Consider the following 72,089-nt stretch of genomic DNA (forward strand, 5'->3'; position numbering starts at 1 on the left):
AAAAAGTGACGCCAACTCACTTAATTATTACAATTAATATAAAATAAACCGTTAAAAATTTTTATTATATCTCAAAATTATATGAGATAGTGTATTTTTTCAAATATCTCATAATTATATGAGATAGTGTATTTTTCCAAATAAATTATAAAACGTGATAATTTTTTTAAAACAAAAAACTACGTGATTTTATTTTTTATTTTAAACTAATATTTTATATCAAATGTGAAACAAATATATACATAAAAAATAAATTTAAAATATTATTATCGTACTAAATAATTATATAATTATTATAAAACAATAATAATAACTGGGAAAAAAAAGCATATAACATAATTTTTTTAACATTATTTTAAAATAATAATAATGATAATGAAAATTTATCATAATAAATGATTTTGAAATTTCTTTACAAAATTTAGTAATAACTAAAAAAATCACGTAATAATTAAAATTGTAAAAAAAATTAAATAACATGAAAAAATTAGTCTCACATAGATAATAATTTAATTTATAAATTTAATATTTAACATAAATAATTTATGTTAAATATTCATATCTTAATATAAGTTGGAACAAAAATGTACTTGCGAAAACAAAAAACAAAAAAAAAAAATTATTAAAAATTTGCAGGAAGTGAAAAAATAAATTCAAACATTTACTAAAACTTACCGATGAAAAATAAAAAAGAGATGAATGAAGTGAGACAATGAAGTATTTAATTTATAAAGAAAAATATATGATATTATAATTCAAAATTATTAAAGCTATGTTATAGCAGCTTTTAATGCATGTGCTGAAGCGTGCAACTTTGAAAAAATTAAAGCAAGTCACTTTTATAATTATTATTTTTTATAAAAAGTTAAATGCAAGTCAAGCCTATTTAATTGGCACGTGACTTACTTTTAAAAAAGAAAATATTAAGCAAGTCATGCATTTAAAAAAAATTGTAAGTCACGCCTCTTTGTAACTCTTGAAGAGGCATGACACGTTACTTTCACACTCATTTTTCTTACTTTATTTTATTAAACTATTATAAATTTTGCTCGAAACGGTTTCCCTTGTACTCCGAAATCGGTTTGGGAGTGTGTCTAGAGTAGAGGTACCCGAATCGATGGAGGAGCTATCATCTGTTCTGAGACCGTAACTACCATTTTGTGGAGGATAGTGTCCTTCTAATACAAAAGGTGGTGAATCCGAAACAGAGTGCGGAATTGAACCACGCAACTTCTGATTTTTGTAATATGAAATTAGAAAAGTGTCGATAAAATCCCTTCTCTCAGACTTGTCTTCAAGATCAACACTCAAGAAGCTTGAACTTCAGTGAATGATTAACAACAATTTAGCATATAGTTGGTAATCCAAAATATTCAGATAACATGAAAAAGAAGAAGACACACAATTTACGTGGTTCGATCAAAATGATCTACGTCCGCGGGAGGAACTCTCATTAGATATTCAAATAGAATTCAGTATACAACAAAACAAGAATCTCATGAATATACCACACTCTTCACATAAACACTCTTGTTCTTCTCCTATACATTTCAGAAGAACACTCTTGTATATCTTTGAAGTTTGCTCTATATTCTCTCGGCTCACTTTTCTCATGCATCAGATTTTCATCTCTCCATTCTTGTATCTCCTTAAGTTAACCCAGTGGATATCAGTATATTTCTCTACTAATCCAATCCTTGTGTTAACTTCTGGATCCAACGGCTATGCATCTCCTGAAGTTCCTGGCCATTGATTTGTTTCCAATCAGTTGAGCAGCAACTGTCAGCTAACTGATTTCACTTCTTGTTTTCGTATGAATGCTTTATTCTATTTTCTCACCAATTGTTGACACTTCACTAACAATCTCCACCTTGGCAACAATTTTAGGATATCTAGTGAGAGTACCTCCTTGAAATTTTTTTTCTTTCGAACTTAAGTGATGTAGCCCTTGGCTACATTCACCATTTCCATGCAATGTCGGAGCTTGTCTGTTGGTATGACTTTAGTGCACATATCAACAGGGTTATCATTAGTGCTTATTTTCAGGATTGAGATTTCTCCACCTTCAATGATCTCCCGTACAAAATGGAGTTTTATATCTATGTGTTTGGTCCTTCGTGAAAGGATTGATGCTTTGAAAGGTGTATGGCGCTTTCGTTATCACAGAAGACAGTTAAGGACTCTTGTTTAAAACCAAGTTCTGACAGGAAGCCTTTCATCCATATAGCTTCCTTGAAAGCTTCTGTTACCACCATGAATTCAGCTTCGGTAGATGAAAGTGCAACAACTGGATGAAGTGTTGCCTTCCAGCTTATTGCTGTGTTATTTACCGTGAATATATATCCAATCAAGTACTTCCTTGTATCTATGCTTCCTGCATAGTCAGAGTCCACATACCCCTTTCCCAAGCTTCCATCCACATTGTCTCCTTTGAACATCATACCATAGTTTTGAGTGCCTTTGATATATCTCAGTATCCACTTGAGTGCTTGCCAATGTTCTTTTCCAGGATTTACCATAAATCTACTTACCATGTTGACTGAATAGGCCAAGTCAGGTCTTGTACATATCATTAGATACATGAGACTCCCAACAGCACTTGCATATGGAACCCTTTTCATGTATTCTCTGTCATGTTCAGTTTGTGGGACTTGACTTACAGAGAGTTTGAAATGTCGAGGCATTGGTCCTGCTACCGATTTAGCACATGCCATCTCAAATCTTTTAAGTATCTTTTGAGCATATCCTTGCTGAGATAAAAATAACTGTTTTGAATGTCTATTTCGCTGAATTTCCATGCCTAGTATCACTTTGGCATGTCCTAGATCTTTAATCTCAAATTCAGTGTTCAATTCTCCTTTCAAGGTGTGTATCTCTCCTATGTCTTGACTTGCTATGAGCATGTCATCGACATATAGCAGCAGATACATAGCTTTTGCAGAACTGGTCTTCTTTTGATAGACACAACAGTCATAATTGTTCCTCGAAAACTTGTGAGCTATCATAAAGTCATCAAAACGTCTATACCACTCTCTAGGAGCCTGCTTTAGCCCATAGAATGCCTTATTCAGAGAGCATACCAGAGTTTGTTCACCCTTTTCTTCAAACATTTGTGGTTGTTTCATATATATATGTTCATCGATATCCCCATGAAGGAAGGCAGTCTTGACATCAAGTTGTTCAAGCTCCAAATTATCTTTTGCAACAATTGATAGAATTGTTCTAATTGATCTATGTTTGACCACTGGTGAGTACACTTCATGAAAGTCTATTCCTTCCACTTGAGAGAACCATTTGGCTACAAGCCTTGCTTTGTACCTAGGCTCCTCAACTCCTGGTATGCCTTGTTTCCTTTTAAAAATCCACTTGGACCCAATTAGTTTTTGTTATTTTAGGCTTTGGGACAAGGGTCCAAGTGTTGTTCTTCTCAAGCGCTTCCATTTCTTCTTCCATAGCAGAACACCACTTTTCTCTTTCCTTAGATCTCATGGCTTCTTGTAGATTCAGTGGATCACTTTCAATTTGAGATGCAACAGAGAATGCATAAGACATGAAATCTGCATGTCCAAACTTCTGAGGAGGTTTTATAATCCTTCTTTCTCTGTCCTTTGCAAGCTTATAGCCTTGCAAATTCAATGGATCATCAGTATAGTTGTTTTGCTGATCATCTTCAGATTTGTAATCATCTTGTACCCAGGAATCCGTGTCTGCTAGCTCCACCTTGATCCTTGTATTATCAGTATTGTTCTGAACTTCAGTTGGCATTTCTGCTAATTGTGTTGTCTTAAGTGGGAACATGTCCTCCTTGAAGGTCGCATCTCTACTGATAATTATCTTGTGATTTCCTGGTTCAATGCACCCGAGTTTATATCCTTTTACGCCTTCAGGATATCCTAAGAAAACACATTTCATTACTCTGTTATCCAACTTTCCTTTCTTAACATGAGCATACGCTGCACATCCAAAAACTCTTAGTTCATCTAAGAGTGAAGGATTTGCTGTCCATTTCTCTATTGGAGTCATGAATCCTAGTGGGACAGAGGGACTTCTATTGATCAGGTGACACACCGTGTTTGCAGCTTCAGCCCAAAAGGTCTTTGATACACCTGAATGTGTCAATATACACCTTACTCTTTCTAAGATGGTCCTATTCATTCTTTCGGCAAGTCCATTTTGTTGTGGAGTGTAAGGTGCTGTAAAATGCCTAGCAATGCCTTTGCTGTTACAGAACTGATGGAATTCTTTTGAGAAATATTCCAGTCCATTATCAGTTCTTAACTTCTTTACACTCCTACCAGTTTGATTTTCAACAAGGGTAAGACATTGCTTGAATTTATCCAATGCCTCACTCTTGTTCTTCAATGTGTATATCCATACCCTTCTTGAGTAATCATCAATTACTGTCATGAAGTATCTTGCCCCACCGTTTGATGGTACTCTTGATGGGCCCCAGAGATCCGAATGAATATAATCCAGTGGAGCAGTTGAGGTATGTTTTCCCACGTTGAATTTGACTCTTGTGGACTTGCCTCTTATGCAATCTTCGCAGAAATCCATATGTTCTAGTGGCTTCTCTCCAAGTAGTACTTGTTTATGTAATTCAGTGAGACCCTTTTCACTTATGTGTGCTAAAAGAAGGTGCCACTTTCTGGTATTAGTTTGTTTTGCTTCAACCGTACTTGCTGTCCCAACCAGAATGTTTCCTGATAGAACATATAGTCCATTTGTCCTCTGTCCCTTCATTATGCTTAGAGCTCCTCTGTAGACTGACAGTGTTCCATTTCAGCCTTGAACGTATATCCCGCCTGATCAAGGCTGCCCAATGAAATTAAGTTTCTTTTTAAATCTGGAACTAGCCTCACTTCCTTTAGTATGAAATCAGTACCACCTTTCATGTGAAGTCTTACAGATCCTATCCCCTTTATTTTAAATGTCTTAACATTTCCAAGTATGACTTCCCCACCATCAATTTCCTCTATGGATTCAAACCAGGATTTGTTTGGTGTCATCTGAAATGAGCAACCACTGTCAAGGACCCATTGTTGCTGTGTATTGAAATTTGTAACACATAGCACCTCGGCACTGTCATACCAATCTTGTACAATCGAAGCTTCTCCATCTGTTTTGTTTTTATCAGTTAGTCTATGACGATCAGGGCAATCCCTTCTGAAATGTCCTTGTTTATGACACAAGAAACACTTCAATTTTCTTGTTTTTGATCTGGATCTGCTTCGATTTTTGAATCTGAATTCTTTTTTATCTGTTCTTCCTCTTACATGGAGGCTGTCCCCAATATCTCTTGAATCTTTTTCAACGATTATTTGGAATTCCTTTGCCTTTAGTGCTTTTTGAATCTCATCAAAAACCAGTGATTCCTTTGCATATTTCATTGTTTCCACAAACACTGAATATGTTTTGGGAAGAGAATTGAGGACTAAGATAGCCTTATCCTCATCTTCAATTTCTATTCCGATATTTTCCAAATCCAAAATGAGTCTATTGAAATCATCTAGATTTTCACCGACCATTTTTGAATCATTCATCTTGAAGGCAAATTGTTTTCCTTTGAGATATATTATGTCTTGTAAAGATGTAGTCATGTAGAGGGATTCAAGTTTTACCCAGATACTAGCAGCTGATTTCTCCGATGAGACTTCGCGAAGTACTTTGTCACTGAGATGCAGCGTTAATGTACTGAACGCCAATTCCATCATCTCCACCTTATTTTATATAGGGATTCAGGGAGTCTCTTTTCTCCTTCTAGTGCTTTGGCAACATTTTGTTGTACCAGTATGGCGTGCATTCTTCTGCGCCATAGAGCAAAATCTCCCTTTCCGTCAAACCGATCAAGATCGACTTTTCCAGTCATCATCATGTTGTTGTAGCTGTCAAGAACCTGGTGCTCTGATACCAGTTGTCGATAAAATCCCTTCTCTCAGACTTGTCTTCAAGATCAGCATTCAAGAAGCTTGAACTTCAGTGAATGATTAACAGCAATATAGCATATAGTTGGTAATCCAAAATATTCAGATAACATGAAAAAGAAGAAGACACACAATTTACGTGGTTCGATCAAAACGATCTACGTCCACGGGAGGAACTCTCATTAGATATTCAAATAGAATTCAGTATACAACAAAACAAGAATCTCATGAATATACCACACTCTTCACATAAACACTCTTGTTCTTCTCCTATACATTTCAGAAGAACACTCTTGTCTATCTTTGAAGTTTGCTCTATATTCTCTCGGCTCACTTTTCTCATGCATCAGATTTTCATCTCTCCGTTCTTGTAACTCCTTAAGTTAACCCAGTGGATATCAGTATATTTCTCTACTAATCCAATCCTTGTGTTAACTTCTGGATCCAACGGCTATGCATCTCCTGAAGTTCCTGGCCATTGATTTGTTTCCAATCAGTTGAGCAGCAACTGTCAGCTAACTGATTTCACTTCTTGTTTTCGTATGAATGCTTTATTCTATTTTCTCACCAATTGTTGACACTTCACTAACAAAAAGGACATAAATTGCAATTAATATATATATATATATATATATATATATATATATATATATATATATATATATATATATATATATATATATATATATAATTCATAGGGTTGTTTTCAAATATAGCAAGATCCCTTCGAATCTTTGACAAACCAAACTTTTTTTTTGTTATTTACCCATATATCCAACCACAAAATATCTATTCTTCTCTCTTTTTACTGAGCTTTACATTCTCTAGGTGTAGTATAAAAGGATGAAAACATTTTTTATTTTTAATTTATTAACATATTATCAACTAAATCGAGTTAAGTCACTCCACAAAAGAGCTACAATTGCGCCACGGATCCTTGGCGTTAGAAGCTACGCAATGAAAGGTATTTATACCATTTTAATGGCAGGCGAAACGGAGCTGTAAAATATATATCAAGTCCCAACACCCAAAAAGAGTCGAAATAAATTTCTGTATATATATTTCTTTTAAATAAATCGTCTTTCGTTTATATTTGATAACTAAATTTAACCAAAAGTTGTTAGGCTACCCACTTCATTTAAACTTTGTATATAAAGGGGAAAAACAACCTAATGTGACGATAAAATATTTTCTGAATGTTATGCTAAGTTTGGTTAAAATTAATATTGTTTATGTTGAAAAATAGAAAGAGTATAAATATAACAGTAAATTGCCCATAAATTCCTATTTGAGTTCTGAACTTTATGGTCAGTACCCAATAGTTAATATATTTATATTCAATACCTGATAAATTGTATTTGTATGTTTAAACTCCCCAATGAAGAGGAAAATATCGAATTACCCTCATATTTGATTAAAACTCATTACTACCCTCCTACTTATATTATTTTTCAGATACTATTACTTTATTATTGTATTATATCTTCTCTCCCTTCTTCTTCAGAGCTACTTCGACCGAGTGAAAGAATATCACCACAAAGAGGGAAAGCTTCAACAGAGACGCAGCAAATGGGGAAAAAAAGGCGACAAACAAATCTGCAGAAGCTAGCACCTCGAATAATGTCGAAGAACTAGAAATAAGAAGAAATTCAAGCAAGGTACGAACGAGAACCACATTTTCCTCAACGTCTAGGTTTGTTAATTGTGGAAACTTTTTGTGGTTTTGAAACTGTTATTGTTTGTTTTAGGTTATTGACAACATTTTTTCCTCAATTTATAGGATTTGTTCTTGATATTGTTATTCATTCGATTTTTTAGTTGTACTGTTGATATTTTATGAAATTTTGATTAAATGCAAAAATTAGTAGTTGTGCTTGATTTCGAAGCTGTTGTTCCAAATTCCTTTTGTTATGAAAATTCAATTTTTATGTGATTATTTATTTTTACGTCTACTGTTGTGGCTAGTGCAATTAATTTTTTTGCGTCTAATATCATGGCTAGATTTGTAGATCAAATAGACATGTCTAAATACTATTTTTTGTTTTGTGTATATGCAATTATGTTCTGTTTCTTCTTCTTTTTTGTAATTGTGTTTCTAATAATTATTGTATAATTGTTTTTTTGTTTTTTAATGTAGAAAATATTGGAGAAGACAAACTAATTCATGATTATCATGAGAAGAAGAGTGATAAAGAATATTTTTCACGATGTTCCCCTCCTTATTTTAAAACTGTGATGGGAGAATTGAAGCCAATTCTAGGTGAGCAGCATATGAGTCAGATAAATGATACTCCTTTCGCCAAATGGATTGATATACTAGTCCTTGCTATTAGTAGCGGGCGAATTAGTTATTTTCTAAACAGATTTCAGGGTGATTCATGTTCTTTTTTTTTTTGTGATAACATTATTATCCCTTTCAAATTAGATGATTTCTCTATTGTGCTCGGCCTACATCACATTGGACAACCAGTTGACTTGGACCTGAAAATGGAGTCCAAATTTTTGACACGTCATTTTGACGGCAAGGTCACCAATGCCAAGCGAATAGCCATTTATGAAAAATTGATTTTCCTTCCAAGAAGTGACGATGAATGTGATATTGATGATTTTGTGAGAACTTTCATTTTGTTCATTTTCAACTGCATAATATTTCCCACGGGCAATTATATCACTCCTGGATTTATATTTCCTTATCTCGATGATCTTACGATATTTTTTAAATATACTTGGGGAGATGCTGCCTTTCGATTTTTATATCGAGAAATATGTCAAATCGGGGAAAAAGCTTTATGTTGATGGATGCACGGTTGGATTGATGGTTAGTATTCAGCTCTACTGATTATGATCTTAGTATTTTTCATTAACTTTTATTTTACTTTTTGTTTTAGGCTTGCTTATATGAGACGGTCACAGTTTTAGGAGTAAGGCGTGGTTTAAATGTTTACCCTTGGTTGTTTTGTTGGGGAAAAAGCAAGATCCCACTAAATTCAGCTGACACTGAAACATTGTTGAAACGCATAGATTCAACTCAGTTACTTAAAATTATTTTAGTTTATTAATCGAGTTGTGCAAAATTAATGTTTAGTTGATTGACATTTGTATTTATTTTTATATGTGAATAGGTTCTATCGATACATCCATTTTGTGAAGAGGAGAAGTTGTTAGTGGACATGAATATTGTTTTAAAGCAAGAAACGAATAGATCTGAAGTAAAAAGTTTTGAGAAACTTGTCATGAAACAAAAGAATGATATAAAGATGCTGAGAAAGAGATGTGCTGAATTAGAGGGTGAAAAGGTTCGACGTAGAATGAAGGGAAAAAGGTTTGTGGTGGATAAACATGACAATGTTGTTGAATCTGAGGAAAAGGTTGGTAAAACAGAAGAAAAGATGATTCTGAGTTAGCACATGATGCAAGAGCTAACTTTGGTTATTTTGTTGACGTGGTGGTAAAAGAAGTTGTTTGTGATTTGGCTAAAGAAAAGAAAGAGTTAGATGAATCTCATTCTTTGAATGCTTCGGTTGATGAGAGCATTGGTGGTAGTTTGTTGCTACTTCTGAAATGGAGAAAAAAAATGTTTTTCAATCTTCAATTGCGGATCATGTGAGGGCTAGGGATGATCGTGTGAAGAAAAAAAAGGTTCCATTTTTGTGACTTCAGCTAGCTCAACACCAAGACGTAAGAGGAAGGTGACAAAAAAGGTAAATGAAGTGTCAATTATTTCCAAATCGATTTGTTTTTCAGTATTTTTGTTGTTATTGATGTTTGGATTTTCTGTTTTACTGCTGAATATATCGCCGCTTTTGGACAGGAAGTTATAGATGTTGAGAAGAAAGGCAATAATCCTGGAAAGGTTGCCATGGAGAATTTCAAGGTAGATCAGATTTCTGTAGACATGAAGAAGCTGATGATGAAGAGAGAAAATTGGTGACAAACTTTCTTGCTAGAAAAGAATTGTTGTACGTTGATCTTTCGTACGTTTCTTCTTTTTATTTTCGTAATAATGTGTCCTAATTTTTTTAATGAAATTGAATTTTCTATTTTGTAGTGTTGTCGTTTGACAAGATACAGTTATGTGTTTAAGTGGACCGATATTATGTCATTTTCTTTTTGGTGATCCTGTTGAGTTTGAGATAATTAATGTTTACATGAGAATTATGCAAAAGCAAAGTTTCCAACATGGATTTGAGATTTATTGCATGGACACAATGGTGCAGGTTCGTAGCAGTCCGAGTTTTGCCTTTTTTTTTTTGTTTTCGTTTTACTTTATTAAGATAAATGAGTATATATGTTGTTGAATGTGTAGAAAGAAGTCCTTACAAAATTGGAACAACATGGGAAAAGATCGATGGTACATCAGGATGATTATGGAGCTTTTCTTTCACTGATGACATCTTTCACGATGGGTAGACTGCAGGAACTGACTGGAGAATTATTTAGAAGATGCAGATACATTATCTTCCCTATAATGACATGTGGCATTGGTTTTTGTTGGTTTACAAAAGAGATGAAGGGATATTTAAACCGTGGAACTCCATGCATGATCCATTCGCAGTTGGGAAAGTCAAAGTTTATGTAAGTTTAACCATAATATATTTAAATACAAATTAAGATTAAATTTTGAAAGTATTGTTTGTTGCAGACAAAGTTTTTGGCTGGTTCCGTACATCACTTATGGGGATTCGACCTTGTAAGTGAGTTAGTGTTAAGAGAACCTTGTCGTCAACAAGGTGCAACCCTCTATTATGGCGTCTATCCATGCATGTGGTTGGAGTGTCTAGCCCGTGACACATATGAGATCTGGAGCTATACACAGGATGTGAAGATGGACACTTACCGAGCACGTTTGGCAGCCAAAATATTATTTGATGAAAATGGATTGTTGAAAAACAAGTTTCAGTAATTAATTACTCCTCACTATTCTGATGGTTAAGAAGTTACAGTAGTACTGGAGTTTGAACATTTCAAGTCTATGTTGTTTTGTTGGTTTAAATTATGTAATGATGACACACAATTGATTATTATCGTGTTTGTGTTAGCTGTTACGCACTTCAATATCTATTTCTGTTAAGGTATTGTAGTTCTGGGAAAGTTTGGCGTATCATTTGTTCACTTTTCAGAGTTTGGTTTACGTGGTATTTTAAATGGTACATATCAAGTTAGAACAGAAAATTGAGTACAAAAATTGCTTTATTGAGTATATTATGTGTAACTATGAGTACAAATGTTTAATCGAGTATATCTAACATATCTAATATTTAGTCATACATTAGTAAACACACAATAATATTTAACTAATCAAGGACAATGTACACAAAAATTGAGCACAATATACACATGAATTGATTACAATGTACATATGTATTGAATACAGCGTACCCGTAAATTGAGTACAATGAACACATGAATCGAGTATAATGACTTGTCAATCCAGTACAACGTAGAGTAGTTCATCTATTCATGCTAGGATCACCAAGTCATTATCTGGGTGAAGTTGTTATTATGTCAATTTTAAAGTACATAAAATGTCCGATTGAGTCTAAGTTAAATAATCCAGGATAATTTAAAAGTTTATTGAGTACAATATCTCTTCCATCGATCACCAAGATATAATATTATCTAGAGTTGTAGTGTGTCAATTTTGAGGTACGTAAAATGTCTAATTGAGTATATAAGTTAAATAATCGAGAATAATTTACACGTTGGTTAAGTAATCAAGGACAATATACACATGATTTGCGTACAATAGATGAATATATTGAGAACAACATATACATGAATTGATTACAATGTACATATGTATTGAGTACAGTGTACCCATAAATTGAGTACAATGAACACATGAATCGACTACAATGACTTGTCAATCCATCACAACGTAGAGTAGTTCATATATTCATGCTAGGATCACCAAGTCATTATCTGGGTGAAGTTGTTATTATGTCAATTTCAAAGACCATAAAATGTCTGATTGAGTATATATATTAAATAATCGAGGTACAATACACAATAAATCGGGTAAACATGTACATAAATTGAGTACTCAAATTGAAGATATATAAAATTCATGAAATTGACATATAACATGAATTTTAGTACTCGATTAATGTACATGTATACCTGATTATAACACATGTATACCCGATTTATTGTATAATGTACCTCATAACATATGATATGTACTTTCATCAAAATATAGATGAATAGGTTGGATTTACCTTGAAAATAACCTATGTCCACCCGCAAAACATAGCAAGAAGAGAAGTGATCTTGTACGCTTTAGAAGTTCTTGTACAACACATCAAGTGATGGTACTATAAAATGATATTCATCCTTCTACTTTACTTGGTGAAGTATTGTATCTCATATATATTCGTCTATAAAGAAGTTGTTATTATGTCAATTTCGAAAACCATTAAATTCCTGATTGAGTATATATATTTAATAATCGAGAATAATACACAATAAATCAGGTATAAATGTTTTAAAATCAGTTATACATGTACATAAATCGAGTACTCAAATTAAAGATATATAAAATTCATGAAACTGACATATAACATGAATTTTAGTACTCGATTAATGTACATGTATACCTGATTATAACACATGTATACCCGATTTATTGTGTAATGTACCTCATAACATATGATATGTACTTTCATCAAAATATAGATGAATATGTTTGATTTACCTTGAAAATAACCTATGTCCACCCGCAAAACACAGCAAGAAGAGAAGTGATCTTGTACGCTTTAGAAGTTATTGTACAACACAACAAGTGATTGTACTATAAAATGATATTTATCCTTCTACTTTACTTGGTGAAGTATTGTATCTCATATGTATTCGTCTATAAAGAAGTTGTTATTAAGTCAATTTCGAAAACCATTAAATGTCTGAATGAGTATATATATTGAATAATCGAGAATAATACACAATAAATCAGGTATACATGTTTTAAAATCACTTATACATGTACATAAATTAAAGATATATAAAATTCATGAAATTGACATATAACATGAATTTTAGTACTCGATTAATGTACATGTATACCTGATTATAACACATGTATACCCGATTTATTGTGTAATGTACCTCATAACATATGATATGTACTTTCATGAATATATAGATGAATATGTTGGATTTACTTTGAAAATAACCTATGTCCACCCACAAAACACAGCAAGAAGAGAAGTGATCTTGTACTCTTTAGAAGTTCTTGTACAACACATCAAGTGATGGTACTATAAAATGATATTCATCCTTCTACTTTACTTGGTGAAGTACTGTATCTCATATGTATTCGTTTATAAAGAAGTTGTTATTATGTCAATTTCGAAAACCATTAAATGTCTGATTGAGTATATATATTAAATAATCGAGAATAATACACAATAAATCAGGTATACATGTTTTAAAATCACTTATGCATGTACATAAATTGAGTACTCAAATTAAAGATATATAAAATTCATGAAATTGACATATAACATGAATTTTAGTACTCGATCAATGTACATGTATACCTGATTATAACACTGTATACCCGATTTATTCTGTAATATACCTCATAACATATGATATGTACTTCATCAAAACATAGATGAATATGTTGGATTTACCTTGAAAATAACCTATGTCCACCCGCAAAACACAGCAAGAAAAGAAGTGATCTTGTACGCTTTAGAAGTTCTTGTACAATACATCAAGTGATGGTACTATAAAATGATATTCATTCTTCTACTTTACTTGGGGAATTATTGTATCTCATATATATTCGTCTATAAAGAAGTTGTTATTATGTCAATTTCGAAAACCATTAAATGTCTGATTGAGTATATATTAAATAATCGAGAATAATACACAATAAATCGGGTATACATGTTTTAAAATCAGGTATACATGTACATAAAATTGAAGATATATAAAATTCATGAAATTGACATATAACATGAATTTTAGTACTCGATTAATGTACATGTATACCTGATTATAACACATGTATACCCGATTTATTGTGTAATGTACCTCATAACATATGATATGTACTTTCATCAAAATATAGATTAATATGTTGGATTTACCTTGAAAATAACCTATGTCAACCCGCAAAACACACCAAGAAGAGAAGTGATCTTGTACGCTTTATAAGTTCTTGTACAACACATCAAGTGATGGTACTATAAAATGATATACATCCTTCTACTTTACTTGGTGAAGTATTGTATCTCATATGTATTCGTCTATAAAGAAGTTGTTTTGTCAATACTCTATTTATGTTTTCATGCCATAATTTTGTACGTAACACTGAAAATTTGTACATATATATAATTGCGTGAACTATTCTACGTGACGCTGGATTGAAGATACATTTTACTCAAGTCACGTGTGAATTGTGCTCGATTATTTAATATATATACTCAATCAGACATTTTATGTACTTTGAAATTGACACACTACTACTCTAGAGAATATTTTATCTTGGTGATGGATGGAAGATATATTGTACTCAATAAATTGTTAAATTTTCAAGGATTATGTAACTTATATACTCAATCGGATAATGACTTGGTGATCCTAGGCAATAGAGATGAACTACTATACGTTGTGCTGGATTGACAAGTCATCGTACTCAATTTATATGAACATTGTACTCAATTTATGGGTACACTGTACTCAATACATATGTACATTGTAATCAATTCATGCGTATATTGTACTCAATACATGCATCTGTTGTACTCAAATCAACGTATAAATTGTTCTCGATTGTTTAGCTTATATACTCAATTAGACATAGGTAAATTGACAACACATCAACTCTGGCGAATATTTTATTTTGACTTGATCTATGGAAACATATTGTACTCAATAAACTGTTAAATTTTCTTGGATTATGTAACTTATATACTCAATCGGACATTTTATGTACTTTGAAATTGACAAAATACAAGAACTTCATCGGATAATGACTTGGTGATCCTAGGCTCGAATAGATGAACTACTCTACGATGTGCTGGATTGACAAGTCATTGTACTAAATTCATGTGTACATTGTTCTCGATTCTTTAACGTATATACTCAATCGAACAATTTATGTACCTTGAAATTGACACACTACAATTTCGGCCGAAAATATGTCTTTTTCTCTAGCTCAAAATATACTCGATTATTTAACATTTGTACTCCAATTTACACATAATATACTCATGAAAGTAAATTTTGTATTCAAACATCTGTTCATATTAATGTATGACTAAATATTACATTAATTAACTAAAGTTTGAATAGTAAACAACATATATTTTGCATTTTCGGTATAATATTAGTACAGTTTTTTTGTGCACAAAATATACCTAATTATTTAATATTTGTACTCATATTTACACATAATATACCAAATTAAGCAATTTTTGTACTCAAATATATGTTCAAAATTGATATGTACAATTTGAAATACCTCTTAAACCAAACATTAAAAAATGAACAAATGAAATACCAAACCTTCTAGAAACAAATAACAATAAATAGAAATACATATTGAAGTGCTTAACACCTAACACAAACAAAATAATAAATTCTCCAACTTAAAAGATTAACATAAACAACAACCTAAAGCCCAAGTTTTTTTTTCCAGAGAACATATAAGAATACAAGACATCAACAAGCACTAAAACAACATGACAGTAAGGCAAACCAACTCTTTCCCAACATTTTCAAAAACAAAAAAATCACATAATGCGTAAACCACTAATGCTTCCACTCGAACGCGTACGAATTCTCACTGTATCAACATGCTTGATTCCCCTTCCAGCACTCTCTTTTTCCTGTTAAAGTTTCAAAAAATATTTCAGGTGTCAATCATAAACAAAAATACTGAATATTGAAAGATACTAACAGTAAGATAATTATTAGTAATAAAAACATTGAAACACCATTTTCATGAAACAATAACATCTAGTTTATAGCTTCTTTGCAACTACGTCTGTTATGTCCTCCTTTATGACAACGACTACACTTTGACACACGTGATTCGATTTGCGATGGTATCCTCTTCGTTTTCCTACGACCAGGCTGACTCCTCACATCAGGAGCATTGATTACATTTCCATCATCAAGATAAGACTCATTAATGTCAAACATTGGGATGGGATTAATAATTCCTCTGTACGTTTGGCGGTACATCTCAATTTTGAAATAATTGTCGCAAAAATCATAAAATGACATCGACTTCGACTCAATAGCGTTGCAAGCATGCTTGCAAGGAAGCTTGTTGATTTGCCAATATCTACATGAACAGGTCATGGCTATCAAGTCAATAGCAAATGATTTTTCACCATCGACTACTTGAAACCTCCAATTACAAGACCAGTGCACTCTCAACTTCCGGGATTCCACATATACACTACCAATAGCTTCCTCTTTTTTTGGACAAAATTCTTTAACCATCATAGCTATTGATTCATGTTGTTGGTGCATCATGTTCATTATCTGCACTCGTATATGGTCCACCATACCCATGATAGGGAGATAACGAGCTACTTTAACCCAATTATTCCAACATTAGGCGATATTATTATTTATAACACCCCATCTATTGCTAAGAAACAATGCATTTGCCCAACTTTGTGGTTCAGAATTTACAATAAAATCCCTAGCAAGTGGCATGGACTCCAGGATATTTTTTATATGTTGTTCATGCTCCTGCAAAGATGGAGCATAAGCAGCTTTTTTGAATACCGAAGACCAATGCTTTTTGTTATGTCTTGGATAGCTTCGCAACACCTAAAATGGTTACGAAAAATTCAGATTAAACACATCTATTTATATACAAAAAAAAAAAAAGAATCAGTCTAGATAAAAATAAGTAATTGATTATGTACCACTTTCACAAAATTATCAACTAAATGTCTAAAGCAGTACGCATGGTGACTGCCCGTAAATATTAGCTCAACTGCCTTGATAATCCCAGGAAGTCTGTCAGAGAAAAAAGGTGTACTCATTGAATGGAATGCTTTGATACGAAATCAAAACAATTCTCAGATGATAACAAAACAATTCTTAATATCATTCTCCGCGTCCACTACAGAATAGGCAATTGTGAAAAGATCATCATTGGCATCCTTCAACACAACAAGTAGGATACAACCTTTAAACTTATTCTTTATATGAGTTCCGTCCAAAAAAATCAACGGTATACAACCAGTAAAAATACCAACTACACATGTGTGCAAACAAATGAACAGTCATTTAAATTTTTTAGTTTCGATATCAATCTCACACTCAGCAACACTTCTAGGATTCGTTTCTTTAACAGCTCGACAATACCATCTTAGTCTATCATAGCATCCTTTATATGTGCCATGAATATCATGCATCGCTAACTCCTTGCCCTTCCACACGTTGCAATAGTTTAACTCTACACCATAATCTCTTGGTAAGTCTTTTTGAATTGTACAAGGACGATAAGAGGGCTCTCTTATAAGTATGTCTTTCACCACATTACTATCCATGTTGCATCTGTTCTAGGATGTCCTCTACTACGTATATTATTCTCACAACATGTATGCTCTAAATTGCTTTTTCGGATCACAAATATATTGTATGCTTTGTATTTAGAAGCATAAATTCTCCATCCACAACTAGACTCAGTACAAGTAATAGTGACTTTTTCGCTATCATTCTTTCTGTACGAAAATGAACGTCTTGTAGCAACAGCATAATTTTTAACACATCTTATAAAGTCAGCAGCCTCTTTGAATGTTTGACCTACACCATGAATGCAATTAATCCAAGCATCTAGTGTATTGCTCAAAGAAGCTTGATCAGCTTGGTTACCACTATTTCTCTGTCTGTCTTCCTCATCAACCCTTACCAATATGATATAAACTTGTTAAGTGCAAGATACAAAAATAACTTAACATAAAAAAATGCAAAATATGGAATGTAAATAATATTAGTATTGTCAAATAATTCATATCATGACAACAAAACATATTTATATTATCATAACATAGAACAAATTATAACCGCAATAATCTCAACTAGTGCACAATTTCATGCTTGATAAATTAAAATATAAAAAAATTATCAAAACTAAACAGGGACATAAACCTAATATATTTTACCTCCGAATATTTTGGTTGCGGACATGTTCGTTTTTACTCTCCGCCCTCAGTTCAATCATGCTGAGCTTAATACACATATGAAGATGAATCATATTTAGGACATCGTCGTTCAAAGTCACGTGCATCTTGTGTTGGGGTGCTAGTGTGCTACGTATTGCAGAATCATAGCTTCAGGAGTAATCTCAGCACATTTTTTTCCAAGCCTCTGAAAAATGTCCATCAAACTACAACCGCTGAAAATTGAAATCACAAAAAATTGTTTCTTACATTTACAGCTACCCAAAAACGATTGGTAGCAAGACTCACTTTCATATTCCATTTTACACCTAATACAAAAAACATACAAAAGTAATTGATATGCACATTTCAAGACTTTAAAGAATTTTCACAAAATTTTTAAACAAAATTAACAACTTTCTCATTCAAAAACTAAAACATAAAATTTGAGGATAAAATTGCATTAATCGATAAATCTAAAAATAATTTCTGCACTGATCTTTGCACTACTTTGTATTCAAATAAGGCAGCCGTATGATTAAGGCCACAAAATACTTGTATTGCTTTTACGTTATTCTAAAAATAAATCATAATACAAAACCCTAAATTTTCAAAATTCAATATGTGGAATTCAAAAAAGTAATGAATTTTAAAAAAATAAAAACACACAATAACAATAAAAAAACTGTTGGAAACTTAATTCCGGTGTTTTGACAAAAGATTAACCAACTGAACTAAGCAATTGAACTGATCGCCAACTGAACACGTCATCAGCTGAATTCAGTTAACTGATCGATACAACTGAAGTTCATTCTCGCCAACTGATTCTTTACCAGCTGATCTCTCAGCTGTGCACGTCATCAGTTGAAAGCGCAACCGACAAATAGTACAAATACCTGCAACTGGTAGTGGAACGCCGAATTTCAGAAAAGCAGTGTACGACTGTCAGAGTATATCGACGTGGCAATCAACGGTTAGAATATTCAAATATCCTTTAATGTTACCGTTGAGAGAGAAGCCTATAAATAATCGAAGATAGCAGCCGAATAAACAACAACTGATCTTAGCTATCTCATTCTACTTGTTGTTACGCTGCTAAAATATCTACTCATACTCAGAAGCCAAAAGCTCTCGCTTACTAGTTTTATCAGTAGCATTCAAGGCTACATTCTCGAGCTTAAATAGCACTTTGTAATCTTTGATAGATTCTCTAAGTTGTGCTAACATCAGTTACCATCTGTAAAAGTGTTATATACTAAGAGTTTCAGTTGTGGCAAAGTGATAAGTCCAAACTGAAGTGAATCAGTGCAGTATCTTGTATTTGATCAAATTCTTTTAATGGATATCCCATCTTCGTGATCGAAGGGGTGACGTAGGAGTTATTCAAGTCTCCGAACATCGAGAAACATATTGTGTTATCTTTACTTCAGTCATTATTTTCAGTTAGATACTCTATCTTTCAGTCTGTTCATTTTCCGCAACTGTTTTGTTCAGTTTAACTGATTGTCATTGACCGACGGGATATTTAGTTTCAGTTTGTAACATAACTGAACTCATAATGTCGAAGAATACTTAAATTCGAGAAGTGTTTATTCAACCCCCCTTCTAAACACTCTTTATTAGTTTAACCGATCCTTTCAAGTGGTATCAGAGCAGTTATATCTCGTCTCAGAATATCTATACTCAAATTGTTCATTATGTCTTCATTCAACAAGATTCCTATGTTCTCTAGAGAAGACTTCGATGATTGGAAGATCAGGATGCAGGCTCATATAGCTGCACAAGATGATGATATGTGGTACGTTATAACTGACAGACCCATGAAGATTTTGAAAGCAAACATAGCTGTTGCCATTACTGATAGGGCACCTCATCGTATAGAAAAACCCAGAGAAGAATGGACCACAGAGGATAAAAGAAAAGCCAACTTGGATAATGTGACAAATGATATACTATACAAGACGCTGGATAAAGTAACTTTCAGCAAAATCAAAATGTGCAAGAAGCCAAAGAGATTTGGGAGAAGCTGATCCAGCTTTGCGAAGGGAACGAACAAACCAAAGAAAACAAACTTTCTGTTGCTGTTCAGAAGTTTGACAATATCAAAATGAGAGTTGGTGAAACGATGCATGATTATGATGAAAGAACCAGCTGCATCATCAATGAACTAAATGGACTTGGAAAAGTGTACTCAAACAAAGAAGTTGCATTGAAGATAATCAGATGTCTTCCCAAGGAGTGGGATGTGAAGACCATGGCAATGAGGGAATCCAAGGATCTGAACAAAGTTGAGCTTCATGATCTATTTGCTGATTTGAAAGCCTACGAGTTTGAGTTGAAAACTCGAGAAGGAGAATCTTTTACTCCAGCAGTCACAACTGCCTTAGCTGCTGTTAGAACAGAACCAACTGGTTCAGTTGAAAAAGCTGCTGATCAACTAAGCAATGATGTCATGTCATTGTTTATCAAAAAGTTTGGAAGATTTATGAGGAAAAATCAAGGAAACTTTCAAAATAGATATCAAAGAAGCAATTCCAAGGAAGAATCAAACGCTTGTTACAACTGTGGCAAACCAGGTCACTTCATTGCTGACTCTACCAAGCCAAATAAAGACAGTCAGGGCTCAACTGAAAGAAGAAAGAAACCATATGAGCACAAAAAGAGATCCAAAGATGACAAGAAGTTCTCCAGGAAGAAGCATGAAGTGCTCTTGGCTGAAGAAAGCAAATCAAAGTGGGCAGACACTGACAGCGAGGAATCAGAACCAGAAACTTCATGCAGTTCTAGTGACAATGAAGAAGAAGTGAAATGTCTGATGGCTGCTGATACAGAACTGGAGTCCAGCAGTCAACAGGTATTTGACTTTAGTTCAACTGATTTTACCAGAGAAGAACTTATTTCAACATTGCATGATATGGTTAGTGAGTATCAAAAGCTTGCCTTATCATTTGAAAAGGCCAGAGCAAAGCAAACTGATCCTATAGACAATAAGACTACAACTGATGAATCAGTTGACATGTTGAGTCTGAAAAATGAGATTGCTGAACTCGATACTGAAAGAAGCAAGGATCGGTTAATGATTCAAAAGTTGATGCTTGAAAATTCAAAGCAAACTGAGCTTATTCAGGCTTGGAACAAATCATCTGTTGCATTGACTGATATACAGAACTCACAAAAATCAGTTACTGATAAAACTGGTTTAGGGTTCAGTAACCAAGATGAAATGTCTCCCAAGGATACTCGACCAAAACTAAATATGGATAAAGGGAAATACATTCACTTTGTCAAATCAGTTATAGTACAAGAACAAGCTGAGCCAAGTAAACTGATTTAACAGCCAACTCAAAGTATGAACAAGGGCAAAAGATGTGGTATTGGTTATAGCTCAAAAGTTGCGACTGACTCACGAAGTCAGCCACCAAAAATTTTCAGCAAAAATTACTCAAATTACTATAACAGTAAGCCAGTTCAGAAGAGATACTGGCTGAACAATCAGTTGAAAAAGGGCAAATCACATGTTGTATCTCCTGCACACCATACACCAAGCACACACAGACCGGGAAAGACCATCTGGAATACAGCAACTGGACGGTCAGGTAGACTGATCCAAGTCTGGATTCCTAAAGGACTAATCAAATTTGGACCCAAATAGAAAAAGGGTACCAGAATCTTATCTTGTGTGTGATTGCAGGTAACAGGTACAAGCATTGAATCTATATGTACTTGGATAGTGGATGTTCACGCCACATGACAGGAGATTCAAATTTATTATCTCAACTAGTTAAGTACACTGGACCAAACATCAGTTTTGGAGATAATTCTAAAGGTAAAACTGTGGGTAAGGGTAAGCTTATCCAAGGTAACTTCACCATTAATGACGTATTATTAGTTGAGAATCTCAAGTATAATCTAATCAGCATCAGTCAATTATGCGATAATGGATTCTCAGTTCAGTTTGACAAACATTCTTGTTCACTCAAAAGCTCAACTGAAGAGATCATCCTAACTGGCAAAAGGTGTGGAATCACTTATAAAGTCAGCTGGAATGATTAACCTTATGCACCAGTATGTTTTATTACTTCAAAATCCTCTAAAAACTGTTTGTGGCATAAGAGATTAAACCACCTGAACTTCAAGTCTATTTCATATTTGAGTAACCACGATCTTGTTACTGGATTGCCCAAAATGGATTTTATCAAAGACAAAATTTGCTCAGCATGTCAGTTTGGTAAACAAATCAAATTTTATTTTAAGAACAAGGGTCGTAAATCTTCTTCCCGATGCTTAGAGATGTTACATATGGATCTATTTGGTCCAATACCAGTCATGAGCTTAGGGGGAATTAAATACACCTTGGTGTTTGTAGATGATTTTTCAAGATTCACTTGGGTTATATTTCTCAAATCCAAAGACCAAACTGCTGCTCAACTGATTAAGCTTTTCAAAAGATTATTAAATGAAAAATTAGTTGGAATTGATAGAGTCAGATCCGATCGGGGAACTGCATTTATCAATCAAATTCTTTCAAATTATTTAGAGAATACCGGAATCAAGCATGAGCTTTCAGCAGCTAGAACTCCTCAGCAAAATGGTGTAGCTGAAAGGAGAAATCGGACCCTCAAAGAGGCTGCTAGAACAATGCTTGCTGATTCTAGTATCTCTCAAAGGTTTTGGACAGAGGCAGTGAACACTGCGTGTTACACTCAAAACAGATCAATGATTAATAAGAATCATATGAAAACACCTTATGAGATCTGGCATGGAAGAAAAAGTGTGGTTTCCTACTTCAAAATATTCGGCTGCAGATGTTTTATACTTGTCAAAGGTAAAACTCACTCAAAAGCCTTTGATGCTAAATCTGCAGAAGGAATATTTCTTGGTTATTCTTCAGTGAGTAAAGCTTAGAGAATCTTCAACAAAAATACTTTAAATGTTGAGGAATCTATCCATGTTGTTTTTGATGAAACTGTACTAGCTAATAAGCCAACTGATCAAGTTGAGCTAGCTGATAGATTTAAAGATATAAGCTTGGATGATGATGATGATGATGAAGACATCCATACCAATCAAAGCAACCTCCAAACACTTGAACCAGAAGTATTAGATCAACCAGGAGAACCAGAAGCTGTTCCTAATGATCAGTTAATAGAGCAACCAAATGACATTCAGTTACCAACTGAAACTGCTCCAACTTAAACTGAAAACGTTCAGTTGCCCACAGAAGCAGTTGCTGATTCAGAAGCAATAAATGCTGAACTCAGATGGAAGAAATCACATCCTCCAGAGTTGGTAATAGGTAAACCATCTGATCCAGTGAGAACAAGAAATCAGATGCTCAATCTATTCATTCATTCAGCTTTTGTATCACAACTAAAACCCAAGAAGACTGATGAAGCTCTTGTTGATCCAAACTGGATAAATGCAATGCAAGAGGAGCTAAATCAGTTTATCCATAACAATGTCTGGAACTTAGTTCCAAGACCAATTTCAAAAACTGTTATAGGTACAAAATGGGTGTACATGAACAAACTGAACGAAGATGGTTCATTGTGCGCAACAAAGCAAGGCTAGTAGCACAAGAATATAGGCAAGAAGAATGAATTGATTACGATGAAACATATGCACCAGTTGCAAGACCGGAGGCAATCAGAATATTCCTTGCTTATGCTTCATTAAAAAACTTCAAAGTCTATCAAATGGATGTAAAGAGTGCATTTCTGAATGGCCAGTTGCAGGAAGAAGTCTATGTTGAACAACCTCCAGGTTTTGTCAATCATCACCTTCCTGATCATGTCTACCATTTGAACAATGCCTTATATGGTCTTAAACAAGCTCCAAGAGCTTGGTATGAAACTCTTTCAAAATTTCTAACTGATCACGATTTTTCTGTTGGATCAGTTGATAAGACATTGTTCAAATTTTCCAAGAATGATCACATTCTACTCGTTCAAATTTATGTTGATGACATTATTTTTGGGTCAACTAACCCACAAATTATGCGAGAAGTTTGATAAGTTAATGCAGGAGAAATTTGAAATGAGCATGATGGGTGAACTGACATTTTTTCTTGGATTACAAGTGAAGCAACTGGAGTCCGGTACCTTCATTAGTCAAACTAAATACACGAAGGAACTACTGAAGAAGTTTGGAATGGAATCATGTTCAGCTGCAAGTACTCCCATGAGCTCATCAGTAAAACTGGACACTGATCCAGGGGGAATATCAGTTGAGACGACACTTTACAGAGGTTTAATAGGTTCATTATTGTACATAACTGCTAGTCGCCCTGATATTGTATTTGTTGTATGCATGTGTGCTAGATTTCAAGCAAATCCTATGCAATCACACTTTGCAGCTGCCAAGCGTATTTTGAAATATCTTAAGAGCACACAAAATATTTGGTTATGGTATTCTAAAGATTCATCTTTCAATTTAGTTGGATATTCAGATGCAGATTATGCAGGATGTAAGCTTGATCGTAAAAGTACTAGTGGATCATGTTAGTTTCTAGGGGACAAACTAATCTCATGGTTCAGCAAGAAGCAAACATCCATAGCAACTTCCACAACTGAAACAGAATATCTTGCTCCTGGAAGCTGCCGTGCTCAACTGCTCTAGATTCAGCAACAACTGAGAGATTATGGAATTGATGCTAAAGAATCGCCAATATTTTGTGATAATACAAGTACAATTGCCATCACCTATAATCCAGTTCTTCACTCCAGAACCAAGCACATAGATGTCAGATATCACTTCATCAGAGGTCATGCCCTGAAGAAGGACATCAGACTGGAATATGTCTCAACTGAGCAGCAAGCAGCTGATATCTTCACCAAACCACTGGCTGAGACTAAGTTTTATCATTTTCGCAATATACTTGGATTAATTGATCTATCCTAATCAGTTGTTATTGTTGTCTTGATTCGTAATTGATCTTTCACCTTTACTGTCATTTACTGATTCTTCAATTAGTTGTTTATTCATATGACTCTCAAGTGATGAAAGAAAAACAAAGTTACATCAAAATAAATATTTCATTCAACGATAAATATTCGCTTGGATTACATTTTCATACTTTTCCTCTACATCGTCTATCCACATTCTCAACCAAACTGATAGAGCTGAGGCAGACGTCTTACAAAAGCTGTGAGAAGAAGCTATGCGATTAAGAATCTCTAGTTCCTTTTGGAGCATCAGCTGATAGATATGACAATCTTTAAAGACGTCCACCCACACAGCTATATTCAAGCGCTCCCGCACTTCTGCCAACTGTGCCACCAGTCTGGGAGTGGTAGCCTCTCCAGAATTATACAGGAACGCAAGCTCCTGTAACTTTTCCCAGTAGGGAAGACTAGTGTAGAAGGCTTCATCTTCGATAGCAGCCTTCCTAGCTTCCAGAGAAAATTGCGAAACACTCGAGCAACTCGCATCTGTCATTTTTTTGTCTTGAATATTTTCTCTTTCTTTCACCAATATGACTGAAACTAACAATGTTATTTCTATTTATAGCAGACTATCAAGGAAGCTGAAAGGTCGTCAATGTTTCAGCAACAAATAATGTCTCTGATATTTATTTATTCGCTTAAATAATTTTTATGCACCAATTAAGGGGGAATAATGGTTTTAAGAGGTTAACTGAGAAGACAATTGTTAGTAAATTCCCAACTGAAAGGACACAGTGTTACAACTAATCGTTCAGTTGAATATTTCACTAATCTTCTCATATAAGTTAACTAATTAATCATATTATATTCCAAATCAAGTGACGCGACTGTTCTTCAAGCATTAAATGCTATCCTTCAGCAAATGATTAGTAGAAACGTGGACACTTTTTGAACCGTTAAATTACACACGCTTACAGCACACGTACACACGTTGTAATTCAAAATTTCTATGGACTGACACGTGTCCAGAATTTGAATAGTCACGTACATATGTACCATTCCCCGCTCCATTTCAGTTTTACCTTACGTTTATCCACAAACTTTTGAGAGCAAGAACAAATTTCATCCTTCAATTTCTTTTCAAGAATTCACTCAGTTCTAAATGGCAACTCCAAGTCCCGCTTATATGCTAAATGCAATGGCTATCAATTTCGGATCAATTATATCCTTCGGTGATGCGGATGTCAAGAAAGTTTTTCAAAAACTGGAAACTGCTGGATTAAGGACATTCTTGGGAAAATCATCCCAAGAAATCTACTCCAAAGAGCTTCAAGAATTCTACTCTACTGGTATGGTCAACTCTGATGGAAACATAGTTTCTACTGTCAATGGTCAGTTGCTGACCATCACTGAAGACTCCTTTGGAGAATTATTTTCTTTACCTTCTGATGGATTGGCACACCTCACGGATGTTAAAGCTTCTGATATTGAAGAAATGCAAACCGCACTCTCTGCTGATGGACGGAAAATCAAAGTTTCCGATCCAAAGAAGGAGCTGAAGTATGAGGTTCAGTTACATGCTGATGTAGTTGCCAAAGGGCTTTTGGCGAAGGCTGGATCTTTTGCTGCACTCACATTGGAGAAATTTCAAGCCATTTCAATCATTATGGCTGAGCGAAAATTCAACTGGAAACATCTTACATTCAATATTTTGAAGAATATGTTTCTGTCTTCCAAACAGTCCAAGGGTTTTACAGTGCAACTCAGCTATCTGCTGAAAATAAAGTGGTTAGTGGCTGATGATTCAGAAAAATCATCAAAATTCAAATTCTTCAATGCGAAGAACACTCAGCCACTCAAGACCAAATTGGACATTTCTCCTGCTCAGTTTTTCGAGATCAAACAGGAGATTGGGACTCATCAAGCAGCCCCAAAATCAGTAAAGAAGGCCAAGACATTGGCCCAACTGAAGGTAGCAAAGAGAAAATTAGTTTTGAGTGCATCTGATACAGAGAAAACTCCATCCCCACAAATTGCCAAAAAGCCAAGAACCCAAAGGATTAAATCAACAACTACAGAGGAATCCATTCCTTCTAACAAGCCAATTTCTTCAGGTGTTCAGCGGCCTATAGAAGCAGTCCCTCTGAAGATCATTCCACCAGAAGCTTCAGTTGGTGCCAAAAAAGAATCAGTTAGGACCAAAGCTCCTCTGATCCAGATCACTCGCCCTACTAGTGTGGCACCTGCTCGACCCAAAGGTATAAAATTTATAGAGCTGGTTGATAAACATAAAAATTGTACATTAATTAAATGTTTTATAATATAAATATATAGTTTTTGTTTTATTAAATGTTTAAATATTATATGTTTCATAATAAATTGTATAAAATATAAGTTGTTGTGTAATTATAAGTTTTTACTATTTTTACAGGTTCGATAAAAGAAGAATAAACTTGGCATTGCAAATGGGATTAAGATGATTCTTGGACCTGTAGAAAGTTGATGTTAATATCTACAATATTGATGGCAAGCATGAGATAAAAATTGTGACACCCCGATCCTCTTTTAAAATAAATACGCAGCGAAAATAAAATTTTCTCTTTAAAATATACGGAAGGAGTTTCAAAATACATTTCATCAATTATCTTTACAAAATAAATACATGATCATTTAAATGACATAACAAAAACAAAACATCATTCCTATGATCATGCCAAAATCCTCCTTCCAACGGTGTATGCATATGACCCCCGATCTACAGTCAACGTCCCGAGGCACCACTCTGATCTGCATCACATGAAAATAACTGAAATGAGAATAAATCTCAGCAAGTGGAACTCTTATATAACAATGAACAATAACTCTGTAAAACATCTCTTTGAAATCATAAATACCATCAACTCTGAACTGTAAACTCTGAATATCAATAACATAGCAATAGCATAAAAATATGATGGTATTTCTCTTTTGCTCTGGGGATTGATATCAATAGTATCTCTGCTCTGGGGTGCTCGTATCCCAAATCGATATAAATACCGATAACTCTGAGGGATATAAGCCTATAGGCGATGATCATCTAATATTGCATGCAATCTCTGACTATGTATTTATCAATCCGAAAACATTTAAACTCTTCTCTGGTTTTAACAATCACTTTGAACTCTATATATCTCTTTGTATTCCCTTTAATCAATAATGAGACATACAATGCCTCCAATACATATAACAATACATACTATGGATCAAATGAAAGGGAATAACACAATAAACTCTTTGAAACACATACATATAAAATCATGTGAGCAAAAGGAATGAATTTCCACTTACAAACCACAACAAACACCTCAACTTAGCTCTTGATCACCACCTACAACAAATAATCCACAAATAACACCAATATCAACTAAATATCCAAGATTACAAGCTAAATAATCCATAAATCCACATAAACAACCAACCTAAACAACTCTTAATTTACAACCTTAACAGAATCGCACCAAAAGCTTACCCAAGCTTCCTAGCACCAAGGAGAACGTCGAACTCAAGTCGAAATTCCAAACAAACGCCTGAATCGAAGATAGGAAAGGAAAGAAATGACTGAAAACCCTTGAAATGGAGAGAAAAGTCGAGAATGGAGGAGAAAAGAAAGGGAAAGTATGGCCAACCACTCCAAAAAGTAGCTTAAAAACTCGCCCATACCTTCACCGCGGGTGCGCTCCTCTAAGCACCGCGGGTGCGCAATGGTTACGGCATTCTCAAAAATTCTGGAACACGAACAGCGCGGGTGCGGCGACGCAAGCAGCGCGGGTGCGGTCTCTACCGCAGGGGCGGTCTCTACATCACCGCGGGTGCGGTGTGCTCACGGCATTCCAACTCCAAAACAGCACAGTACACCGCGGGGGCACTCCAGTTAAGAGCGCGGGTGCACTCAAGCCACGGCCAAGCACTATTCCCATGCAACTAGAATCGATCCGAAACTCTGAAACGAACAACCAACATCAACTAACACCTCAAGACAATAAAACTAACAATACTATAGCCCAAAAATACAACTCTGAACATCTAATCAAATATCCCAAATAACAAACGAAACTTAAATCGTACCATACACCGGGCTCGGCTATTACAATCTCCCCCCCTTAAGGGAATTTCGTCCGCGAAATTGACGTCACAGCACGAACAACTCAGGATACTTCTCTCTCATCTCATCCTCTGGTTCCCACGTAGCCTCCTCTAACAAATGGTTCCTCCAAAGAACTTTGACAATGCCGATCTCTTTGTTCCTCAGAACTCTAACTGTGCGATCCAAAATCTGAATCGGAATCTCTTGATATGTCAAATTCGGCGTCAAGTCCAATGGCTCATGGCGTAGAACATGGGAAGGATCTGTAACATACTTCCTGAGCATCGAAACGTGAAACACATTATGAACTCTGTCAAGATCTGGAGGTAGGGCTAATCTGTAGGCTCGATCGCCAACTCTGTCCAATATCTCGAATGGACCAATAAATCTAGGACTCAACTTGCCCTTCTTGCCAAATCGCATCACACCCTTGAGAGGTGCTATCTTCAGAAACACGTGGTCGCCAACCTCGAACTGCAAAGGTCTGCGACGAACATCTGCATAGCTCTTCTGTCTGGACTGGGCAGTCTTCATCCTTTCTCTGATAACAGCAACAACATCAGCAGTCTGCTGGACCAACTCTGGTCCCAACATCTTCCTCTCACCAACCTCGTCCCAATACAAGGGAGACCTGCACTTCCTGCCATAAAGTGCCTCATACGGTGCCATGCCAATCGTCGCCTGGTAGCTATTATTATAAGTGAACTCAGCCAAAGGCAACAAAGAATCCCAGCTACCTGGAAAGTCAATAGTACACGCTCTGAGCATATCCTCAAGAATCTGAATGACTCTCTCTGACTGACCATCACTCTGAGGATGATAGGCTGTACTGAACGCTAATCGCGAACCCATAGCTCTGTGCAAACTCTTCCAAAACTCTGAAGTAAATCTGGGGTCACGATCAGACACGATCGACACAGGGACACCATGAAGTCTGACAATCTCTGCTATGTAGTCCTCGGCATACTGGTTCATCGAATACGTCGTCTTGACTGGAAGAAAGTGCGCTGACTTAGTCAATCTATCAACGATAACCCAAATAGAATTGAAACCTCTCCGCACTCTGGGAAGACCAGTCACGAAATCCATCGTAATATGCTCCCACTTCCACTGAGGAATCGGCAACGACAACAATGTCCCAGCAGGTCTCTGGTGCTCAATCTTCACCTGCTGACAAGTAAGGCACTGAGAAATGAACACGGCAACATCCTTCTTCATACCTGGCCACCAGTAGAGTCGACGAAGATCCTGATACATCTTCGTACTGCCTGGATGAATCGAATACGGCGCGGTATGAGCCTCTGTCAGAATATCTCTACGAATATCATCGCCAACAGGAACACAAATACGACCTCTGAAAGTCACCAAACCATCACCATTCAAGGCAAACTCTGAATTACCTCTAATCTCTGCTCTATCTCTCAACTCTGTCAACTGAACATCAGTCGACTGCTCTCTACGAATCCTGTCCGTCAATGAAGATCGAATAACTAACGCTGAAAGACGAGCAATGGTGCCTGGAATCACCAGATCAATATCCTCTCTCTGCAAATCCATCAGCAACGGTCTCTGAATCAAAGAACTCAATGAAACACTCGACTTGCGGCTTAAAGCATCAGCCACAACATTCGCCTTTCCTGGGTGATAACTGATAGTTACATCGTAATCCTTGACAAGCTCTAACCACCTCCTCTGTCGCATATTGAGCTCTTTCTGCGAGAACAGATACTTCAAACTCTTGTGGTCTGTGAAGATCTCACACTTTTTCGCCATACAGATAATGTCTCCAAATCTTAAGGGCGAAAACCACAGCTGCTAGCTCCAAATCGTGCGTCGGATAATTCTTCTCATAATCCTTCAACTGGCGAGAAGCATAGGCAATGACCTTACCTCTCTGCATCAACACTGCACCGAGACCCTTCTTCGACGCATCGGTAAAAACCACAAAATCCTCTGAACCACTGGGCAATGCGAGAATAGGAGCTGACGTCAATCTATCCTTCAACTCCTGAAATGCGCTCTGGCAATCTATAGACCACTCGAACTTCACAGTCTTCCTTGTCAGATTGGACAATGGCAGGGCAATCTTGGAAAAATCCGAAATGAAACGACGATAATAACCCGCCAAACCAAGGAAACTGCGTACCTCTGAAACAGTCGTAGGAATAGGCCACTTCTGAATCGCCTCTATCTTCATCGGATCAACAGCAATGCCATCCCTCGAAACGACATGGCCTAGAAAAGAAATCTGATCCAGCCAAAACTCACACTTCTTCAACTTAGCAAACAACCTCCGCTCTCTCAGCAACTGGAGAACAACTCTGAGATGCTCTGAATGAAGCTCTCTGGTCTTGGAATAGATCAATATATCGTCGATAAAGACAATGACGAAGCTATCCAAATACGGCTTGAACACACGGTTCATCAGGTCCATGAAAACAGAAGGGGCATTGGTCAAACCAAAAGACATCACGAGAAACTCATAGTGACCATACCTGGTCCTGAAAGCCGTCTTAGGGATATCAGACTCCCTAACCTTCAACTGATAGTAGCCAGACCGAAGATCAATCTTCGAGAAAACAGTGGCACCCTGGAGTTGGTCAAATAGATCGTCAATCCGTGGCAACGGATACTTGTTCTTGATCGTCACTTTGTTGAGCTCTCTGTAATCGATACACAGACGCAAAGACCCGTCCTTCTTCTTAACAAATAGAACCGGAGCTCCCCAAGGCGAAGAACTCGGACGAATGAAACCCTTATCTAGAAGATCCTGCAACTGCGTCTTCAACTCTTTCATCTCGGTAGGAGCCATCCTATACGGAGCCTTAGAAATAGGAACCGTACCTGGAGCAAGATCAATAACAAACTCTACATCTCTATCCGGCGGCAAACCCGGAACATCATCCTCAAACACATCCGCAAACTCCCTCACCACATCAATATCATCAATATTCAACTTAATCAGTCTATCCATATCCACAACAGATGCTAGAAAAACATCACAACCTCTACACAATAGCCTCTCAGCATCAAGACACGAAATAAAAGGAAGGACCAGCGAAGTACCTGAGCTGGCGAGAACTCCTCCCTGGCCATCATCTGCAAAAGTCACCGTCTTAGCAACGCAATCAATAACAGCACGATAGGTCGACAGCCAATCCATGCCAAGAATAACATCAAAGGCAACCATCGGGATCACAATCAAATCAGCAAAGACCTCTCGATCAACAAAACGAACGGGGCACGCATACACTATGGAAGTCGGGCACAAAACATCTCCCGAATGCAAAACAACACTAAGCTGAAGGGGAATAACAGAAGGAACTATACCCAAAGATCTCAAAAACAATTCAGACATAAAAGAATGAGTAGCACCAGTATCAATCAAAGTAGTAGCTACTCTGCCTGAAATTAAAATGGAACTAGAGATTACAGAAGAATTACGATTAATACCTTCCTTGGTCATCGAAAAGATACGACCCTGCACCTTCTCCTGGCTAGCTCCCCTAGGACAATCTCTGGAAATATGGCCTGGCATGCCACAACGATAACAAGAACGAGTGCCAAATCTACACTCTCCACGATGAGGTCTGCCACACTTGGGACACAAAGATCTCTCAGAATCAGACGGAGCAACTGGCACTGACGGTGGCCTAGGACTCTGATCCACCTTGCCCTTCCCCTTGAATCGATCTCTGCCACGCTGACCTGAACTCTGGCCTCTTTGAACATTAGCCTGGTGCCTCGCCTGTCTCTCCCTGGCGATATCCTTCTCGTCCTGCTCTGCTAGCAACGCCTTGGACACAATCTCTTTGAAAGTCACAGCCTTGGACATATTGATATCACGCCTGATCTCTGCTCTAAGGCCTCGAATGAAGTGAGCGCCTTTATCTTTATCACTGGTAGCAATGTATGGAGCAAAAAGGCAACCCTCCTCGAACCTGAGAATATACTCGTCCACATTCAAGCTCCCCTGACGAAGCTCCAAGAACTCTGTGACCTTCCTCGCTCGCAGTGCATCAGGAAAGTACTTGTCGTAGAAAAGCTCAGTAAACTCAGACCACTTCAAAGTAGAAACATCAATGCCAACCTTGGTCGCATTCCACCACAAACGTGCAGCTTTAACCAGCATGAAAACAGCACAACTGATACGGTCTCTGTCCTCATAGTGGAGATGATCAAAAATCGCCTCCAAAGCCTTGACCCACTCTACTGCAGCTAAAGGATCGGAGCTGCCTGGAAACTCGGGTGGATCCATCCTCTTAAACGCAGAAAAGATAGCATCAGAACCAACTGCAGCTGGAGCAACCTGCCCTCTACCTTGGCCTCTGCCCTGGCCTGCTCCTTGCAGTCTAAGCAACTGCTGGATCTGCTCACTGTGAACCTTAGCCTGCTCCTTCAGTAACTTGCCGAACTCGTCGACAACTCTCGAGGACGAACTATCCTCCCCCTCTGACGCCTTACGCTTAGGAGGCATCCTCTACTCTACAATGCTCACAAGACACCAATCAATACATAACAATAGATAGATGCAAAGAAAACATACCCGGACAGTTGAAAGTAGACGAAGTCATATGCATTGGTCCGAAGAACACCGCTCTGATACCACTAAATGTGACACCCCGATCCTCTTTTAAAATAAATACGCAGCGGAAATAAAATTTTCTCTTTAAAATATACGGAAGGAGTTTCAAAATACATTTCATCAATTATCTTTACAAAATAAATACATGATCATTTAAATGACATAACAAAAACAAAACATCATTCCTATGATCATGCCAAAATCCTCCTTCCAACGGTGTATGCATATGACCCCCGATCTACAGTCAACGTCCCGAGGCACCACTCTGATCTGCATCACATGAAAATAACTGAAATGAGAATAAATCTCAGCAAGTGGAACTCTTATATAACAATGAACAATAACTCTGTAAAACATCTCTTTGAAATCATAAATACCATCAACTCTGAACTGTAAACTCTGAATATCAATAACATAGCAATAGCATAAAAATATGATGGTATTTCTCTTTTGCTCTGGGGATTGATATCAATAGTATCTCTGCTCTGGGGTGCTCGTATCCCAAATCGATATAAATACCGATAACTCTGAGGGATATAAGCCTATAGGCGATGATCATCTAATATTGCATGCAATCTCTGACTATGTATTTATCAATCCGAAAACATTTAAACTCTTCTCTGGTTTTAACAATCACTTTGAACTCTATATATCTCTTTGTATTCCCTTTAATCAATAATGAGACATACAATGCCTCCAATACATATAACAATACATACTATGGATCAAATGAAAGGGAATAACACAATAAACTCTTTGAAACACATACATATAAAATCATGTGAGCAAAAGGAATGAATTTCCACTTACAAACCACAACAAACACCTCAACTTAGCTCTTGATCACCACCTACAACAAATAATCCACAAATAACACCAATATCAACTAAATATCCAAGATTACAAGCTAAATAATCCATAAATCCACATAAACAACCAACCTAAACAACTCTTAATTTACAACCTTAACAGAATCGCACCAAAAGCTTACCCAAGCTTCCTAGCACCAAGGAGAACGTCGAACTCAAGTCGAAATTCCAAACAAACGCCTGAATCGAAGATAGGAAAGGAAAGAAATGACTGAAAACCCTTGAAATGGAGAGAAAAGTCGAGAATGGAGGAGAAAAGAAAGGGAAAGTATGGCCAACCACTCCAAAAAGTAGCTTAAAAACTCGCCCATACCTTCACCGCGGGTGCGCTCCTCTAAGCACCGCGGGTGCGCAATGGTTACGGCATTCTCAAAAATTCTGGAACACGAACAGCGCGGGTGCGGCGACACAAGCAGCGCGGGTGCGGTCTCTACCGCAGGGGCGGTCTCTACATCACCGCGGGTGCGGTGTGCTCACGGCATTCCAACTCCAAAACAGCACAGTACACCGCGGGGGCACTCCAGTTAAGAGCGCGGGTGCACTCAAGCCACGGCCAAGCACTATTCCCATGCAACTAGAATCGATCCGAAACTCTGAAACGAACAACCAACATCAACTAACACCTCAAGACAATAAAACTAACAATACTATAGCCCAAAAATACAACTCTGAACATCTAATCAAATATCCCAAATAACAAACGAAACTTAAATCGTACCATACACCGGGCTCGGCTATTACAAAAATCCTTTCACAATTGGGATCAAATTAAGCAACAATTAAAGTTACCAAAGGAGTGGCAGTTTTACCATGCTCTAGTATTTTGACCATATCTCTCAAATTACTTGGTCAAATATTTTGAAAAAAATACCACAACTAGACAACTCAATTATCCACATGTTTCATTTTATGTGAAGAAGCAAATTCGAAGAAGAAGACCTTCAAAAGTGATGTGTAATATAATATTAATTTCTTGGAACACCAATGAAGACTTTTGTGTAAAAAATAATATTTTATTTGTGGTTGTCTCCCCAAATTTGGCTATAAATAGGGGTGTATTGTAATGTATTGAGATATCCCTCATTCTATGAACAAATCTTTGAGTTCATAATATTTCTCTCTATATTTTTCTTTTATTTCTTCATTTAAATATAATTAGCATGTTAATTTCATATTCAAAGTTTTACATTTTGAATAATGAATAGCTAACTTCCTAAAGTTGAGATGATAAGGTGAAACTCTTGGCATGATAATAAGGTTATTATAAGGTAAGAATCTATGTTTTATATTATTTAATCATTATTTATTGTTTATGTTATATTTATTTCTTTAAGTATTTTTATACCCTACTTATAATTGGGAGTTTTGATTTATTGTTGCTATATGTTACACTAAATTCTTGGAACCATTTAAATGTTAGTTTGATATTACCAACCATTTAAAGTGGATGCCTTGAGTTATTATATATAAATATATTATAATATTAAATTCTTGGAACCATTTAAATGTTAGTTTGGTTTTACCAACCATTTAACTTGGATTCCTTGATTTACTATATATAAATATATCATAATAATATTTTCTTGGTACCATTTAATTGTTAGTTTGGTTTTACCAACCATTTAAAGTGGGAACCTTGATTTAGTGTTTACAAATATATATATAGCACAATAAATACTTGACCACATTTATAAGTTTTGGTATATATTATATACTTATAAGATAATAATATATAACATAATATAAATATGATTATTTAATATATTGGAACCATTTTATTAAGTGGATTTCAATATTGTTCATTAATGTTAATTTTATTAAAATGCCAAGAGTGGATCCTTTAATCTCAACTACTTAAATTAAAATTTGAACAATTAAAATTTACCCATTAAAGATTCAATTAAAATTAAAAAGAAACAAAAACAAAAACAAAAAGACATTATAGTGGACTTGTAATTACCTTTGCTTCCCTGTGGATACGATATTCGGACTCACCGAATTATATTACTTGTGGACAACCTGCTCTTGGGAGTGCAACAATCAAAGTCGCAACAAGTTTTTGGCGCCGTTGCCGGGGAAGCATAATTTAATTTCAAGTCTATTTAATTTTGTTTATGGTTTATTTTTCTTTATTTGAATTTTTATTGCTTTTGTGTGTTTTTTTTTCTTTTTCTTTTGCATTTGCATGAGCATTTGGTCACGTACACTTAGTGGTCTACTCATTCGAAATAACCCTTTATTTTTACAAAACATGGCGGAAGAACCCATCCAAGAAAATCAAGATGAAATTCAATCTCAACATGATCATGATAGACGAAGAACATTTAGAGATCACATGAATCCTACACGTACTAGTGCACCTTCATGTCTAGTTTCTCCCCCTGATGCATCTCATTTCAATTTTAAGCCTGATATTATCCAACTTTTACCCAACTTTCATGGCTTAGATTCTGAAAATCCATACATGCATTTACGAGAGTTTGAAGAAGTGTGCAACACATATAATGATCTAAATTGTAGCATGAACACCATTCGACTTAAGCTTTTTCCTTTTTCTTTAAAAGATAAAGCTAAAACTTGGCTACAAAATCTTAGATCGGGATCCATTCGAACTTGGGATGAATTGCAACAACAATTTTTGAAAAAGTTTTTTCCATCTCATAGAACAAATTCTTTCAAAAGGCAAATCATCACTTTCACTAAAAAACAAGGAGAAACTTTTTATCAATGTTGGGATAGATACAAAGAATTGCTTAATCTTTGTCCACATCATGGTTTTGAAATTTGGAGAGTTGTTTCTCAATTTTATGAAGGCTTAACACCTAAAGATAGGCAAATGGTTGAATTTATGTGTAATGGAACATTTGAAGATAAAGATCCAAATGAGGCAATTGAGTATCTCGATTCATTAGCTTGAAAATGCTCAAAATTGGGACACTATAGGTACTATCAAACCATCAAACAAGATTCAATCTCCTACATCTGGTGGAGGTATGTACACTCTCAAAGATGAACATGATCTTCAAGCTAGATTTACCTCTTTGGCAAGAAAAGTTGAGGCACTTGAATTGAAAAAGAATGGTCAATTAAAATCTGTTCAAGAAATTGTGTGTCACATCTGTGACACAAGTGATCATTTTACAAAAGATTGTCCCACTTTGCCCTCTTTTAAAGAATGTCTCCATGAACAAGCCAATGTTTTGAACAATTTCAAAAGGCCAAATTTTGAACCATTTTCTCAAAATTACAATCCAGGTTGGCGAAACCATCCAAATTTTAGTTGGAGGAATGATAATGCTGCACAATTTCTGCAACCACATTTTCAAAATCAACAAAATTTTCAAAATTATGCACCTTATGTTCCTCCACCGAAAAGAAATTTGGAAGATACATTGAATTCTTTCATTGCAAAGCAAGAGTCTATCAATACTCAAACTGCTCAAACCATGACAGATTTGAAAGATACTCTTGCTAAATTTGCATCTGCACTTAATGTTCATGAGAAAGGTAAATTTCCTTCACAACCTTTGCCTAATCCCAAGGATCATCATACAAAAACTGGAACTTCTGCAACTCAACCGATGGATCAGGTAAAATCTGTTATTACCCTTCGAAGTGGTAAGGTTGTGGAAAAATCCATTCTTGAACCTTGTGAAGATGATGATAAATCAACTCCAAAGGGTAAGGAAGTGGAACCCATAACTTGCGAAGAGGAGGTTCAACAGACAGTGTCACCACCATTCCCTCATGCATTGAAAAATACAAAAAAATCAAATTTGAATTCTGATATATATGATATTTTTAAACAAGTAAAAGTTAATATTCCTTTATTAGATGCAATAAAACAGGTACCATCATATGCCAAATTTTTGAAAGACTTGTGCACTGTGAAAAGAAAATTGAATGTGAAAAAGAAAGCATTTTTAGCAGAACAAGTAAGTGCAATCATTCAAAATAATAATGCTTTGAAATACAAAGACCCTGGTTGTCCGACTATTTCATGTATTATTGGAGAACGAAAGATTAAAAAAGCCTTGCTTGATCTTGGAGCTAGTGTTAATTTACTTCCATATTCAGTTTATCAAGAACTCAATCTAGGCGAGTTAAAACCTACTTCGGTAACACTTTTACTTGCTGATAGATCTGTTAAAGTGCCAAGAGGTATGGTAGAAGACGTGTTGGTCCAAGTTGATAACTTTGTATATCCTGTCGATTTCATAGTTTTAGATACACAACCTATCGAAGCTTGTAATGCAATTCCTGTAATTTCGGGTCGTCCATTTTTAGCAACTTCTAATGCTCTTATAAATTGCAGGAATGGAATAATGAAGTTGTCATTTGGTAACATGACCTTGGAGCTCAATGTTTTTAATCTTTGTAAGCAACCACATGACAAAGGAGATGAAAGTGAAGATGAAAATCTTATTGAAACTCTTGTGGAAGAAAACATTCAAGAAGGGAGTACTCGTGATCAATTAGATATTTGTTCAATTGAAACTGTTAAAGAAAATATTGAAATTGATCTTGATGATTTTATCAGGTATCACTCGTTAACAGGATCAGAGAAAGAATTTGATGCAAAATATGAGAACAAAGACGAACCACCAATATTGGAGTTAAAACCCTTGCCAGAAGAATTGAAGTATGCATTTCTTGGAGAAGATGAAACATATCCAGTGGTAATTTCTTCCAAACTGGAAAGTGATCAAGAAGGTAAATTAGTTGATATGCTTAAAAGACATAAAAATGCAATTGGTTGGACACTAAAAGATCTCAAGGGCATTAATCCACTAATTTGCACACACAAAATTCACTTAGAAGAAAATGCAAAAACATCTCAACAACCACAAAGGAGATTAAATCCACACATGAAAGATGTTGTGAAAACTGAAGTTCTCAAACTACTTGATGTTGGGATTATCTACCCTATTTCTGATAGTAAGTGGGTAAGCCCAACACAAGTAGTTCCAAAAAAATCTGGCATCACAGTGATAAAAAATGAAAAAGGTGAATTGTTAACAAGTCGAGTCCCATCTAGTTGGCGGATGTGTATTGACTATAGAAAATTAAATGATGTCACTAGAAAAGATCATTTTCCATTACCATTTTTGGATCAAATTTTAGAAAGAGTAGCTGGTCATCCCTACTACTGTTTTCTTGACGGATATTCAGGCTATTATCAAATTCCCATTGCACTCGAAGATCAAGATAAAACTACATTCACATGTCCTTTTGGAACATTTGCATTTAGAAGGATGCCATTTGGATTATGCAATGCCCCAGCAACATTTCAAAGATGTATGCTAAGCATTTTTTGCGACATGGTTGAAAATTGTTTGGAAATTTTCATGGATGATTTAACTGTCTTTGGGAATACATTTGATAATTGTCTTGAAAATTTGGAAAATGTTTTAAAAAGATGCGAGGAAAAAGGTCTTATTTTAAATTGGGAAAAATGTCATTACATGATTACTTCTGGAATTGTTTTGGGACATGTCGTGTCATCTCATGGAATAGAAGTTGATAAAGCAAAAGTTGATGTCATTGCCAATTTACCCCCTCCAAAAACCATTAAAGAAATTCGCTCATTTTTGGGACATGCTGGATTTTATAGGAGGTTTATAAAGGACTTTAGTTTAATCTCTAAACCCATTTGTAACCTCTTAACAAAAGACACTGCATTTGAGTGGACTCAAGAATGTCAAAATGCTTTTGATAAAATCATTCGACATTTAACATCAGCTCCTATCATGCAACCTCCTGATTGGTCTTTACCATTTGAAATCATGTGCGACGCGAGTGATTATGCAGTCGGTGCAGTACTGGGTCAAAGAAGAAACGGTAAGCCTTATGTTATATATTATGCAAGTAGAACTTTAAACAATGCTCAAATGAATTACTCCACAACTGAAAAAGAACTACTTGCTGTAATATTTGCATTAGATAAATTTCGTTCTTATTTGATTGGATCAACGACTATTGTGTTTACTGATCATTCTGCTATTAGATATTTGTTGACGAAACATGATGCAAAGCCACGACTGATACGATGGATTTTGTTACTCCAAGAATTTGACATTGTGATCAAAGATAAAAAAGGAACCGAGAATGTCGTAGCCGATCATTTATCGAGACTAGTAACAGGATCATCTTTTGAAATGACACCAATTAACGATAATTTTCCTGATGAACATCTATTTTCAGTTACTACTACACCTTGGTTTGCTAACATAGTAAATTTTCTTGTGACAGGAAAAATGCCACCGCAATGGAGTTCCCAAGATAAGAGAAAATTTTTGAATGAGGTAAAAAACTTTTATTGGGATGATCCGTATCTGTTCAAGTACTGTCCAGATCAAATTTTTCGACGTTGCATACCCGACAATGAGGTAAGTAGTGTCATTAAATTTTGTCATTCAGAAGCATGCGGAGGACATTTTTCTTCAAAGAAAACGGCTGCAAAAATTTTGCAGTGTGGATTTTATTGGCCCACTTTGTTTAAAGACACCCACGAAATCTGCAAGATAAGTGAAAATTGTCAAAAATTGGGTGCAATTTCAAAAAGAAACATGATGCCTTTGAATCCTATCATTGAAATTGAAATCTTTGACTGTTGGGGAATTGATTTTATGGGACCTTTCCCACCGTCGTTTGGATACTTATATATTTTAGTTGCAGTTGATTATGTTTCCAAATGGATAGAGGCAATTCCATGTCGAACAAATGATCATAAAATCGTCATCAAATTTTTGAAAGAAAATATTTTTAGTAGATTCGGAATTCCTCGAGCTATGATAAGTGATGGGGGAACTCACTTTGTTAATAAACCATTTGCTTCATTAATGAAAAAATATGGTATTACTCACAAAGTAACTACTCCTTATCATCCTCAAACAAATAGACAAGTTGAATTAGCTAATAGGGAGATAAAGCAAATTTTGGAAAAAACTGTTAACTCAAATAGAAAAGATTGGTCTCTGCGACTTAATGATGCACTTTGGGCATATCGAACAGCTTTTAAAACATCATTGAATATGTCTCCCTATAGGTTGGTTTATGGAAAACATTGTCATTTGCCTGTAGAATTGGAACATAAAGCTTATTGGGCGATCAAAACTTTAAATTCAAGCATGGATGATGCCAACAAATTGCGTAAATTGCAACTTAATGAACTTGATGAACTCAGAAATGATGCGTATGAGAATTCAAGGATTTATAAAGCAAAAATCAAATCAATTCATGATAAAACAATTCTTAGAAAATCTTTTGAGATTGGTAAAAAAGTTTTGCTTTATAATTCTCGACTTCACATATTCCCAGGAAAATTACGATCAAGATGGACAGGCCCATATGTTGTAAAGCATGTGTATCCTTATGGAGCTGTGGATATTGAAAATCCTAAAAATGGTGATGTTTTTAAAGTGAATGGACAAAGGCTTAAACCATTTTTGGAAAATGAAATCTTTCAAGAAGAGTTTATTTCCCTTTCTGATCCTTAAATTTTTATGTTGCATTTAATTTTGTTTGTTTTTATTTCAGGTTTCCTTAATCTTTTTATTTTCCCGGTTAAATGGCGGATAACGGTACTCCGTGACTCTCATAGTCGGTTAAATCAGTTTCCCACAATTGCTGATACAAAAATAAAAAAAAAATCATTTCTTTTCAAAATGGATGAAATTCTCTCAAAAATTTGTAAATATTTTCCCTCTGTTTCTGAAAATGTTCTAAGAAAAATTTATGCAGGAAGGTGTGAAAGATTGAGATTGCTAATGCAAAAAGGAATTCCAGAAGATATTCGTCTTGTAATTGAAGCTAAGGTCCGATTAGGAGGAGAAGTTCCACAATCATTGCTCATTTGGTATTTGCCTGGATTAGGAAAAAGCACTTATGCGAAAAAACGAAGGGCAAAAAGTTTAGGGGTTTGTCATAAGTGTGCAAGATGGACTTGTGACAAACGATGCAGATCTTTGGGATGTGTTTCCGATAACAGAGAAGATAAAATTGGTTTCATTAAGAATGGGCTGAGTAAGGAGTCTTTGGATAACATCTTATTGACTCTTGAGACGCATTCTAGTGCACATGTGCATATTGAACTTCTCCGTTTATGGAAACAATTTCAAGATAAGCGTCATAGTCTTGGGAATCTGACTAAAAAAGACCCTGTTTGCCAATTTATAAGAAAATTGGATGGGAAGCATATCCTCGACTCATAGAAGGCGTTGAAGCCGTTTCTGGACGTAAAACCAGAGGAAAATTGTGAGCCACAATCACACTACTGTTTATATGCATGTGTGTCATTATTGTTTTTACTATTTATTCTGTTTACAGCTGTGACCCATAGTTTTGTCATGATAACATATTACCCCTATAAAATCTCTCATCTTTCTCTCTATTTTCGCAGAAAAAAAAAAGAAAGTAAAAACATGGCTGGATCCTCTGCACAAACATTGAAAAATATTTGTGTATTTTGTGGGTCGAGTCCTGGAAAAAATGAAGTGTTTGTAGAAGCAGCGAATAATCTTGAAAAGATATTGGCTGAGAGAAAAATTCACTTGGTATATGGGGGAGGTAATATTGGGTTAATGGGATCTGTTTCAACATCTGCTCATCTTGGAGGTAGTCAGGTTTTGGGTATTATTCCTATAGCTTTAGCTGAAGGAAATATTACAGGTGTTACGATTGGGGAGGAATTAAAAGTTTCTTCTATGTATGAAAGAATCACTCAAATGATTGAAAATTCTGATGCTTTTATCGCACTACCAGGTGGTTTTGGTACATTAGAAGAAATTTTTCACACTGTTTCTTGGGCACAACTTAATATCCATAATAAACCTGTGGGCTTGTTGAATATCAATAATTATTATGACAGTTTGTTGACATTTCTTGATAAAGCTATGGAACAGAATTTCATTTCAGAAAATTCACGACGGATGCTCATCTGTGCTTCGACTGCCGATCAATTAATTGATGATTTGGAAGCTTTTGTTCATAAGCCAGATCCGATGATAACAAAGATCAATTGGTTGCAATCAAGCAGTAAGAAAAGGAAGTTGGATCATTGATTCAAAAGTCGTGGATTGGTTTGCATTTGTTTCAGTTTGTTATCTTCAATAAAATTCCAGGTGATATCTCTTTCATTATGCACTCTTTATTACTAGTTATTTTGACATTAGGGACAATGTCATATTCTGATTGGGGGGAGAACAAACTTATATAAAAAATATTTAAAAAAAATTAAAAAATTAAAAAATATATATTATTTTAAAATAAAATCATGTTTATTGTTTGTATCTTAGTAATTTTCGCAAAAATGTTATACATTACATTTTTGAAAGATTTAAATTAGAATATGCATTAATCTATTTAAGAATGTTTAAATTTTTATTTGAAAAAAAATGTCAATTTTAATATTCTGATCAATATAAAAATATGATTTATGAAATCTTTTTGAGCGATTAACCATTGTGATAAAATCAGGTATTAAAGTATATGGCCCAAGATATACCTTATAAGAGTGCCTAAAATTTTAAACTCACACATATTTTGTGAGTGAGTGGAGAGGATTGAGAAAACAGCTTGCGAGCCTTTATTGATCATCGGAGAGGCTATCAATTGTTTAGATCTTGAGTTCTTATTTTGAAAAAAAAAATTGATATTTCCTGAAAAAAAAAAAAAAAGAAGCGAAGAAAAAAAAAGAAAGAAAGATGTTGAAGATTTATGTAATTTAAGTTATATGCTGCGACCCATTTTTCTCTCATAAAAAAAAAAAAAGAAAGAGAGAGAGAAATACATTGTACAAATTAAATAAATATGTGGTCAAGAATCATAAACTTAGTTTGATTCCATGATGTAAAAAAAAAAATCAGGAAAAAAAATATATATATAATAAGAACAACTGGATTTTAAATCAATGGATTTCCTATCTTTTGATTAGTTTGGCTCGTTTGTCTGTCTGCATTCTATAAACCATTTTTCTGAGCATTTATCTGTATTCCAACTTCATGAGAGAAATCGTTGCCATAAATTGAAACATTTATTAACCTGTGAGGATATGGAGTTGAAACTCTTACTAGGAATTTCTGAAGGCCGTGTACACTTAACTACCTGAAATAAGCTTTGAATTAATCATCTCAAATTATTTCATAAATTATAATTATGATGATCTTGATATAACTTTGACAGTTTTCAAATTTAATTTAAACACTTAGATAGTTTTGATTACATTTCTATTTAAATTAATCAATATGTTTTGTATTGCTATTAACGCTTAAATTGCTAGGGACTAGCAATAAGCTGGTTGGAGGTGTGATAAACATAAAAATTGTACATTAATTAAATGTTTTATAATATAAATATATAGTTTTTGTTTTATTAAATGTTTAAATATTATATGTTTTATAATAAATTGTATAAAATATAAGTTGTTGTGTAATTATAAGTTTTTACTATTTTTACAGGTTCGATAAAAGAAGAATAAACTTGGCATTGCAAATGGGATTAAGATGATTCTTAGACCTGTAGAAAGTTGATGTTAATATCTACAATATTGATGGCAAGCATGAGATAAAAATCCTTTCACAATTGGGATCAAATTAAGCAACAATTAAAGTTACCAAAGGAGTGGCAGTTTTACCATGCTCTAGTATTTTGACCATATCTCTCAAATTACTTGGTCAAATATTCTGAAAAAAATACCACAACTAGATAACTCAATTATCCACATGTTTCATTTTATGTGAAGAAGCAAATTCGAAGAAGAAGACCTTCAAAAGTGATGTGTAATATAATATTAATTTCTTGGAACACCAATGAAGACTTTTGTGTAAAAAATAATATTTTATTTGTGGTTGTCTCCCCAAATTTGGCTATAAATAGGGGTGTATTGTAATGTATTGAGATATCCCTCATTCTATGAACAAATCTTTGAGTTCATAATATTTCTCTCTATATTTTTCTTTTATTTCTTCATTTAAATATAATTAGCATGTTAATTTCATATTCAAAGTTTTACACTTTGAATAATGAATAGCTAACTTCCTAAAGTTGAGATGATAAGGTGAAACTCTTGGCATGATAATAAGGTTATTATAAGGTAAGAATCTATGTTTTATATTATTTAATCATTATTTATTGTTTATGTTATATTTATTTCTTTAAGTATTTTTATACCCTACTTATAAGTGGGAGTTTTGATTTATTGTTGCTATATGTTACACTAAATTCTTGGAACCATTTAAATGTTAGTTTGGTATTACCAACCATTTAAAGTGGATGCCTTGAGTTATTATATATAAATATATTATAATATTAAATTCTTGGAACCATTTAAATGTTAGTTTGGTTTTACCAACCATTTAACTTGGATTCCTTGATTTACTATATATAAATATATCATAATAATATTTTCTTGGTACCATTTAAATGTTAGTTTGGTTTTACCAACCATTTAAAGTGGGAACCTTGATTTAGTGTTTACAAATATATATATAGCACAATAAATACTTGACCACATTTATAAGTTTTGGTATATATTATATACTTATAAGATAATAATATATAACATAATATAAATATGATTATTTAATATATTGGAACCATTTTATTAAGTGGATTTCAATATTGTTCATTAATGTTAATTTTATTAAAATGCCAAGAGTGGATCCTTTAATCTCAACTACTTAAATTAAAATTTGAACAATTAAAATTTACCCATTAAAGATTCAATTAAAATTAAAAAGAAACAAAAACAAAAATAAAAACAAAAACAAAAAGACATTATAGTGGACTTGTAATTACTTTTGCTTCCCTGTGGATACGATATTCGGACTCACCGAATTATATTACTTGTGGACAACCTGCTCTTGGGAGTGCAACAATCAAAGTCGCAACACTGGTGGAATCAAATCGAACAGGATTGGAAATCCCTCACATTCTGAGTACTGGTAAAGGCAAGGGTAAGCTGATTGAAGAGCCCAGACCATCCAATGCCATTCAGACACATATTGACCTTGTTTGGGCAAAGGTTAATAGTTTTACAGCTTCAAAAATTCAATCCTATGATGCTTGGACAGCTTTTCGTACACAAGTTTTTGCCAAGCAACTGAAGAAGAAATCCCAGCTGAACACCTTCATCAAATTGGAAGAATTTGTTCTAAGAACGATGAAAGCTACCACAATTGCTCAGGCTATGGAAAGAAAAACTTATTTGTTTGATAAGATGAGAGCAAAGAAGTTAGCACAAATTCTTAATAAACTGAAGGCTAACTACGTTCCAACGAATCCTACTGCGTATGCTGATCAAGCAGTAATTACTCAGCTAGACACTGATCTGTTTGGGTTACAATCTCAGATAAAATTTTGGGAAACAGATCAAGAGTTAGTTTTTCATCAAGGAGATTCAGATGATGATGAAGAGGAAAAAGTTGAAGAACCGTCTTCTTTGCAGTAAAAACCATCCACTAAACAGGTTCTTGTTCCAACTGAAGAGCCAGTTCAGGATATGCCTCAATCTTCTCCTGCTGAACATCAAATGTACACTGAAGCCGAGCTTTCCTTTGCAAACATTTAGGAAATTATCCAAGCAGTGGTGCAGGATACCAAATTGAGTGAACCTATGTCTAATCCAGTTGATCACTCTGCTGATCAAATCAATCCAGAGGTCACCATCTCTTCAGAAGAACCAGTTCAGCAAGATCTATCTGCTGAACAAGATATTTCAACTGATGTGCCGATTGATTCTCAAGTTCATCCTTTAGAGGCACCAGTTTTGGTTTCATCACCATCTGCTATTCATCAAGCCAATTCTTCTGCTGATCAGAATCCACCCTCATCGCCTCCAGTTCAAGGAGAAATCATTGTAACTGATGTTCCAGTTCAGAATGTTGCTGATACAGTCTCAACTGACCAAGCTTTAGTCATTTCTGAACACACCACAAGAGAACCAGGAGCCTCTCATCAGTCTCCTCCTCCATCTTCATCAGATTTTGATCTTGTTCTCGAAGAGATTCAGAATATGCAGGACAGTATGAATCAGATGCTCTCAGCCATCTCAAAAATTCAGAATACGCAACTGTCTCACACTCTCAAATTAGAAGACTCTCAACAGTTCAATTCTGAAAAGCTGAAAGCTATCCAAACTGTTGTTACATCTCTCTCATTTGCAGTTGAAGAAATTCAGAAGAATAAGGGGATATCATTGAGCCTCACTGCAACTCAAGATTCTATTAACAAACGAGTTGACAGTGTCGAGACACTAGTTTCCAGGAAGATAGATTTGCTGTAAGTCTCAATGACCTCTGCTGTTGAGAACATTTCCACCTCTGTCCGGCTCTAGCTACTGACGTTCGGAAATTATCTTTTAAGATGGATCAGTTTAACAAAAAGGGGGAAGAGCTTAAACAGATTTTAGAACAGCAGAATAAATCTTAAATTCTTGTATTTGTGAAGAATATGAGTTTAGTTGAATCAACTTCTTATTTTATCTATTATGAGTTCAGTTATTCAGTTATATTTTACTCTAGTTTTGTCAAACACCATAAAGGGGGGAATTGTTGGAAACTTAATTCCGGTGTTTTGACAAAAGATTAACCAACTGAACTAAGTAACTGAACTGATCGCCAACTGAACACGTCATCAGCTGAATTCAGTTAACTGATCGATACAACTGAAATTCATTCTCGCCAACTGATTCTTTACCAGCTGATCTCTCAGCTGTGCACGTCATCAGTTGAAAGCGACAACCGACAAATAGTACAACTACCTGCAACTGGTAGTGGAACGCCGCATTTCAGAAAAGCGGCGTACGAATGTCAGAGTATATCAACGTAGCAATCAACGGTTAGAATATTCAAATATCCTTTAATGTTACCGTTGAGAGAGAAGCCTATAAATAATCGAAGATAGCAGCCGAAGAAACAACAACTGATCTTAGCTATCTCATTCTACTTGTTGTTACGTAGCTAAAATATCTACTCATACTCAGAAGCCAAAAGCTCTCGCTTACTAGTTTTATCAGTAGCATTCAAAGCTACATTCTCGAGCTTAAATAGCACTTTGTAATCTTTGATAAATTTTCTAAGTTGTGCTAACATCAGTTACCATCTTTAAAAGTGTTATATATTAAGAGTTTCAGTTGTGGCAAAGTGATAAGTCCAAACTGAAGTGGGTCAGTGCAGTATCTTGTATTTGATCAAAGTCTTTTAGTGGATATCTTATCTTCGTGATAGAAGGGGTGACGTAAGAGTTATTCAAATCTCCGAACATCCAGAAACATATTGTGTTATCTTTACTTCAGTCATTATTTTCAGTTAGATACTCTATCTTTCAGTCAGTTCATTTTCTGCAACTGTTTTGTTCAGTTTAACTGATTGTCATTGACCGACGGAATATTTAGTTTCAGTTTGTAACATAACTGAACTCATATTGTCGAAGAATACTTAAATTCGATAAGTGTCTATTCAACTCCCCCCCCTTCTAAAAACTTTTTATTAGTTTAACCGATCCTTTCAAAAACATAAGAGAAGCATTAAATTGAAACAAATGAACACAAACTCACTCGCGCTAAAAGCTAGAATTTCACGAAAAAATGAGGAAGTTTGAGGAAAGAAACTCACCTTCACTTTATTTTCCCTTCGATGAATTTTTTCTGCACGACGTCTTCAAGATTTTGAGCTTCAAGTAAATGATGTTTCACACATAACCACCATGGGATTTCTTCTCACGAAGACGAAGGAGGGATTGGGCTAATAATATTAAAATCCCAAATACATATGGATTCAACAAAATAAATAAGAGTAAAAATGGCTTTTAATTAAACATGAGGTCAATTAGGTAATTTGATGTTTACAAGGGAGTTAAAACATATGAAATGATTTTGTCAGGGAGTGAGAATATAATTGTTTTACACCAAGGACTGAACACAAACTTTGAAATGGTATTAGGGATTTTAATACAATTGGCCCGAAATATAAATGGGGAAATAAAAATTGCAAGAGTGTTGTTTTTAATTTGGGAAAATAAAAAACCTTCCAAGAACACGAAATAAACAAGACCTATAAGGGTCTAGTGGAGTGACAAGTCATGATTTTAGGGGCTTTTATTTTTGTATTCTTCTTTTGTGACAGGGGGGACCGAACTTTGTATTATTTGAAATTAATTTTATGGATATAAGAGAGATTATTACATCCTCTGTTGTGCTTTGTCTTGTGCATATTTGATATATTATTAGGGATGTTAGGGATGATTACTCAGAATATCGATTGATACATTTTTCAATTAAGTTAACTTAGTTTTTGGGATATGAAATATATTTTTAAAATTTAATATTGTTAACAAGTATTTCTACAAAGGATTGAATTTCTTAGGAGCAAACCTAATTTCAAAATCCCATTTTGACGAGGTTAACTTGCAGTTTGTGGTTCTGTCACTTTTGAGGAAAAGTTCGTTCAAAAGGGGGAGAGGGGATGAGCTTTAATCAATTCAACATTATATAGATTCGTAACTCTGATATTTCTCTTTCTTTAAATTAATTAATAAGAAGGTATAGTAACAAAATGCAAAAGAAAAATAACAGGGAATCTTGATTAATCTTAGTGCCAAATTCTTTTAAATAAAATCAATGAATGCTGCAAGTAAAAGGAGATTCTTTACAAAGTGAAAATTCTGTTACAGGAATGAGCCAGCACTCAAGGTCTTAACTACACGACTACTTCTGAGAAAATGCGCAAACTAACAAGGAACATTTGATCAAGAACCAAAATTCTAAGCATAGTCGAGAGGGCAAACAGAAAGGTTGTCAACATTTTAAGTGGGAATGTTGTCTACATATTTTGGCGATAACTGGAACATAAAGATTCCTAATACGAGCGCCAACGATACTAGCTGCATGAAGAAACATGTAACGTACTTACAGACCCGATTCTGCAGCTTCAGTGTTTCATCAGCACTAGCTATGTCTTCGCAAAACTTTTCCAATTTCTCAGTTTCTTTGTTAAGCATCATGGCCTTCTTTTCCGTGTCTCCAAGCTTATTCAGTATCTGGGTCTGCTTTGAAGCCAGAGTTTTTTGTTCTTCTAAAATAGTTATTTGATCTCCAATAGCAACACTCAAGTTTTGGACCGCTCTTGATATAGCAAGATATTCCACTTCAGCTTTGATTTTTTGCATGAAGAGGTCCTCAATTTCTGTTTCCACATCCCTGTTTTCTGTCTCCAACACCTCAGATTGTGGGGCAAAGGAGAATCTATGCACACCGTCACCCGATTGTGATGGCTCAGAGCTTGTTTCTTGTGGATTCTGATCGTCATTCGTGAACTCTGCGGGTAAGTCCAGCACTGGATTGTTGACTAAAACATCTTTCCTGATTTCCCGAAACCTTAGCACCTCTATATCAATATGACAACTAGTCAATGAGATAGATGATAAATGGAAAAAGGAAGACCAATTGATTTCATAACAAGTGAGACATAGCTATATTTTTTTCTCTTCCAACAGCGCAAGTTCAAACTATTGTATGATTCTAAGCACAATTATTCATAGATAAGAAAGCTAAAACAAGAAAAGGGAAGAGATGGACGTACCAATTTTTAGCGCTTCTTCTACAGATGCAAGGTTAAAAATAGATTCAGACAGAGGATCTAGATCCGTTGAGGAACCATTATCCTGGTTCCCTCCTTTAATCTCCCAAGATGACTCACCGTAATCAGTGGGTCTTTCGCTTTGTATTCCATTACTTGTGGAGTAGGTTCCCTGCATATACAAAAAATTGGAGTTTTGCAAATCAGATTCCACGCTGGAATGAGTGTTTTCCTTCTCGATGTTGACCTTTCCCCCCTACAGATTCTTCTCTGACCAGAATCCTACTTTTTTCTGCTGACCCTGTGGCATTGATGTAACCACTGCCCATGTCTCACTCCTTTATCTTTGGAAAGCTAGCTTCGGTTGATGAAGACCTGCTACTCCAAATCTCCATTCTCCATATATGTCCCAGAATGACAAAGCAGAGCAAAATCATCCAAACTCTCACAGAGGCATGCTTGGATGAAACAGAACCCTGGCTCTTTTGCTTTCTCTCAGAAAAAAATTGCATCTTTTTTACTTGGATTCAGACCTGGATCCAACGTGTTTTGTGCTCCTACATTTTTTTATAAGAACACTACTGTCCCAAACCTTATTCGAATCCCTCTTAATCCTTTTCCATTTCTTTGATCCATTACCTTTCCTTGTCGATGAGGATGGAGAGAGACAAACCGGGTACAATATGCACGGGAGACAAGTTTAAAGTCCCAGACCGTCCAGTTTTCTTTCCCACTATCTCAGAGGTCTCCCAATCATTACATTCCAACACACATGACCCATTATTCCGAATGTCACATGGACCAGCAACTTGCATATTTTCAGCCGCGGAGAGGTTCAGAGTCCCTGCGTTATCTTCCATGCATTCCAGTGTAGAACACTCAGTTACCAAAACCATCTAACGTAAAACTCATCTAATTCCCACCTACTAATGGCCCAAATATTATTGAGATCAAGATCAAGATGGAGAACAGACAACAATCATTCCAGCGACGGGAATTATCGAACACAGTAAATTTTCCAGAAGGTAGGAATTCAATTCCAATCAGCTCCCTCGGAATTCATTTCAGTTCAAACTCAATCCAATTTTCTTTTTGTTTTTTTTTAAAAAAAAAAAAAAGAAACCGGAAAGTTAAAATTATCGAAAACAAGGGGAAAACATTTAATAGGATGGTACCTCAATCGACCAGCGTAATTAATACATGAATTGATATGCGTACCTTAGGTTTGGGCTCCATAAACCAAACGTTGAATTTACCGGGGAAGAAACGAAACCCTAGATGTCAGCCGGTCTGGAAATTTATGGCTGTAAATAAAATAAAATAAAATTTAATGTAAAAATAGAAATGTTCTGAAACGAAGTGACTGCGAGTAAGAAAAAGAGGATGAGTGGAGCGAGCGTGCAGCTTAATGGAAAGCGGGGCCCACGAAATAACAGCTGTGAGTGACTAAATGATCTGGAAAACACACCACTCTGTCTACGCTATTTATTTTTTATGTTATCGCTAACAACAGGTGTTGGATCAGCTTTATATATACTATTATTTATTTATTTATTCATCTTTCCATCTCAAGTATAATTATCGGGTTTTTTTTTTGCAAGGATTTATAAAAATCGATGAATAAGTTGATGATGCTCGGATAAATGAGAGAGTTGGTGGACGTTGTGTTCCTTTTTTTGCTAATGTTAGTTACCAACACTCAAGTTCGTCAACTATTCCCGCAATGTGTTATGTAGTGAGTATATAGTAAGTGCTTGTAAAAATGTTATGTGAATATCGAGCAAAACTGGATATTTATAAAAAAAAATGTGATGATGACCTTGTTTTCATCTCCCGATCACTTTCATTATTAGACAACTGCTCATGTTCTGCCCCTAACAATGTCACAACTGACAAAGCATACCTTCTAGTCTTGTAACATCGCCACATATGTGCTGATTGACATATGAATGATTTCGAGACATGACGACCCATACATGTAGTACTGGAATCAATATATGTCGCAACATGCTCGAGCACTGGCCATAATGTGAGGACACAAGGGTGATCTCGGTCCTCGGACTATCTGTAGACCAGTTCCCCGATCCATCATCTTTGTCTTCTTATGCTTCTCGGGCTAGGGTAGGAGCCCGGGCTCGTATGAGTATGGAGTAGTCTGATTGGTTTCTCGAGTTGATGTATATTCAGGTATGGTTTAATTAAGGTATTCTTTCTTTACTCAAGCTATCTCTCACCCATTCTTCTATTGGCTTCTCAGGACCAGCTCTGGGCTCTTGGTATCTCTATCTTCGCTCGAGTCCAAGGATCATCTAGGCCATTTTCAAGGTATCACCACTCCCTCTTTAAATAATCGGTCTATGATCTCACTCGCTATCCAAAGTGGCCATACTTGGACTTTGGGCGGCAAAACAATTACATTTTTGAATTTTAAGCGGCCTAGCAGTTGAAAAGAAAAGTGTCTGACAGACGTCGTTTCATATATCTGGCCCAAATTTTTTTTTTATTCTCGGGTGACTCGGTTCAATTTCTAAGGTGCTTCATATCCGCTTGTTTACCCCTAGATCAACGGTTGAGACCACTCTTCACAGCCTATGAATATAGATTTCCTTCCTCGTGTTCTCTCTTTTTCATTCTCTTGATTGCTTGTGTTTGTGCTCTCATTTTTCTGCGTTTCTGACATACATCTACTTGTTGCAATTCCAATTATCTCCATCTTCCTACCACCTTCCTATAAGTTTTTCCAGTCTTCTTTGCTTTAGAATATGCCTTCCTCCACCTATGGAGCCAATGTCTGCGACTCATCAAAATATGAGTACATGGTGATGAAATACGAGTCCTCCTTCATTAGAAAATCCATTGTCTTCTCTAAAAAATCCCTCATTGCTCCCTCTTCCCGAGCCCAAATTCAAGCCCTAAAAAATCCAAAAAGCTAAGCCTTCTCCCCAGGCTGTTGGGCCCTCCAATTCCTTGGAGAAGAGTAAATGCAAAGTTTAACCCCCTACCAAAACCAAGACAAAGGTCCCGAGTGCCCCATGGTTTTCTACCATGGCCAATACCCTACATTCTGGGTCTACAAGGACCTCCGATTTCTCATATCCATTCGTTCTTCTTACTCCCTTATCATTCATGGTCTGAGTGACCAACCTGATTAGCCCCTAGAGGGATTCTATACTTTTTCTAGGACCAAGTTCGTAGTAATCTCCATGAAAGATCGTGTGCCGGTGCCTTTGAAGGTGAAACGTCTGTCTTTTTTTATTGCTTTAAAAGTACTAGAATTTTTTTTTTCACTCATTTTCGGCCATGTGCACATAAAAGATTTTACAAAATATTTTACCCTTCAAAATAAGACATTAACCAACTAGTACTTTAAAAATCAAGGGAAATAATCATAAAAATGAAATCGTCGCATGTTTTACCAAACCTAAAAAGCAATAAATTTGAAAAGTATAGACCATACTAAACCTCACAAAAATCTCTCAAAAGCATAAATAAATAGTCTTAAAATCTTTGACGTAAATCATGAATCATAAATCGTAAATGGGGAAAAGCAGAAGCGCTAGTCCTCGGGTTGTGTGCACCTTCAGTCCAGTCAAATCATCCATCAAGACCTCCATCAATCTCACCTGCATCCATCACACCTAGTGAGTCTAAAGACTCAACATACCATAATCTTTATAACATATAATACGTATAAAATCGCATGCAACAGTGAAAATACTTTTACGTAAAAATAACATTTTCATAATATACATAAATAAACCTTAACTTTTTCCTTTCCCCTCAACATGACATAACATAAAACATTTTATCATGATCATAAACATTTTCATTTTCATTTTCCTTTTTCGAATTCAGATAGTTAATTGTGACTTTCCTCAAACCTCAAAAGTTGATGGATTCATCTACATGTAACCACAGTACTGGGCGGCGGAGACATCAGCGACACTCTCGCCCGTCAACTGAGCCTTGGTGTATCCTCTTTCGAATAGAGATACGATCGTCGGGGTTCCCTCTGGGGTCTTTTATCATAAATGGACTGCCACTGGGGCCTTTTCCCCTTACGATATTCTCATTCTTACCTCAAACCTCATACCTCAATAGTCACAATTACTTCACTTTCTTCAACATTATACATTCTCATCACTTTATAAAATAATGCATAACATAACATTTTGTTTTTGAAACCAAGCATGCAACATGTCTTTTAAATATCTTCCTTAAATCATAAAAATCCCATAGACATTTAAAAATCATAATTTAATCATGAATATTTCATAAACATTTAAAAATAATCATAATATCATAAAAATATCATTTAGAGCACTGCCATGACTTTTACTAATTTTTAGATGTAAAAATACAGTTTTATCCCTAGACGTAAAATTCCTCGATTATGACTTTTTCTTGAATTCATTTACCCTAACATGTCCCAAATAATTATTTAAGCCTAAATTAATTTTCCCATTATTTTATTTAGCTTAAATATTAAACTTTTTCGTTTATCTTTAATTAATTGTTTTGATGATGTTTTAATCCCGAAAAATCCCAAACTTTAATATAAAATTCCTAAATTTAAAACTTAGTCTTTTTATATTATTTTAGCCCCTATTAACCACGACTTGACCCCCGTGAGCCGTTTTTCATTTTATTTTAGTTTAGAAACCCTAATATGACACATAAACTTCTACCCCGAGCCATCTTTCGATTTTCTCGAGTCACCTCCGAACCGTGTTGATCCAAACCCTGACCATCACACTAGAGTACCCTATTGGACCCTTAGATCACTTAGAAACCATTCCAAAACCCAAAAACATGACACCCTAACCAAACCCATGTAGTGGCCGAGAGTTGCACTTTGTGTGGACTCTAGCTTTGTGCACCTAAGGACCTATTCGTTACCCCAGCACCCGAACCAACCCCAAGTGCACCTTAATAGGACCCTAATGAGTTACCCTAGCCCAGCCCACAAGCCCTGGACCGAGCCTTTCCTCCCCTTCAAGCCGCGCAACTTTCTGCGCAAATCTGTGCAAGTTCTTGGGTAGGAGTCCTTGTTTACAAAGACTCCTCCCAGCCCTTATAACCCGAGTCCTAGCCTGCTTAGGACTCTCCCCTTGACACAACCAGACCCTAGGCCAGCCATGAACCCAAGCCCAAGCCAGCCCTCCCTTTAGAACATAAAAGCTGAACCCCAAAACTCCATGACAGGAAAATAACGATTTCGGTGATTTGCTTGTGGTGCAGTGTTTTTTGTGAGTATAGGACTTTTTAAAATGATTTATAAACATATCTTGATCATATACTAACATCATGGCAGCCTCTTACATGCATGAAACAATTTATTGGATCCAAAAATCATGAGTTTAACACCTACAAGTGCAATAATCCGAAAATACAGAAAATTAGCTTCATGTTCTTCGTCGTCAACGTTAATTCGTGCGTATAAAACACAAAGACACGCCATACGTCTCCTTTTATCATCTATCATATCGTAATATAGTTTTAAATATTGTGTTGAGCTAGTAGATCAACTGGTACCAGGATTGCTGCCAAGATCTATATAAGTCCAGGAGATCTTGGGTTCTAATCCTGGGGAGGTAAAAACTCCAGTGCTTGGGCTGGAGAAGTTCTATGAGTAATGGGTAATGGGATAACCGTGAGGGGACTCAAGCTCAATCGGGAACAGCCCATGTGCATTACAGTTTCTGAATTTTTTGAGTGTGTGGCCGTGAGTTTTTGTTGACAATTGTAGGGTTTTAACATATTAAATACTATTTAAGTTACTAACTTGGCTTAGGCCTATTAAGCCAATCAAATTAGGCTCATTAGTATTAATTAGGATTTAATTAAATCATAAAAATGTTTTTGATAAAATAAGATTGTGAATTTAATAGCCGGGTTACTAAAAAGTTCGTATTTTTGTTGAAAAATCAATACCGATAAAAATTTCGTCACGGCGTATAAAATCACCTCAAAACCCTATATTTTCAAAAATAAGAAAAATCATCATCCTTAATTTAAATAATTAAAACAATTGTTTAATAAAAATATTTTATATTTTTCAGCCATCGGTCTCCGTTCCTCGATCGCAATTCGAATAACCTTTGAAAATACATTTTAATGCAACCATGAAGAAAGATATATTTTAAACATGTAAATATGCACAACATAATTAACTAATGCAATTAAATTATTTAATTGAAATAACAAAGAATTTAATAATTTATATGCATGTGGTTCGCGTAGACCTTAAAATTTTTGGGGCGTTACAGAAGACACTTAAAACACAATATTCTTCAATGAGCTGCAATAGCACGTGTTCTAAGATTGTTAACACAAATAAATTAAATCGAGTTTGGTTAAAAACCAATCGGAAGAAAGTCGAAGTAATCCTTCGTGAAGAACACTGTTAAATTAGAAAACATTTTAACTTATATAAACTGAATAACTGAAAAGCAGAGGATCAGTTGTCGCATATATCAGTTTAGTTATGGCAAGAACTAAACCGACAGATGCTCTAACTGATCAAGTCAGTTTGAAAACATCAGTTAATCAGTTAAAATAAACAAGATCTGTTTATGGATCTTCGGAGACTTTAACTGCTCCTACGTCACCCTTTCTACCACCTCGGGTAGGATCCACTAGAAGACTTTGATTTATACAACTACTTGTACAAACCCACCCAGCTTAGGACTTATACTATTGCCTCGACTGAACTCCTAGCCTAAACTGAAGGCAGCACCTTCCAGTCAACACTTCTTTAACGTCTGTGTGTCAAAGACTACATACACAAGTTTAACGTCTTTGTGCAAGACTGTATTTGGGTGGAGGTGGTGAGTGTGTGTGTGTGTGGGAACTGAACAAAGAATACACCGGAAAGGTGTTCCCACACACTGAGAGAAATTTGCTTCTTATCTAAGCTGATAACACGTTGAAGTATCCCTCTGGGATGATTGCTTCTTGTAAGCTAATATGCAATATGCGAGCCCTTTTTCTTTGTATCTTCACTCACTCTCTATCTTTTGGTCTTCGCTGATCTTCAATTTATAGGCGGGAAACTGATCGTACAGTGAGACTCAATTATTGTATCCGTTGCATCATAAATTCGTTTCTTGGACTCTGTGTCTCGACTGTCCTTCTGAAATGTTTGTCTTTAATGCTCTGATGCAACGTTTATTATTGTTTTTTGACTGGACAATTACTTTGTACCTTTGTGTATAGCTGGAATCCACTTGATGAGTTTGTCTTCATCTACAACTGAAAGATTCTTAACTGACGCTTCGAACTTGTCAGCTGAACTGATCTTCAGTTGGGCTGGTGAAATCAGTTGACTCGTCAGTTGAACTGATTTCACTCTCGTTCAGTTGAACTGATCAGTTGGGTTTCTTCATCAGTTGCACACTCCTTCGGCTAGCTGGGCTTCTGAGGTTCTCCTGCTGAGCTACCTATCAACTGGACAATTAGTTGAACTACTCATTTGACATATCAGTTCGCCTGATTCAGTTTGTGCTATTAGTTAGCTAATATGAAGAATGATACTCATCTCATTCACATCGGTCAGAGAAGATGCCATTTTGGCTAAGGTGTTGGCCTCTGTATTTTTTTCTCTCGGAATCTGCTCCATACTCCAGTGGCTGAAGTTTTCCGACAACTCTTGAATAGGTCTCAGGTATTTCATCAGTCTTTCCTCTCTGAATTCGTAATATCCCTTCATTTTTTAAGTGAAAAAATGTGAATCTAAGTAAATGATGGCATGGGTTGCCCTTGCTTTCTGAGCTGCTTTCATTCCAAGCAAAACGGATTTATACTCGACTTCATTATTAGAGGCTCGAAAATCCATCCTTACTACAATCATAATTTTCTCCCCGCACGCAGAAATCACAAAAACTCCTACATCGGTGCCTTCTTTGCTGGCAGCACCATCAACAATTACCCCACATACTTCTTCCTGCCCGAGTGGAGAGGAAATCTCATAGGACTTGAGCTTTGATAGCAGTCCTAGGCTAGTACACAATAGCATACTCTTTAAGCTCTACTTTCCATTTCACCATTCTGTTTGAGATATCCGGGTGGGTCATGATTCTTCTGAGTGGACTGTTGAAGAGAAAAATAATAGGATGAGAGTTCAAAGTAGTTTCTAAGCTTCTATTAGTCTTGAATTTCCATGTTTAATCCACATATAAAACGAGCCATAATAGCCTCACGATACTCCTCTATGTTCGCCCTAATCATGACTACTTCCAACTCTTTATAGTAGTCATCGACAATCTTTTCACCATATCTCAAAGTTTGTAACCTCTTAAACATCTCTCTATAGTAGTGATTGGGAATAAACCTCTTCCTCATGACACTTTTCATCTCAGCCCAAGTTTCGATATGTCTCTCATTACACCTTCTGCTAGTGGTCACAAGTTGATCCCACCAAATAAAGGCATAATCTACAAACTCTACCACCGCCAACCTAACTATTTTGAGTTCGGAGTAGTGGTGACAGACGAAAATAAATTATAATATTTTATCACATTCTAAATAAGCCTCTGGGTCAGACTTATCGTGGAACGATGAGATCTTCATCTTAATGCTACCCATATTCCCATCTTCCATGCTGCCATCATGGTACCTACCCCGTACGGTTTCTCGTTTTCCTCTCCCAAATCCTCTATCACCCTTGTTCATGCCCCAATTATCATTTTGGCTCCCATAGTCTCCTCCCAAATAAAACTCATCCTCGTATTCTCCTCTACCCACATTCTTAGGCTTAGACCTACTTCCACTAGTACTAGCCTCAAGCCTATCCAACATATCGTGTAAGGGCTCCAATTGAATCCTCATCATCCTACTGAAATTACCGAACAACGCCTCCATTTGGACATTTGAAAGTCGTTGTTTCACGTCATCTCCTACCTTATTCTCCATTTTACTTTCGGACATTTTACCTGCAAGAAATTTTAGTAAAATAAAAAAATATTCATTGCCCGATTCTCAAGGTCACTCCAAAGATAATTCACTCAACTCTTTTTTTTCTCACTTCAAATACTCACCAGTCACTCCAAATAACACTCACACTCAAGTAATTTCACTCGAATTTGAGAGTTCTCTTGAAGGTGCTCAAGCTTTGTATTCGTATATATCAAAATTTGAGATTCAACTTGTGGACAATTGTAAATGTCTCACTTGGACTGCGCAAAGCCAAGAAATTTGAAATAATTTTTTTTTATTGTGAAAGACAATTGAATATGACTCACAAAGAAGTAACAACAAAATATCAATCCTAAAAAACAACATAATTTTTGAATTTTTTATTTGCACAAGAAGTATTTGTGCAACTTGAAAAAATAAGAACGACTCACAAACTTTGAGAATCACAAAATTCGCGAACGACAAAAAACGATAAAATCATACAGATCTAAAAATAGAACGAAAGAATAAACAGATATGATGATAAAAATGAGATACTTAGTTGAATCAAACGGAACTTGAAGCTCTGATACCAAATGATACGATTATTCAAAACACGAAAAGCAAACGCGCTCGAAACGGAGTCACGCCCTCGATTCGATGAAATAAAGAACATTGTGTTGTCCGATCATTTTGAGACAAGTAATTGTTTTGTGATATTCACCTCTAAGCTACAAAAAACTTAGCAATAAAGATTAACGATTAGAAACAATATAAATTTAAACAAACATTCAAAGAACTCTTCTTTGACAATTCGTGTGAAATCAATCGACAAACGACACAAAGATTAAATCTTTTATAAGTATTTTTGTGTGTACAAAGCAAGGCTTTGAAAAGTTAGAGAGAAAAAATCAAAAAAAGTTTATAAAATCTTCAATAATATATTTACTCCAAGTTACAACTTTTGTTTTATGTAAAATATTTAAAATTCATAATCTGGGGTTTTTGTATGATTCTGTATCCGACACGCTGGGCAGGTGAAAATATCCACTGGACACGCTTGTCTCGCAAGGTTTGTGCAAGAGGCGCACTAGGGCAGCTAATTTATTCTGTTGGGTCGTGCTGGTGTGCAGGGTGAGCACTGGGGCGGAGAAACAACGCCGTCGGGCGAGCATTTTGGACCGCCCTAATGCGGTGCACACGGGACTGCATTCTGACTCGCGCTGGGGAGCGAATTTTGGATCTCCCTAGTGCAAGCCTTTCGGATCTGGGACTATCTTCTTCATAATTTAGCACTTAAACAACGTTGCCAAACTCATTTCCATTCATCATGAATCCTTCGAGGCTTGGATCTTTTCTTGCAAACATTTCTTGATTGTTTTTCATGAATCCATGAAGTGCTTCTTTGAATCCCTTCAACCGTCCTCTCGTGATTGGCCTTTTCGATAACTCTAAAGGGTCCCACGCCTTCCTTGAAGCTTGATTATCCATGATCGCATCACCGGGAAGAACTGGTTTGTCCTTCAAGTCTCTTCACATTATTCCTCGGGTCTTTTAATTCTTATGCCACAATAAGGGCCTTTGAACCCTCCCGAGAACTCTCTCCCTTCTCAATGCACATGGTTGTTATTGAGAGAAAACTTTTCTTCTATGGTATATTGGACAGCTGCTGCTATCCACTTGGTCAACTGCTCTGCCGCTATAGTAAAAGTTTGCTGATGGGGTGGGTTTTCTTGAGGGACCTCTGAGTCTGTGGTCTCCCTTATGTAATCCTCTCTCTGAGCTGATTTTCGATTGGAAATTATATTTATGTCTAAATATCTGATTTCCCACAGATGATGCAGTGACGATGCTCCGGAAATTGGGAGAGCTGGGTGGGCAATTCACTGGGCTAAGTCGTATTCCTTCCTTGTTAATATTAGTGATCGGGCATAAGGAGTCCGAACTGAATGATATGCACACTTGAAAAACAAAGAACTTTAGAGGGGCGCCATAACAGTTTCCGGTATAGAAATTCCGACGCTCAAGTCAGTCAAGTATTCACGCAAAGGAAATAAAAGTTCTATATAGTGAGTATATAGTAAGTGCTTGAGAAAATGGTAAGTGAATCGTCCCCAATAATCTCACAATCTGGTTATTTATAAGAGACAAGGTAATGATGACATTGTTTTCAATTCTCGATTACTTCTCATGATCAGACAGCTGCTCATGCGCAGCCCCCTAGCACCATCACAACTGACAACTCGTACTGTTTCCAGTCTTGTCACATCGCATCCATGTGCGCTGATTGACATACCAATGATTTCGAGACATGTCGACCCATAACTATGGAACCAGAATCGATATATGTCCCAAGATGCTCGGGCACTGGCCGTGACATGAGGACACAGGGGGAATCCCAGTCTAGGACTATCTGTGGACATGGTACCTGATCCATCATCTCGGTATTCTTATGCTGCTTGGGCTAGGCTGGGATTCCAGGCTCATATGAGTATGTTGTAGAACCCGTAACTTAGACTACGTATAAGCCATGCGTAATTCTAGTATTTTAAATTAAAATGATTTTTATCGCATGAGTATTTAAATTTAATTATTTTCCGAGCAGTTTAAATTTGTATCATTTCAGTTAATTCAGTGAGGTCGGACTGGAGTTGGAGTTTTGAGATAGAATTTAAGATTCAGAAAACATTTCCAGAATTTATTTTAGCTAGCAAGTAAATTAATTTCAGTTAAAAGGAGGTTTAGAGATTTATTTAAACAACTTGAGGTGAGTAGAAAATAAGTTCATTTAAGTTCCAATAATTAAGGGGTTAATTCACTAAATTATTTAAAGGATAGGTAAGGCTTTAAAGGGTTATAAATTTACTAAATAATCAACATTTCCCCTTCATTTTATTATGTAAATTTCGGCCCCCTAGATGATTAAGCAATACCTTGCCAACTCATCATCTTTGACCCATTCTTTGTTAAGCTTAGCATGCAAACCTTTTTAATTATTTATCAACCTTAATTAATTAATATTAGAGCTTATCCTAACCTAGTCTAGCATGAGAGAATCGGCCACCTCACCTCCATTAACACCCCAACAAATATTTGATATCAAAACATAATTCAAATTTCAAATTTGTAGACTTGGTCTTGCTTTGTTCCCTATATTTTGCACCCATCTCCCTCACTCCCCTAACCAATATTCTCCTCCCCTATCCACCTAAATCAGAGATCATTTTCAGAGTGTAAACCGTGGGATTCATAGCTAAAACAAGAGAGGAAAAAATTCAGTAGCAAGCAAGGTAGAAAGCGCTCCACCTCCTCCGCGCCGAATCGTCTCATTCTTTCGTTTTTCTTTCAAACGAAACCAGGCATGCATATATTCTTCCTTGACTCTTCAATAAAGTCCTATTATCATTTATTTTCATTACATAATCATCATTTCCATGGCAAAAACCGAAACACACCAAGAATTTTCAGAAAAACAAACATGCAGTTTCCGGATTTCATTGTGCTCCTCACGGGTTTCATTGGTTTTGATGGTTTCAGGTATTGGTTCGATTCCAGGCTCCGAAAGCGACATCTAGACATGTAATAGGATGCATTAGGACCATGTTGGCCCGTTCATTTAAACCCATGTTCGCTGGAAAGAAAGAAAATGACAGAAACTCCACCTTTTGTCCACTTGAGTTTTCGAATTTCAGTTTTTGCTGTCATATAGGAAATGATTCTGATCATGGCTGCCACAAGGCCTATAGCCATGGTTAGATCACTTCCCTAGCATTTCTAAGACGTGACTAAGTTGCCCTTTTGGAGGCTTGGTCCATGGTTAATCGGTTTTTACAAAATAACACAAGAACATCCCCTCCCCATTTCGGCTTCCTCATGTTTACAGCTTATATGTTTCGAAAATGGTGGAATGGTGTGGATCTTGGTTGGCCTATGGCCCTTAGCCATGGTTCATACCATACCCCTAGATGTCTAGATCGTGTCATGGTCAATCAAATGGCCACTGGAATGACACGAGACAGCAAACGAAGCACAACACCACACACGTATGCAAGGGTGTTCTCGGTTGGAGCTTCCTGTTGTCTGCTGGTGTGATGCGAATTGTGGCTGGCCTAGGGCCCTTAGCCATGGTTCAAATCATTCCTTGGGATTTTGGTAAGAGCCTCTGGTAGGTGGTTCAAGCCTCAATGGCCGGTAGTCTCGAAAACGACGTAAGGAAACGCAAGCATGCTGCTGTATTTTGTGGACAGCAAGTGATGTGTTGGTTCAGTGGCTCGTTCGAGTTCTCGGTTGGCTTTTAGCCTATGGCCTTGGACTGTACAGTGCCTCATCGAGTTAGGAAGGTCATGTTTTTGGCCGTTCATGATTCGGATCATTTTTGAGGTCGTATGAGAAATTACGGTGCGATGTACCAAATTGACTCTCGAAAGAGCGTTTCATGTTTTGGCCTCCATTCACCAAAATTTCGAATTGCAACATTTTAGGAGAATTATTTCATCATTTTAAGCGTATTTTAATCATGACTAAATGATGGTTCGGTGTTGGTTCGGGTTGGCACGAAGTCATGATTAAATACGAAGGCGTTGGGCGTAATTGTCTCGTTTTTGGATTCAATTACAAAGTTTGGTCAAGAAAATCATTTGCATATTTTTCATGATAAATTTAGGTCGCAGCGAGCCTGGGAACGATCCAATCCATGTGGTAAAATAATACAGGATATTTCATTATGCCATTTAATTATATTATGTGGATAGAAAATATTCAATTTTGAGATTTAGGCGATATTGCTTGTGGCCATTTCACTATCATGGGAGCATTGTAAATCTGGTCGCTTTGTTACCGGTCCGGTCGCCAATTACCGGTCAGTTTAGTTCGGTTTCTCCCAGTATACTGTGGCATTAGTCTGATCAGACGAACATTACTAAATTCGGTCGCCAGTTACCGGTCCGGTCGCCAGTTACCGGTCATTTCAGTTCAGTGCAGGGGCCACTTGCGTATTCCATAATCTCAACAGAAAATTATTACATGCTATTTCAGTACAAGGCTCCAAGGAGCAGACATTTTCACTACGATTTTCAGTTCAGTTATGCACGTATTATAATTGCTCATGACAAATTATTTTCACATTATGCCTCATGACATGATATTTTTACTCCCATGCAAATTTTACTATATTATTTACTCGTTATTTACAATATATGCATGCTGACTCTTTAGGCTCACTAGACTTGATTGTTATAGGTACTGATGATGTCGGGACCGAGGGCGGGGGACCAGTGAGCTAGCTTGGGTCGGCAGTAGTGAAACCCGAGGACCTCATTTACAGCACTTGTCATTTTTTTATGCTCAAACATTTTATCAGTTGTTGAATACTTTAACTTGTTATTTTGGCGGGTAATAATTTCTTCCGCTGTTATTTTGAACATTTAAACTTGATCTATCAGTTGATTTTGTGAATGAGACAATTTTCATTATTTTAAAAAGAAAATTTTTTATTTACCACAAATTTTCAAACACGAATTTTCGGGCCGTTATAGCTGGTATCAGAGCAATGGTTCTGTAAAGGGTCGTACTACTACTGACCACGAGAAGCTCATGAAGTCACGCCTTCGGTCTGTAAGTTTTACATTTACGCATTTTATTTAAAGCAGGAATTATTTGACAGCATGTTTTCATGAAATATTTTACGTCTAGATTTATTTTATTGTTCAGTATTTAAATTTAAATAAATTATGTAATTATGCATGTTAGTTACGTATGGGTTATGTATGGAACAGTATGCCCCCTAGACGCATTCTCGAGCGCACTAGAAATGACGAGCCTCGCCAAGAGGACAGGGAGGAGCAGAGGCAGGAGAGAGACCTACCACCTCCACCACCCCCTCCACCTGACATGAGTGCCCAGATGCTAGCTGGGATGACTCAGTTCTTCGCACAGTTTGTGGAGAACCAAGCTCTGGCGACCAGGCCGACAGGGCCCGAGGCTGTCTACGAGAGATTCATGAAGATGCTTCCGAAGGAGTTTTCAGGGATGTCTGAACCCATGATTGCCGAGGGCTGGAACAAGTCCCTCGAGGTTATTTTCGAGTTTATGGAGCTTGGAGACGCAGACAGAGTTCGATGTGCCACCTACTTATTCGGAGGAGATGCCCGCTTATGGTGGGAAGGAGCATCGGTAGCTTTGAACTTGGCTACACTGACTTGGGCACGCTTCACGGAGGTATTCTACTCAAAATATTTCACTGAGGAGGTGCGCACCAGGTTGACCACTGAGTTCATGAGCTTGAGACAAGGAGATCTGACTGTTACGGAGTTCATCCGTAAGTTTGAGAGGGGTTGTCATTTTGTACCCCTGATCGCGAATGATGCCAGAGCTAAGCTGATGCATTTCTTGGTGGGTCTACGGTCGATCTTGCGCCGTGATGTTAGGGTGTCTGACCCTACTACTTATGAGGTCGCCGTCTCCAGAGCTCTAGCTGCAGAGCAGGACCAACGTGACATTCAGAGGGATCGCCAGGGCAAGCGCCCAGTCCAGGTACCACACCGCCCTACTCCTCAGCAGCATCAGCAGCAGAACAAGAGGCCTTTTGACGGTCCGCCTAGAAACAGAGGTCAGCCTCAGCAGCTACAGCAGGGACGCCCAACCCCGAGGACTTGGGAGCATCCAGTTTGTCCTAGGCGAACACTCCGCCATGCTGGAGGGTGTATGTTTGGCTCAGGAAAGTGTTACAAGTGTGCTAACCCAGACCACACGCTGCCGTATTGCCCTCAGAAGAACCTGCCTACCCAGGGCAGAGTGTTTGCTCTCCATGCGACGGAGACGAACCCCGATACTATGCTGATGACAGGGAGAATTTTTATATCTGGTTCCTCTACAAAGGCATTGATAGATTCAGGAGCCACTCACTCATTTATTTCGGAGGTATTTGCTAATTTCCTCAAGGTCAAGACCGTTGGGCTAGATGTAGCCTATTCAGTAGTATTGTCTTCCGGTGAGGAGATGTCAGCTACCAATGTGATCCGAGACATAGATCTTGAGCTCCATGGCAACCTCGTTTATGCGGATCTGATCGTGTAGCCGATGCCAGAGTTTGACATTATTCTAGGGATGGATTGGCTATTGCGGAACAGAGTTTTGATTGACTTCCAGCGGAGATCTGTTCTAGTCCGACCACCTGGAATGAACTTATTTGAGCCGGACATGTACTTTCCTTTACCGCGCATTATTCCTTATGTCCAGGCTAGGAAGCTCACGCATAGAGGGTGTCGGACATTTTTAGCAACTTTTATATCTGTCCCCGAGGCACCCAGTCAGTCAGCTTCAGATGTTCCGGTTGTTAGAGACTTCTTAGACGTTTTTCCTGAGGACATCTCTGGTATGCCACCTGAGAGAGAGGTGGAGTTTTCTATCGAGCTTATGCCAGGTACGGCTCCGATCTCAAAAGCACCGTACCGACTCGCATCGACAGAGATGGCAGAGCTTAAGAAGAAGATTCAGGAACTTCTTGACAAGGAGTTCATTCGCCCTAGTTTCTCACCTTGCGGCGCGCCAGTCTTGTTTGTTAAGAAGAAAGATGGCACGATGAGGCTTTTTATTGACTATCGGGAGTTGAACAGGGTTACAGTGAAGAATAAATGCCCACTTCCGAGGATTGAGGATCTGTTTGACCAGTTGCAGGGAGCTTCGATTTTCTCTAAGATTGATCTGCGTTCAGGTTATCACCAGTTGAGGGTGAGAGACGCCGATGTTTCGAAGACAGCTTTCAGGACTCGTTATGGTTACTACGAGTTCCTTGTGATGCCGTTCGATTTCACGAATGCGCCAGCGATCTTCATGGATCTCATGAATCGCGTATTTCAGCCGTACCTCGACCAGTTTGTGATAGTGTTCATACACGACATTCTCGTCTGCTCCAAGAATCGGGAGGATCACAGCCGGCATCTGACCACAGTGTTGCAGACATTGCAGAAGCACAATTTATTCGCTAAGTTCAGTAAATCGAATTCTGGTTAGAGAAGGTGGCGTTCTTAGGCCACATTGTTTCTAGCAGTGGTATTGAGGTAGACCCAGCGAAAGTTGCCGCAGTCAGAGATTGGGTTGTGCCACAGAATGCATCAGAAATCCGCAGTTTTCTTGGGCTAGCAGGATATTATCGGAAGTTCATTAAGGGATTCTCATCTATTTTTGTTCCAATCACATCATTGACCAAGAAGAATGCTAAATTTTTGTGGAGCGAGGAGTGTCAGAAGAGCTTCGATACTTTGAAGCAAGCTCTTATCTCAGCACCAGTTTTGGCCATGCCGTCAGGGCCCGGTGAGTTTGTTCTCTATACCGATGCTTCGGAGCTCGGTTTGGGCGTAGTATTGATGCAGCATGGGAAGGTAATAACTTATGCTTCGAGACAGTTGAAGACTCATGAGAAGAATTACCCTACCCATGATCTAGAGTTGGCCGCCGTAGTTTTTTCCTTGAAGATTTGGAGGCATTATCTGTATGGAGAGAAGTGCCAGATCTTTACCGACCACAAGAGCCTCAAGTATTTCTTTACGCAGAAGGAGCTGAACATGCGTCAGAGGCGTTGGTTGGAGCTTGTGAAGGATTATGACTGTGACATTAGCTACCACCCGGGTAAAGCTAATGTAGTTGCGGATGCATTGAGCAGAAAAATCGCAGTGATAGCCCTTTTGACGATTCAGAGACCTCTTCAGATTTAGATGCAGAGGTTTGATCTAGAGACTTATCCTCGAGGTAGAGTTCCTCGTCTATCAACTTTGACGATTCAGTTCTCTCTTCTTGACCGTATTCGCAGTGGTCAGTCAGCAGATGAGCAATTGGTACAGTGGAAGAAGAGAGATGAAGCCAAGGGCAGTGTCTTGTATACAGTCACCGATGGTATTGTGAGATACTGAGACAGGATGTGGATTCCTAGTAGTGGTTCTATTCGAGCAGATATTCTATCAGAGGCCCACATGTCGCCGTACTCTATTCATCCTGGGAGTACGAAGATGTACAAAGACCTGCAGTTATTGTATTGGTGGCCAGGGATGAAGAAAGACATCAGACGTTTTGTATCCGATTGTCTGACTTGCCAGTTAGTGAAGGCGAAGCATCAGAGACCCGCAGGTTTGCTCAAGCCTCTTCCTATTCCCGAGTGGAAGTGGGAGAAGGTTACCATGGACTTCGTGACTGGATTGCCGAAGTCAGTCAGAGGGTCGAATGCTATCTGGGTGATTGTAAATCGTCTTACCAAATCAGCGCACTTCTTGCCTATTAAGACGACTTTCACCATGATTCAGTATGCGGAGTTGTATATCCAAGAGATAGTCCGACTTTATGGTATTCCAGTTTCTATCATATCTGATAGAGATCCCAGATTCACTTCCTCATTCTGGAAGAGTTTGCACTCGACCATGGGTACGAAGTTGCTGTTTAGCACAGCTTTCCATCCGCAGACAGATGGGCACTCAGAGCGAGTTATTCAGATCTTGGAGGATCTTCTCCGTGCTTACGTCATTGATTTCTCTGGGAGTTGGGAGTCGAACTTGCCATTGGTAGAGTTCACCTATAACAACAGTTTTCATTCGTCCATAGATATGGCTCCGTATGAAGCGTTGTATGGCCGTAAGTAAAGATCTCCTGTTCATTGGGATGAAGTAGGAGAGAGAGCAGAGTTGAGTCCGGAGATTATTCAGCAGGCTGCCGATGTAGTAGTCAAGATCCGTGATAGGATGAGGACTGCTCAGAGTCGACAGAAGAGTTATGCGGATCAGCGGAGGAGAGATTTAGAGTTTGCCGTTGGCGACCATGTCTTTGTGAAGGTAGCACCTATGAAGGGTGTCATGCTGTTCGGGAAGAAAGGAAAGCTTAGTCCGAGATTCATTGGACCATTTGAGATCCTCGACAGAGTTGGGACGCTAGCTTATCGTGTGGCTCTTCCGCCGAATCTGGCCGGAGTGCACAATGTGTTCCATGTCTCCATGCTGAGGAAGTAAATGGCGAATCCTTCGCATGTCTTGAACTTTGAGCCGTTGCAGCTTACTCCGAACCTATCTTATGAGGAGAGACCAGTGCAGATCTTAGACCGGCAGGAGAAGAAGCTTCGGAACAAGCTGGTGAAGCGAGTGAAAGTCAAATGGCTTAACCATTCAGAGGAAGCTACGTGGGAGTCTGAGTCAGAGATGAGGAGTCGGTACCCCGAGTTATTCGGTGAGTCTTAATTTCGAGGACGAAATTTATTTTAAGGGGGGAAGGATTGTAGAACCCGTAACTTAGACTACGTATAAGCCATACATAATTCTAGTATTTTAAATTAAAATGATTTTTATCGCATGAGTATTTAAATTTAATTATTTTCCGAGCAGTTTAAATTTGTATCATTCAGTTAATTCAGTGAGGCCGGTCTGGAGTTGGAGTTCTGAGATAGAATTTAAGATTCAGAAAACATTTCCAGAATTTATTTTAGCTAGCAAGTAAATTGATTTAAGTTAAAAGGAGGTTTAGAGATTTATTTAAACAACTTGAGGTGAGTAGAACATAAGTTCATTTAAGTTCCAATAATTAAGGGGTTAATTCACTAATTATTTAAAGGATAGGTAAGGCTTTAAAGGGTTATAAATTTACTAAATAATCAACATTTCTCCTTCATTTTATTTTGTAAATTTCGGCCCCCGAGATGATTAAGCAATGCCTTGCCAACTCATCATCTTTGACCCATTCTTTGTTAAGTTTAGCATACAAACCTTTTTAATTATTGATCAACCTTAATTAATTAATATTAGAGCTTATCCTAAACTAGTCTAGCATGAGAGAATCTGCCACCTCACCTCCATTAACACCCCAACAAATATTTGATATCAAACCATAATTCAAATTTCAAATTTGTAGACTTGGTCTTGCTTTGTTCCCTATATTTTGCACCCATCTCCCTCACTCCCCTAACCAATATTCTCCTCCCCTATCCACCGAAATCAGAGAGCATTTTCAGAGTGTAAACCATGGGATTCAGAGCTAAAACAAAAGAGGAAAAAATTCAGTAGCAAGCTAGGTAGAAAGCGCTCCACCTCCTCCGCGCCGAATCGTCTCATTCTTTCGTTTTTCTTTCAAACGAAACAAGGCATGCATATATTCTTTCTTGACTCTTCATCAAGTCCTATTATCATTTATTTTCATTACATGATCATCATTTCCATGGCAAAAACCGAAACACACCAAGAATTTTCAGAAAAACAAACATGCAGTTTTCGGATTTCATTGTGCTCCTCACGGGTTTCATTGGTTTTGATGGTTTCAGGTATTGGTTCGATTCCAGGCTCCGAAGGCGACATATAGACATGTAATAGGATGCATTAGGACCATGTTAGTCCATTCATTTAAACCCATGTTCGCTGGAAAGCAAGAAAATGACAGCAACTCCACCTTTTGTCCACTTGAGTTTTCGAATTTCAGTTTTTGCTGTCATATAGGAAATGATTCTGATCATGGCTGCCACAAGGCTTATAGCCATGGTTAGATCACTTCCCTAGCATGTCTAAGACATGACTAAGTCGCCCTTTTGGAGGTTTGGTCCATGGTTAATCGGTTTTTACAAAATAACACAAGAACAGCCCCTCCCTATTTCGGCTTCCTCATGTTTACAGCTTATATGTTTCGAAAATGGTGGAATGATGTGGATCTTGGTTGGCCTATGGCCCTTAGCCACGGTTCATACCATACCCCTAGATGTCTAGATCGTGCCATGGTCAATCAAATGGCCACTGGAATGACACGAGACAGCAAACAAAGCACAACACCACACATGTATGCAAGGGTGTTCTCGGTTGGAGCTTTCGGTTGTCTGCTGGTGTGATGCGAATTGTGGCTGGCCTAGGGCCCTTAGCCATGGTTCAAATCATTCCTTGGGATGTTCGTAAGAGCCTCTGGTAGGTGGTTCAAGCCCCAATGGCCGGTAGTCTCGAAAACGACGTAAGGAAACGCAAGCATGCTGCTGTATTTTGTGGACAGCAAGTGATGCGTCGGTTCAGTGGCTCGTTCGAGTTCTCGGTTGGCGTTTAGCCTATGGCCTTGGACTGGACAGTGCCTCATCGAGTTAGGAAGGTCATGTTTTT

The 72,089-nt window shown here is 36.7% G+C and overlaps 2 protein-coding genes and 2 long non-coding RNA genes across 5 annotated transcripts; 3 read left to right on the forward strand and 1 right to left on the reverse strand.

The window, feature by feature from the left end:
- The first annotated feature begins 8,685 nt into the window (after positions 1–8,685).
- On the forward strand, positions 8,686–9,548 carry LOC140837812 (uncharacterized). Its single transcript, XR_012119469.1, has 3 exons — positions 8,686–8,742; positions 8,813–8,955; positions 9,047–9,548. It is a non-coding gene; the product is annotated as an uncharacterized lncRNA (long non-coding RNA).
- A 360-nt stretch (positions 9,549–9,908) lies between these two features.
- On the forward strand, positions 9,909–10,981 carry LOC140837813 (uncharacterized). The gene is made up of 2 exons (XR_012119470.1): positions 9,909–10,141; positions 10,231–10,981. It is a non-coding gene; the product is annotated as an uncharacterized lncRNA (long non-coding RNA).
- Positions 10,982–26,104: 15,123 nt separating this feature from the next.
- On the forward strand, positions 26,105–47,801 carry LOC140839037 (uncharacterized). The gene is made up of 8 exons (XM_073205667.1): positions 26,105–26,291; positions 26,660–26,730; positions 26,849–27,200; positions 37,667–39,232; positions 40,772–40,907; positions 41,520–41,714; positions 46,676–46,940; positions 47,397–47,801. The coding sequence occupies exons 1-8, from the start codon at positions 26,105–26,107 to the stop codon at positions 47,799–47,801; spliced, it is 3,177 nt and encodes a 1,058-aa protein (XP_073061768.1).
- A 2,339-nt stretch (positions 47,802–50,140) lies between these two features.
- LOC140838902 (WPP domain-interacting protein 1-like) lies at positions 50,141–52,526 on the reverse strand. Of its 2 annotated transcripts, none has more exons than XM_073205517.1 (3): positions 52,312–52,526; positions 51,097–51,265; positions 50,141–50,901 (listed from the first exon to the last, which is right to left on the reverse strand). In XM_073205517.1, exons 1-3 carry the CDS (start codon positions 52,327–52,329, stop codon positions 50,321–50,323), a joined length of 768 nt encoding a protein of 255 aa, XP_073061618.1. In that variant the 5' UTR covers positions 52,330–52,526; the 3' UTR covers positions 50,141–50,320. The 2 variants fall into 2 exon arrangements, with proteins under 2 accessions (XP_073061618.1, XP_073061621.1); XM_073205520.1 differs by having other exon boundaries at positions 51,097–52,181; positions 52,312–52,521.
- Positions 52,527–72,089: the final 19,563 nt, after the last annotated feature.

This window comes from Primulina eburnea, chromosome 8, assembly GCF_022965805.1.
Source record: "Primulina eburnea isolate SZY01 chromosome 8, ASM2296580v1, whole genome shotgun sequence".
NCBI lineage: Eukaryota > Viridiplantae > Streptophyta > Magnoliopsida > Lamiales > Gesneriaceae > Primulina > Primulina eburnea.

Bases quoted from the DNA above. Each gene is read 5' to 3' on its own strand.
- LOC140839037 (XM_073205667.1), top strand. From the start codon at position 26,105: ATGGCAACTCCAAGTCCCGCTTATATGCTAAATGCAATGGCTATCAAT. The intron at 41,715-46,675 runs GTATGAGAATTC...ATTTGTTCTAAG, and splicing joins GATGAACTCAGAAATGATGC to AACGATGAAAGCTACCACAA. The intron at 46,941-47,396 runs GTTGAAGAACCG...GTTCCAGTTCAG, and splicing joins ATGATGATGAAGAGGAAAAA to AATGTTGCTGATACAGTCTC.
- LOC140838902 (XM_073205517.1), bottom strand. The intron at 50,902-51,096 runs GTACGTCCATCT...ATATTGATATAG, and splicing joins AGAAGAAGCGCTAAAAATTG to AGGTGCTAAGGTTTCGGGAA.